Source organism: Schistocerca americana, chromosome 8, assembly GCF_021461395.2.
Source record: "Schistocerca americana isolate TAMUIC-IGC-003095 chromosome 8, iqSchAmer2.1, whole genome shotgun sequence".
Lineage (NCBI taxonomy): Eukaryota > Metazoa > Arthropoda > Insecta > Orthoptera > Acrididae > Schistocerca > Schistocerca americana.
In genome coordinates, this window is record NC_060126.1 from 490,764,558 (window position 1) to 490,825,505 (window position 60,948).

The window sequence follows — 60,948 nt, forward strand, 5'->3', positions numbered from 1 at the left end:
TCCCTGATTACCTGATCACCTAGACGCAAGATAATTTTTGCTTCATCAAGAGTTCCATGTCACAAGTTTTACGCACAATGTTTTGTTTACAGTTAAGTGCCAAACGGGTTTTTATTTGCTGATGATATCCTGTACCCAAATTGCTAACTCATTCACTTCACATTGCATAGAAATCTTTTTGCATCACCCACCGTGTTATTTTGGCAGATCATTCGTATGGATGTTAAGGAAAGAGCTATCTACTTTTTGCTGTTTTCTAGGTATAATATAAACCATTATTCAGCTCCTTCCGGTAGGAATGTGATGTTCCAACTTATGGAAAAGCAGTGGGTGGACGACAAAATCATATGCATTTTTTTTATCGAAGTAGCCATCTAGTTAACACAAAGATTTTCTGTGTGCACCATCGCGATATTTTATAAGCCATCATTTAACAGACGAAAGTCACTTTTAGCTCACTGTAACTATTGTCTAAACATGGGTTTTATCCGTCAAGTGACAGTTATTTTATAATAAAAAACAGCTGCGTACAAAAAAATATTTGAACTTTCTCTGCTCGCGGAATCACGCACACTCACAAGATACCTGTCGCAACAAACTTATCATTTTGTCCTGTATCAGTATACATTCACGTGAGGCTGGCTACCATTCATAAGTTCTCACTCATTTAGTGTACAGTACCCTCTGCTTCCTGCTCGTATCTCGCCGGATACGGCATACGCATCTACGCCGACCTGGAGTGTCTCCATTCCGGGAACCAGCCACCGCACCGCCTACTCAGAGCGTATCGCGGCGGCTCCATAATCTCTGATAAGGGCTCCACTTATCATCCAGGCAGGCCGCGGAGTTACTCTCAAATGCGACCTGCACGCGGCCACCTAACGTAGCTACACACCTGTGACACCCCCACATCTGCTGCTGCGTCCACACACGGCGAGTAACAACAGGTAAGGACCGAATTGTTTGTTAGAGAATGTACGATGATCTGTCTCCATTTGAAGTCACTCTGGTTACTAAGCGTTATCGTTTTATACATGACATTTATTGGCAGTTTGCGAATATGAACTACCGTCAGCTGTACAATGGAATGACGACACTATGAAAATTTGTGCCGGGCCGGGGTCGAACCTGGATTCCCTGCTTGTCGCGAGCGGTCGCCTCATCATTTGGTTATCCGAGCACGACACACGGCCACACCCACACTTCCTTGTGTCTACAACCTGTACTCGTACATCAATCACGTATATTCCCGTACATAACAGACATTTTACTTGAAAGTCGCTTGGGCGGCGTCGGCGGTTAAATGTGATATTGCATGACAAATGGAAATTTGTGTATGGCCGTGAGTCGTGCTTGGATACCAAAAAGGTAAGGCGACCGCTCCCGATAAGTGAGATATCCCGGTTCGAGTCCGGGGTCCGGCACAAATTTTCATTGTCGTCATTCCATTATACTGCTGATGGTAGTTCATACTCACAAGTGTGAATACATTTCATGGGTTTCATAACGCCTTCAGTCGCCGCAGTGCCTTTTCGTTCGGGCATGCCTGCATGGCAGAAGGAACTTTGCATCGTAATTCGGAAAAACACAGTCACTGCAATATCATGTTTCGTTTTAGTCGTTGTTACGTGTGGTGCCCGCATGATACAAGCTGTGCTACGCATTCTAGTATGGTTTATGTATGCTAACTATTTTCAGGCATACCAAGCCTCGCAAAAATGCTTCAGCTGCGATAAAAATTGCTCTTTGTCATTCTGTATCAAAAGATTTATTAAATCATCATATCAGCCTGTTCGTTTTACACAGGTGAAATACCCATATGAATAGAGCACGGTTTCTGATTATGGTTAAACACATTAACATTAACTTAAATCTATCGGCTGGTGTACATTCATTCGCGATGAATAAATGAAGCCACGTTTAAGAATAATCTTTGTTATAAAGTCTAAGAACATCGTTCGCGCCCGAAATCTTTTGTTCAGATGGTTCAAATGGCTCTGATCACTATGGGACTTAACATCTGAGGCCATCAGTCCCCTACACTTAGAACTACTTAAAACTACAGACATCAAACACATCCATGCCCGAGGCAGGATTCGAACCTGCGACATGTCCGAAGGAACAGGTACTGCAGCGACTACAGCCATTATGAAATACATGAAATGTATCTGCAATTGCAAAGATGGTCAACCATCGTCACCATAATGGAATGACGATAATGAAAATCGGTGCCGGACCGGGACTCGAATTCGATTTTCCCACTTACTGCGAGAGTCACCTTACCATTAGGCTTTCCGAGCATTCTTCATGGCCAGATCCATGTATGTATGTCCAAAGGAACATTACTTTGGACTTTTGAATAACACAGGCACTGGAATATTGTGTTTACCCGCCAACACGGGGCAAGCGACTTCCGTACGGGAAAACTGATACTAGATGGACGAGTACAGTTTGGACTTATGGAAGTGTGCTCGGATAGCCTAATGGTAAGGCGACCGCTCACGACCAGTGAAAAATCCGGTTCCGAATCAGCACAAATTGTTATTGCCGTAAGTCCATTATCCAGCTGATGGTTGTGCATATTCGTAAATTCGAACACATTACTTGTAAATCAGCGAAGGTGCGTCACACCACCGGCTGGTACCATTTCTGCACCATCCACAGCGCTTCAGTGTGTTCTCTTAAGTGGGTGCCGAAAATCTGTCCGCTGAGCTGATACGTATGTTGTTGAGAAGAGAAGATAGCTATCACGTATGGTAGGAATGTTCAAGCTGAAAACGGAAGTTTTTACGCGATACATTGGCTAAATAGTAAACAATGCAAACTATATCATCAGACAGAAAATTAAGGATGGTCAGACTCGCCATTACTTTTATTTAATTATACCTTTTAAGAATATAAGCTCTACACCTACATCTACATCTTCATGGATACTCTGCAAATCACATTTAAATGCCTGGCAGAGGGTTCATCAAACCACCTTCACAATTCTCTATTATTCCAATCTCGTATAGCGCGCGGAAAGAATGAACACTTATATCTCTCGGTACGAACTCAGATTTCCCTTATTTTATCGTGGTGATCGTTCCGCCCTATGTAGGTCAGTGTCAACAAAATATTTTCGCATCCGGAGGAGAAAGTTGGTGATTGGAATTTCGTGAGAAGATTCCGTCGCAAGGAAAAGCGCCTTTCTTTTAATGATGTCCAGCCCAAACCCTGTATCATTTCTGTGACACTCTCTCCCATATTTCGCGATAATACAAAACGTGCTGCCCTTCTTTGAACTTTTTCGATGTACTCCGTCACTCCTACCTGGTAAGGATCCCACACTGCGCAACAGTATTCTAAAAGAGGACGGACAAGCGTAGTGTAGGCAGTCTCCTTAGTAGGTCTGTTACATTTTCTAAGTGTCCTGCCAATAAAACGCAGCCTTTGGTTAGCCCTCCCCACAACATTTTCTGTGTGTTCTTTCCAATTTCAGTTGTTCGTAATTGTAATACCTAGGTATTTAGTTGAATTTACGGCTTTTAGATTAGTCTGATTTATCGTGTAACCGAAGTTTAACGAGTTACTTCTAGTACTCATGTCGATGACCTCACACTTTTAGTTATTTAAGGTCAACTGCCACTTTTCGCATCATTCAGATATTTTTTCTAAATCGTTTTGCAGTTTGTTTTGATCTTCTGATGACTTTGTTAGTCGATAAACGACAGCGTCATCTGCAAACAACAGAAGACGGGTGCTCAGATTGTCTCCCAAATCGTTTATATAGGGAAGGAACAGCGAAGGGCCTGAAATCACTTCTGTTTTACTCCATGCCTTTCCGTCAATTACTACGAACTGTGGCCTCTCTGAGAGGAAATCGCAAATCCAGTGACATAACTGAGACGATATTCAAGACCACGCAATTTTACTACGAGATGTTTGTGTGGTACACTGTCAAAAGCCTTCCGGAAATCCAGGAATACGGAATCGATCAGAAATCCCTTGTCAATAGTACTCAGCACTTCATGTGAATAAAGGGCTAGTTGTGTTTCACAGGAACGATGTTTTCTAAACCCATGTTGACTGTGTGTCAGTATACCGTTTCCTTCGATGTAATTCATAATGTTCGAACCCAATATATGTTCTAAAATCCTGATGCATATCGACGTTAACGATGTGGGCCTGTAATTTAGTGGATTAATCCTACTACCTTTTTTGAATATTGGTGTGACCTGTGCAACTTTCCAGTCTTTGGGTACGGATCTTTCGTCGAGCGAACGGTTGTATATGATAGTTAAGTATGGAGCTAATGCATCAGCATACACCGAAAGGAACCTAATTGGTATACAGTCTGGACCAAAAGACTTTCTTTTATTAAGTGATTTGAGTTGCTTCACTACTCCGAGGATATTTACTTCTACATTACTCATGTTGGCAGCTGTTCTCGATTCGAAATCTGAAATATTTGCTTCGTCTTCTATTGTGAAGGCATTTCGGAAGGCTGTGTATAGAAAATCTGCTTTGGCAGCACTGCCTTCGATAGTATCTCCACTGTTGTCGCGCAGAGAAGGCATTGATTGTTTCTTGCCGCTAACATACTTCACATACGACCGGAATCTCTTTGGAATTTCTGCCAGGTTTCGAGACAAAGTTTCGTTGTGGAAACTGTTATAGGCCTCTCTCATTGAACTCCGCGCTAAGTTTCGAGCTTCTGTAAAGGATCGCCAATCTTGGGGATTTTGCGTCTGTTTAAATTTGGCATGTTTATTTAGTTGTTTCTGCCACAGCGTTCTAACCCGTTTTGTGTACCAAGAAGGATCAGGTCCGTCGGTTTGTTAGTTTGTTTGATATAAACCTCTCAATTGCTGCCGATACTATTTCTTTGAATTTAAGCCACTTTAGATTTAAGCTACTAGATTTAAACGGAAAGTATTTGGAAATTCTTAAACAATGTCGTAAATAGTAAAAGACGCCGAGAGGAAGCTATCAGCAACCGCAATAAATTTGTCTTTCGAGAGATAGCAGTGCTCTGAGGAAGCCGATAAGTGGATGCTGATGGCACCCAAATCTAAAGATCGAAGGTCATTAATGTAGCAACGAGAAGAGAATTTCTTGGAAAATAAAAACTTTCATTCTAACAGTAAACCCAAGTTCTGGTAGTCTGTGAGTCTCGGTGTAACTGCGTCGCGTGACACGAGTAGGTGAATGGACTTCAGAGACGTCGTATTCAGGATTGACGTTCTACGACGTCGTTACCTATCTTGGCGCCTGCAGCTCAGTATCGTGAACGTTCCGTTTAATCAGTTGATCAGTGATGGCACGTGATGTGTCGCATGCGCTCCCACGATACTGATGACGATAGCTTCCCATGTACTGCTGACCTTATCTCGCAGTACTGTACGTTATCTGCCGCTGCAGATCCAACGGATGTAGATAAACGTTCCTCGGGCATCAGAATCGGTGATTTACGAACAGTACGTTCTCTGCTAATATCCACTAACGTAATACAAGTATCGCCGGCCGGGGTGGCCGAGCGGTTCTAGGCGCTACAGTCTGGGACCGCACGACCGCTACAGTCGCAGGTTCGAATCCTGCCTCGGGCATGGATGTGTGAGATGTCCTTAGGTTAGGTAGGTTTAAGTAGTTCTAAGTTCTAGGGGACTGATGACCTCAGAAGTTAAGTCCCACAGTGCTCAGAGCCATTTGAACCATATAATACAAGTATCAGTGACAGCATTATGAATATGACAAGTAGCGACTAGGACAGGAACAACAGCTGTCTTACAGATGAATAAGATGGTACAGAAGGAGGCGGACGGAATTCGTTATCAGCAAAGAACCAACAACAACAAAGTGGGTCGATCGGGCGAACTCAGTCGACTGTGGGTGACTTGATTGTGAAGTAGAAAACCGAAGGAACAGTCACAGCTAAACCAAAACCAATCACACTTCATCTACTGATGGACAGGTACCGTCAAGGATTGTGGAGAGAGACTGTGAACAATCGCATGGAATCAGCGGGAGGAATCAGTCGTGAGTCACGAAGTTCCCCCAGCAGTCCAGCTACCACAATGACTGTGCGTAGGGAGTTAACAATATCGGGGTACAACTGTCTGTCACCTCCTCATGATACACACGTCCCTGTGGTCAATTCTAAGTGACGGCTAAAGTGATGTGAGGGGAGACGTCACTAAACAGTGGATGAGTGGAAATGAGTGATTTGGACTGATGAGTTTCGTTCCAATCTTCAGCAATCCGATCGAAGCGTTGGGTTCGATGAATACCTGAAGAACGTTGCAAGCCGTAATGTCTACTCCCATCTATGAAATACATAGAAGGTGGTGTTTTTCGCGACACCCCTACTGCGCTTCACAAATCGCTGTACTTGGTAGGATGTGAACAGATTTTATAACTTTGTGTACTTCTTACAGTGGTGGAACAGTTCAGAGACGAAAAGTCTTGGTCTCACCACGACAATGCATCTTGCAGTAAAGCAGCATCTGTGAGTCAGTGGTTTGTGGATAAGGACATTCCTGAAATGGACTCGCCTGCACAGAGTCCCGACCTGAACCTGCGAAACACCTTTGGAACATCACACTAGACCGGACCGTCCAGCATCACTAACTTGTTTCTTTTGTCCTCTTGAGGAAGAATCGTCTGCCATTTCTCCAGCGTCCCCAGTTGAGTTCAAGCTGTTATAGAGACGAAGGATGGACACACTGCACATTAATGTCCACTAGAAGGTGTCCTAATACTTTAGATTACAGTATAAGCCACAGATAAAATTTGTTTGGAAAATTGTTTGCAAATGTTCTTCAAATACTCCCATGATTTCATTTATAATTGGTATGTTTCCTTTTCGATGATTAGTTTACATGTTGTTTTAGCCTTATAATAATTTATTTTCTGGCCTGCTTTCAATTTTAACTGTTAACCTTTTTTGTTTACTTGCATCCACAAGTCTGTCCTATTTTACAAAGGACTTTTGTACGTACACTCCTGGAAATGGGAAAAAGAACACATTGACACCTGTGTGTCAGACCCACCATACTTGCTCCGGACACTGTGAGATGGCTGTACAAGCAACGATCACACGCACGGCACAGCGGACACACCAGGAACCGCGGTGTTGGCCGTCGAATGGCGCTAGCTGCGCAGCATTTGTGCACCGCCGCCGTCAGTGTCAGCCAGTTTGCCGTGGCATACGGAGCTCCATCGCAGTCTTTAACACTGGTAGCATGCCGCGACAGCGTGGACGTGAACCGTATGTGCAGTTGACGGACTTTGAGCGAGGGCGTATAGTGGGCATGCGGGAGGCCGGGTGGACGTACCGCCGAATTGCTCAACACGTGGGGCGTGAGGTCTCCACAGTACATCGATGTTGTCGCCAGTGGTCGGCGGAAGGTGCACGTGCCCGTCGACCTGGGACCGGACCGCAGCGACGCACGGATGCACGCCAAGACCGTAGGATCCTACGCAGTGCCGTAGGGGACCGCACCGCCACTTCCCAGCAAATTAGGGACACTGTTGCTCCTGGGGTATCGGCGAGGACCATTCGCAACCGTCTCCATGAAGCTGGGCTACGGTCCCGCACACCGTTAGGCCTTCTCCCGCTCACGCCCCAACATCGTGCAGCCCGCCTCCAGTGGTGTCGCGACAGGCGTGAATGGAGGGACGAATGGAGACGTGTCGTCTTCAGCGATGAGAGTCGCTTCTGCCTTGGTGCCAATGATGGTCGTATGCGTGTTTGGCGCCGTGCAGGTGAGCGCCACAATCAGGACTGCATACGACCGAGGCACACAGGGCCAACACCCGGCATCATGGTGTGGGGACCGATCTCCTACACTGGCCGTACACCACTGGTGATCGTCGAGGGGACACTGAATAGTGCACGGTACATCCAAACCGTCATCGAACCCATCGTTCTACCATTCCTAGACAGGCAAGGGAACTTGCTGTTCCAACAGGACAATGCACGTCCGCATGTATCCCGTGCCACCCACCGTGCTCTAGAAGGTGTAATTCAACTACCCTGGCCAGCAAGATCTCCGGATCTGTCCCCCATTGAGCATGTTTGGGACTGGATGAAGCGTCGTCTCACGCGGTCTGCACGTCCAGCACGAACGCTGGTCCAACTGAGGCGCCAGGTGGAAATGGCATGGCAAGCCGTTCCACAGGACTACATCCAGCATCTCTACGATCGTCTCCATGGAAGAATAGCAGCCTGCATTGCTGCGAAAGGTGGATATGCACTGTACTAGTGCCGACATTGTGCATGCTCTGTTGCCTGTGTCTATGTGCCTGTGGTTCTGTCAGTGTGATCATGTGATGTATCTGACCCCAGGAATGTGTCAATAAAGTTTCCCCTTACTGGGACAGTGAATTCACGGTGTTCTTATTTCAATTTCCAAGAGTGTATTTATTCACCACGATCGCAATTTCTATCAGCAAAAAATTATTTTTGTGAAAAGTCTTGACAACAAAATGTATTCTTAAAGATGAACTAGTTTTCAAGTCATTTTTATTGTCACAGCTTTTACTTGAGAATGTCAAAATAGATCGAAATAGCATTCGTTGTGAATAATACATTTAATAACAGTCCAGACGGAAAATCTGCTATTTCTAAACAAAAATTCCTTTATTAAGTTATTTCATTCTACGAGCCCAATGTATTCTGCAAAACTAAGATGAGATTACCATACCCGGCTTACGCCTTACAACTATAGGAAACCTCCCTAAATTCCGTGCTCCAGCATGAGATAAGTTTCTTCAACGCTATTCCTCCATACTTTAATATCTTCAGACCTGAATACTTCCTCTGCCGATACTGAGTGCAGTTTTGGCGATAAGGTACCTTTTTCTTGCTCCTTTTCAATGATTAATTACTGAATATCTTCAATAAGAGGAGTGGAAGCTGCAGCACTGGCTTATAATAGCTCACCGCACAAGAATCACAACCTTAAAAAAACACACTGGTCGCTTAAGAGCGCTGCTGATCGTGTAGAATGGGTAGTAGTTGGCCACCCAATACTCAATCAACGATGTAGGTCGTGGCAGTGAGACGTTGTGCAAGTGCCATTCTGTGGTGGCAGTTGGGTGCTATTCTGTCATTCTGCACAACGGATTAATCTGGGATGTACCCTTGACCCTGTGGCTCCTGCAAGACGCAATTTCCACCCCCACACTACTACAGAAGTCAGACAGACGCTCCTAACGTTCTAAAGAGAACTGGCTGAAAATTTTTCAGCAAAATTTCTTATGTAACTAGTGGGATACGTGGGTACTGGAGTAGTGCTAGCTAGTGTTAGAAAAACATGAAACTAACGGAAATTATTATTTATTTTGCTAAAATTCTGAGAAATCACAATGGCACATTTAGTTATGAACTGAACAAGTTATTTCTGGTTTTTTTTCAGAATGTGAAGTTACCTCCTAAGGATAGGATTCGCTAATGAAATTTCTATACAAAGTTTAAGATTGTTATTGACTTGACAGAATGGCTGAGAGCCGCGCCTACTCAACTTGAATAATTATCCGCTAGAACGTTGCTAGGTATGGTCATGGCTGTCGTGTGTGAAATGCAGTGAAGTGTACTGTTGTGGAGGAAATATGGGACTCGCAATAGCTGTAGCGCACAATACTGTAAGCTGCAATGACTGCTGTCTGCGTCGCTCGCTGCTGACAAATAAGATAACTCTCATTCTCTCTGGATTGATCTTCGCCAATCAAACTCTCCATACGCCTTGATGAAGAAGGACTCCTATTCGCCCCTAGTTTAACTATTGGCGTGGTACAACGGTCAGATAACCAGTCCACGACGATGCCACTCAAAAATTCTCTCGCAGGCATTTAACTTTAACTCTGTCCATTCACACCGCACAATGAGTGTGGCGGCCAACACAGTGAACAACGCTTAATCGCAAGGACTCAATATAGAGTCGCACTCCGATTCGCTTTCGACAGAGGTGCTCTCCCAGTGAAGTACTGAGGAGAGATTTGTTCCTCGCTCTTTGAGTACATGTGCGAGCGCTCAGGCTCTCGTTACGTGTTCTGGCTCCAAGAGCGACAACGGTACGGCCCCTCTCCACACCGGACGTGAAGGGGTATATCTTTCGGTCTCTTCCATTACTCCTTCAGCTCAAGGCGTCAGGAATATCGTCTGCCAATCGGCATTGCTCTTCTAAAACGGGAGAATGACGTTTCGTTTAAGGTGGCCAATACGGAAATCTGTAGAATCGGCGTTTGGTGCTTGCTGTCTCCCTGTGAAAATCTCTGAAACTGCATGCTATATTTGTAAAGAATGCGTAGGCCGGATGCTCCCACACAATGTAGCGGAATTTGCTTTTAAGCCGAACACGGGGTCGTTCTTTCTTTCACTCAGGCATCAGGCCAACACTGTCCACACCACGGGCGGGCGGGGTTGACTCGTCCTCTGAAGGGACCGGCATCCCATTGTGCGGTTTGCGTCTCCTGAACTAAAATCCCCTGCGACTGTGGTCTCTTGAATGTGTGTCTGTACACCAGCCTCGAGTATTTCAATCTTGGAGCGCATTTGCGATATACTAGTTATCTGCATATCGTTTCATGAATTCATACAACATTGACTTTATCTTATCGAGTTTGGATTCGAATGAAGCGTCTTGATGTGCAGAATATAACTGTGAGGGCGGAATATGTAAGCAATGAAGGTCAGGAGACCACAACGTCTTACATATGGTTTTATGGAATAGGCGCAGTAAGAGGTATCGATGTGGAGACAAGTCAGAATAGGAAAACCTATCGTGTTTGAACGTGCCCATCACCAAATATATGGTACTATACATATACAAGTCATTATTTAATATTGTTACCAAAATTCTCGAAAAGTACTTGACCGATTTACTTAAGATTTTTACATGACACTCTAATAAACATACTGACGGACATGGGTTGTATATTTTATTAAATAGCAAAGCTACCTGATTTCAAGGCGTTGAGTGCATCGAACGCCCAATAAGGTTTTTGAACCTGAGTGTCTAAAGTGTATGTGGCAGTTTTAGTTCAGACCAGAGGTGGTTCTGCGACGTTTTTCGTATCATAAATTTGGCTCATCCATCAGTTTACCATGAACGCTAATGAAGCACTTAATTCAGTATTTACAGTGTGGAATGCTGCCCTTAAAAGATGCCCGTTTTTTCCTATAATACACTCTAAGAAAAGAAGAAAACGACGCACTACGAAAAAATTATCCAAATGTGATGGATATCGGTATACGTTATGTACATGTACAGACAAACAAATGGTCTCAGAAAAAAGTGTACGATTTATTGAAGAAAAAGAGCTCCACAAATTGAGCAAGTCAGTAACGAGCTGGTCCACCTCTTCCCCTTATGCAAGCAGTTATTCAGCTTGGCACTGTTCTAAGATATCCTTCTAAGGGATATTATGCCAGATTCTGTCCAACTTGGGCGTTGGATTGTCAAAAGCTCGAGCTGGTTGGACGGCCTTGCCGAGCTCAGTCCGAAGCGGACTCATCAGCTTGGGGTTATCAGGTTCAGTAAGCAGTGCAATGGAATATCTGAGACTAGTCTTCAGTAATAACCTCAGTAAAATGGAACTAACACTCACGTCTCCCAAAGAAGCAGCATCCATCGCAGAATCCTTAAAAATCAAAGTATTCTTTTGCTTAGATAACATATCAGTGAATTTAATCAAAGAGTGCTCAAGTGAGTTCAGTTCTGTCTTAAGTTATTTGCGTAATCAAACTATTATCAGTGGAACATTTCCAGACTGGAAAAAATTATGCTCGATTTATGCCTCTTTACAACAAAGTTTCTGTGAAACTATCGACCAATTTTAGTTTTGCCTGCTATTTAAAAAATATTTGAAAAGATTTCGTTCATGTGTCTTCTTAAGCGTCTGCCTGCAAATAATATATAGTCCAAGATACAGTTTTGGGTTCATTAAGGGATTAGATCTAGAGAAATCTATTTATATGTACAGTGAAAATTTACTTAACTCATTAGATAAGAAATTAGCGGCTACTGGCATTTTCTATATCCTTTCAAAAGGCTTTGTGTGAATCGCAGTGTCCTCTTAAGTCTGTTATAATATTATGGTGTCACCGGCAGTGCCAAGAAATGATTGGAGTCTTACCTAACAGGAAGAATGGAAGTGGTTGCGAAATACATGTAGAGTAAGCAAACGGCCTTCATCTGAATGGGCATTGATTACATGTGTTGTCCCTCAAGGTTCCTTCTTGGGGCCGTTGCTTTTTCTTGTGTGCATTAATGACCTCTCGTCTCTTGTCAAATGCTAAGTTTCCTTTATTTGCAGATGGTAAAAACATTGCAGTAAATAGCATGACAAGTGCACATTTATAAATGGCTGCTAATCAAATTTTCACTGATATTACAAATGGTTTAAAGCTAATTCACTGTCATTAAACAGTGAAAAGATCCAGTTCAGAACCTGTGAGAGATTCCCTTCCAGTATGTGTACAACATATGAAGATATGCAGATCGAAGACGCTGACAGTGTTAAATTCCTGGGATAATAAATTCATTTGGGTAGGGCACACCACTGAATTACTGAAGCGCCTAAACAAGTCTGCATTTTCAATGCGAATAACGACAGATGTCCGACATATATTTGCTTACCTTCATTCTATGATGTCAAAAGGGATCAAATTCTATGGTAACTCGTCAAACCGAGCAAAAGTGTTTAGAGTGCAAAAACGTGTAGTAGGACTCATTTGTGGTGTGCATCTAAGAACATTATGTAGAAACTTGTTCAAGGAACTGGGTTTTTAACCATTGCTTCTCAGTATAATTATTCCTTAGCGAAATTAGTTGCAAATAATACGTCTCTATCTCCAACCAATAATTCAAAACATAGTAACAGTACTAGGAATAAGAGAAATGCACATGAAGACTTAAAATCACTTACCTTGGCCCAAAAATGGTCGAATACTCAGGAACATTTTCAATAAATTACCAGCAACCATTAACAGGCTGGTTTCACATAAATCACAGTTCAAACAGAGTTTGAAAGAGTTCTTGATAGGCAGCTCCTTCTACCCTATAGCTGAACCCCTTAACAAGGACTATTAGACCCGCTTAAATAAAAACCTCTGTTATATTTCAGTTTTGACAACACTTGGTCACAACAGCCAAGATTAGGTACGTTGTGTCTAACAAATTTATTAAAAGCGCGTCACTATGTTTCATTCTGACAATGTATTAGTTCTGTAAATAGTAGCATATACACTTTATTGTAATGTAGTCATGCATTTTTACAATCTCCTGACAAATGACCAGGTAAGTGAGTATTACATTCAGATGTTCTTTGTTTTTTATGTTATACTTTCTGACATGTTTCACGCCCACGAGAATCGTCTCATTTTTGGGTCTATGGAACGAAAGATGAATCTAATCCAATCTGTTCTAATCACTGAAGACAATTCTACTCCGGTCAGCAACATAGCACGCCGAACGTGCCCGATACCGCTGCAAACGGGCTTGTTCGTGTGCGGAGGTCAATGGTAGCTGGTGCAAGTGGCACCGTAAGGTGAGCTCTTTCTCTGTAAGCCGCCTCTTTATGGTCCTTGTCGCCAAAGAAGAACCAGTTGCACGTCAGGTCGATGATACTGATGAATCCGGGCTTTTGAGTGCCTCTGTAACGATTGCTCGGCCGTCATATTCTGTCTTCTCACAAAGTCGACTGCTTTTGTCTTGACGCTGCGTTCAGCCAAGGTTCACTCATCCCTACCAATGTCCTCGAATAGTGGCATTGTTCTTGTTCAAATGTCGAGCGATTATTCGATTAGCCCAACAGTCATCTTTGAGCCCAACTACACGTCCGCTCTCAAGTGCTGACATCTGCTTACAATGTTCACACACCTGTCTGGGAGGCACAGTTTCCGTTCATCCGAATACACGGAATAAAATTAGCAAAGAATTTATTGCCATGATATTGGCATGTCCCCTGTCCAATATACTTGCCAGCTGTGCGGTGAAATAGCGCTGCAGCGTCACAGGCCGCCAAAGACTAAAATTTTCCATTTTCTGTCGATATCTGTATCAATATCAGATTGTGATTAGTTTGCATAACTCCTCTGCGATGCGTCGATCTTTATGCTGTCTATCGTGTTATTACTGTCTGATTCTGAATTTAGTTTTTTTAGAACACGGTATACATCTTTCGCCATACACCATGGACTTTATGACGCCACTGCACTTCTCATCATGAGCAATCAGTGCCTCTCGATTTGCAAGTTCCACTGAGTACAGTGTCGCACGACGTCGTTACGAGAATTTAATGGAATTTTGCCAAATGATTTATCTTTAATGCGCATCAGAACCTGACTTAGCCACTTCAGCAGAAATAATGAGGCAATTATTTTCATTAATCATTTAAAAAGACATTTCGCAAGCAGGACAGCTATTGTTAATAATCATAGGAGGTGGAAGGGAGTGGTGGCATACGCGTGGGGGAAAAGACAAATGAACTATAATCTACATCTACATCTACATCCATACTCCGCAATGCACCTGACTGTATGTGGCGGAGGGTACCTTGAGTACCTCTATCGGTTCTCCCTTCTATTCCAGTCTCGTATTGTTCGTGGAAAGAAGGATCGTCGATATGCCTCTGTGTGGGCTCTAATCTCTCCGATTTTATCCTCATGGTCTCTTCAAGAGATATACGTAGGAGGGAGCAATATACTGCTTGACTCCTCGGTGAAGATATGTTTTCGAAACTTCAACAAAAGCCCGTACCGAGCTATTGAGCGTCTCTCTTGCAGAGTCTTCCACTGGAGTTCATCTATCATCTCCGTAACGCTTTCGAGATTACAAAATCCGTGAAAGAGTTCGTTTATTAGCAGCGAGGTGTTCTCTCCTCGATTTTAGTAATCCTTTAACAAATCTTAGTCATCTTAACTATACGGGTCCATGTGGGGAATAATGGTTCTAAACAGACTGTCTCCACATATAACTTGATAAATGAAGAACCATAACAACTATAAATTGCCAGAATGAGATTTTCACTCTGCAGCGGAGTGTGCGCTGATATGAAACATACTGGCAGATTAAAACTGTGTGCCCGACCGAGACTCGAACTCGGGACCTTTGCCTTTCGCGGGCAAGTGCTCTACCAACTGAGCTACCGAAGCACGACTCACGTCCGGTACTCACAGCTTTACTTCTACCAGTACCTCGTCTCCTACCTTCCAAACTTTACAGAAGCTCTCCTGCGAGACATGCAGAACTAGCACTCCCGAAAGAAAGGATATTGCGGAGACATGGCTTAGCCACAGCCTGGGGGATGTTTCCAGAATGATATTTTCACTCTGCAGCGGAGTGTGCGCTGATATGAAACATACTGGCAGATTAAAACTGTGTGCCCGACCGAGACTCGAACTCGGGACCTTTGCCTTTCGCGGGCAAGTGCTCTACCAAATGAGCTACCGAAGCACGACTCACGTCCGGTACTCACAGCTTTACTTCTACCAGTACCTCGTCTCCTACCTTCCAAACTTTACAGAAGCTCTCCTGCGAGACATGCAGAACTAGCACTCCCGAAAGAAAGGATATTGCGGAGACATGGCTTAGCCACAGCCTGGGGGATGTTTCCAGAATGAGTCTCGCAGGAGAGCTTCTGTAAAGTTTGGAAGGTAGGAGACGAGGTACTGGTAGAAGTAAAGCTGTGAGTACCGGACGTGAGTCGTGCTTCGGTAGCTCAGTTGGTAGAGCACTTGCCGGCGAAAGGCAAAGGTCCCGAGTTCGAGTCTCGGTCGGGCACACAGTTTTAATCTGCCAGTAAGTTTCAACTATAAATTGATTTGTCTGGACATGATTATCTCATTATGTGGAATATAAAATTATATGTAATATAAAATTATTCCACATAATCTGATAATACAGTCTCAGACCTCAAACAACATCCATATAACATGGATAAATTTAAATATAATTCTCTCAGCAAAGGATCGCACTAAAACTCAGACGATCGTTACAGGTGGGAAAGAAAGTCACTGGAGAATAAGTTCACCATACAAAAAAATTAAAGAAAACGTTGTAAATACTACGAATAGCAAGTGTTACCGTCAATCCTTGCATGTGACTATTAATTATCCGCAAGAAATTCTGTATACCACAATAGAATCACCCTAACATGGGTGGATAGTGACGTCATGTCGTCCTTACAAGAACCAAGTTGGACTCGAAGAAACTGACACACAAAGAATCCAGCCACGTGATTTCCTTAATAACTGAATCTAATTACTGCAGTGATTACCTGCGTTATGAGACGAAACGAGTAACTAGAATCCCAACCAAAATTCTTTATGGTAAGTAGGTAACATGACTTACCCCTCAATCCCTCCGACGCAGACCAACTAACACAGAAAATTTCTAAACCTTCCCAGACCCTGTGGTCTGGTACAACAACCCTGAGTGGAGGCGGAAGACAGCTAGTCAAAAGGAAAATCAGTGGGGTACCAAGCACTTTGTCCAATCTCGAAGATGCTAAAAGCGCCAGAGCCTGTTGCTAAAGGCTCCCACGAGTTTAATGTACAAAATATAAACAAGAATCAGATGGAGATATCGACAAATTGCAAGCTGATCTGTCTGTCCAATCGTAAGATATACTTTTTAAAGGAGCCGAACAAACTATTGCCTCTGACCTGGTCACGTCACACGCCAGCTTTGAAAACTAAATGCAACGGACATTTCTAAGCCTCTATAACGATAAACAGGAAATGTATTCTGATTATACGATCACATATACACGTCCACTCATCGACACATTCATACACAAGAGACCTATCCATGGTTAGGATTATGGATAATTGATAATACAGAATGCTGATACAAAGTAAGAATGAAATAAAATCAATAAAGTTATTTCCGTACGAAAACCTTCTCTGAGGCACTATTATATTTTAAGCAAGTGGCAGAAAAGCAATGTGGTGAACTAAATTAGGCCGGCCGGAGTGGCCGAGCGGTTCTAGGCGCAACAGTCTGGAACCGCGCGACCGCTACGGTCACAGGTTCGAGTCTTGCCTCGGGCATGGATGTGTGTGATGTCCTTAGGTTAGTTAGGTTTAAGTAGTTCTAAGTTCTAGGGGAATGATGACCTCAGTAGTTAAGTCCCATAGTGCTCAGAGCCATTTGAACCATTTTTTTGAACTAAATTAAGACAAAATAGTCATTACAAGTAATAGTTTCATGAAAGACGACTAAGAGACCCCCTTTTCACCCTGTCTTCTACATATTTGAGACGGGTGTACTGTGAACACCCTGTCTTCCAAGATGAAAAAAGCCGTGTTAACTGGTTTCCATGTTTCTGTTCCTGGTTCGACGAGCACGAAGAACCTCTGTCGTACCTCTCCTGGCTCGCTAGGTCACTAGAGGTTAATCCTACAGTACATTTTTGCGGTTGTTTGGAATGGTGGTTGAAAATAACATTAAACGCCCAGCAACTTGTACTTCCACTGATCTAATTATGAATGAACTGATATAACTTAAGAAACTTGCCAACTCTCTTCCTCACGGAATTCAGGCCATTGGACGAGAAGTGGCGTCAAAGAGTATTAGTGTCATATCTCGAGTTGGCGGCTAATTACTGTTTGGTGTGCTGTATTAATCGGTATACTAACATCGGTTGAATCAATCCCTTGTTTCACTAATGTTATTACAGATTCCCCTGAAAGCAGAACAGGGAAGAGAGATTAGTCAGTGGTTGCAGAAGGACACTCCGCCACACACTGTCAGATGCCGTGCCGAGTAATGATGTAGATGTAGATGAAAACGAGCAATTTGTGAAATGGTAATAATCTGCACCCATCTCTCGGCGCTTTTAGTTCGTACACGGTCAAAATATGGCCTGTTCTACATCTAAAACCAGTTTGTTCTTTCGCCAGATCACTAGACAACGATTACTCTTTGAGGCCGGATATAATTCTAGTGAAAATTTTGCACATTACGGAGGGAAGGCAGATTCGTATGTTATTTCTTTTTTCTTGTCTCTCTCCTTACTTGTGAAGAAGAACAGTTACAGCATTGCTTCAGTCTTGTGGAACTGCCTTCTTCCTCATATTTTCAGCAAATTCGTTTTATATTACTTTTTCTCCACCTTCATGTACACTACTGGCCATTAAAATTGCTACTCCAAGAAAAAATGCAGATAATAAACAGGTATTAATCGGACAAATATATTATACTAGAACTAACATGTGATTACATTTTCACGTAATTTGGGCGCATAGATCCTAAGAAATCAGTACCCAGAACAACCACCTCTGGCTGTAATGACGGCCTTGATACGCCTGGGCATTGAGTCAAACAGAGCTTGGTTGGCGTGTACAGGTAAAGCTGCCCATGCAGCTTCAACACGATACCATACTTCGTCAAGAGTGACTGGCGTATTGTGACGAGCCAGTTGCTCGGCCACCATTGACCAGACTTTTTGAATTGGCGAGAGATCTGGAGAATGTGCTGGTGAGGGCAGCAGTCGAACATTTTCTGTATCCAGAAAGGCCGGTACAGGACCTGCAACATGCGGTGGTGCATTATCCTGCTGAAATGTAGGGTTTCGCATGGATCGAATGAAGGGTAGAGCCACGGGTCGTAACACATTTGAAATGTAGCGTCCGCTGTTCATAGTGCTGTCAATGCGAACAAGAGGTGACCGAGACGTGTAACCAATGGCACCCCATACCATCACACCGGGTGATACACCAGTATGGCGATGAAAAATACACGCTTGCAATGTGCGTTCACCACGATGACGCCAAACACGGATGCGACCATCATGATGCTGTAAACAGAACCTGGATTCATCCGAAAATATGACGTTTTGCCATTCGTGCACCCAGGTTCGTCGTTGAGTATACCATCGCAGGCGCCCCTGTCTGTGATGCAGCGTGAAGGTTAACGGCAGCCATGGTCTCCGACCTGATAGTCCATGCTGCTGCAAACGTCGTCAAACTGTTAGTGCAGATGGTTGTTGTCTTGCAAACGTCCCCATCTGTTGACTCAGGGATCGAGACGTGGCTGCACGATCCGTTATAGCCATGCGTATAAGGTGCCTGTCATCTCGACTCCTAGTGATACGAGGCCGTTGGTATGCAGCATGGCGTTCCGCATTACCCTCCTGAACCCACCGATTCCACATTGTGCTAACAGTCATTAGATCTCGACCAACGCGAGCAGCAATGTTGCTCTATGATAAACCGCAATCGTGATGGGCTACAATCCGACCTTTATGAAAGTCGGAAACGTGATGGTACGCATTCTCCTCCTTACACGAGGCATCACAACAACGTTTCACCAGGCAACGCCGGTCAACTGCAGTTTGTGTATGAGAAATCGGTTGGAAACTTTCCTCATGTCAGCACGTTGTAGGTGTCGCCACCGGCGCCTGCCTTGTGTGAATGCTCTGAAAAGCTAATCATTAGCATATCACAGGATCTTCTTCCTGTCGGTCAAATATCGCGTCTGTATCACGTTATCTTAGTGGTGTAGCAATTTTAATGACCAGTAGTGTATTTATAGTGGAACACATCATTTTTTTTAGGAACTATAATGCCTTTCACTCCTACTTAAATGTCCTGGTGATGAGCAACACTTGCTTGTGAACTTTGCATGAGGTGTGATGGTGGTCTATGCGCGGGAGTAGTTGCAAAACTGAGGCGTATTATTATAATTGGGCGTATCAGACAACGAATCGTTAAGTACTGACTAACAGAACTACAGTGTGTCAGAGAACTTTCTAAGTGATTTAAAGTGGTAACAGCCGGCCAGGGTGGCCGAGCGGTTCTAGGAGCTACAGTCTGGAACCGCGCGACCGCTAAGGTCGCAGGTTCGAATCCTGCCTCGGGCATGGATGTGTGTGATATCCTTAGGTTAGTTAGGTTTAAGTAGTTCTAAGTTCTAGGGGACTGATGACCTCTGAAATTAAGTCCCATAGTGCTCAGACCCATTTGAACCCTTTGTTTGAAAGTGGTAACTATCTATACGGAGGCAGTATTGGACCCACGCATCGACGCAATCATAAAGTTTTCAGTCATATAAAATATCAGTTAACGAATTCAGTGTAAATATCGCTGGTGACACGCAAAATATCCAAACGGTACTCTGTCTCACGCCACAAATTTTGTAACATTTGAGTGTTGACGCTTTCAAAATTTGAATGATGCGTTCACATAATATAAGCATATCCGGCACAGATTTGGCATACACCTTTGTACTAACAAACCTACGTAAGAAAAACAATTTAGTGGGGTGATGTCGCGCGGTGTTGGTGGCCATGTGATAGGGGTATCCCAGTGCATCAATACAGCAGTTCTTCATCCAAAGACGCCCTGACTCGTGTTGTTGACTGTTGTGGTGCTCCTCCTAGTAGAAACATTACGTTGGGTCTTTCGTACCTCGAGCTGATGTGATGGCCAACTCACTGTGATGGATGCTGATGATGTAAAGACTGTCGCGATGTTCTCAACAGTTTCTACAGACGTTGATAGTCCTCCGCTGCTTTCCTTCTTTTACTTCGAAAACAAAATGCATCCATTTCTCATCCTTGCATCGTGGTTGAAGATTTTGCCTCAGACAGGCTCACAACACATTGTGCTTTTCTATGTATTGATGTCGCCACTTTACGCTTCAATCGACTGCGGTGCTTCGAGAGGCAAATTCACTAACTGAAACATATAGTCATAGAAACTGAACGAGGTTGCTAAGACGTTAAAAATACAATATTATAGACATGTGGCATGATAAACGGTAATACGTGTTGAGAATCGAAGTAAACTTTCTTGGACTCCCTGTATTTCAGATTCGGTAAGCAGGCGCGGTGCTGCAGAATGTCGACCGAGCAAAGGAAGCTTATCGCTTATCAGTCGTGTACGATATTCTTTCGTTAATCCTGGAAAATCAAGACGAGTATCAGCATAAAGATAACAATGTCTTCCACGAAGAGGTTTACTCAAAAACATTAGTTAGCACACTGTACTCGCATTCGGGAGGACGACGGTTCAATTCCGTCTCCGGCCATCATGATTTAGGTTTTCCGTGATTTCCCTAAATCGCTTCAGGCAAATGCTGGGATGGTTCCTCTGAAAGGGCACGGCCGATTTCCTTCCCCATCCTTCCCTCACCCGAGCTTGTGCTCCGTCTCTAATGACCTCGTTGTCGATGGGACGTTAAACACTAATCTCCTCCTCCTCCTCAAAAACATTACCTTCAAAGCTGCTTTACGTCTTGGTTTGCCCGTCAAACAACATGTATTCAATTCTAATTTTTAATGAGGTATTACATCTACACCTATGTCTATACTCTGCAAACCAGTTTAGTGTATGGCGGAAAGTACGTCCTATTGTACGAGCTATAAGGTTTTCTTCCCTTTCGATTCACGTATGGTGCCCGGAATTAATGACTGTTTAAATGGCTCCGGGCATGTTGTAATTATTCTAATCCTATCCCCACGATTCCTGGGGGAGCGAAACGTGGCGGGGCTGGGGCTGGGGTGGTAGTATATTCCTAGAGCCGTCATTTAAAGCAAGTTCTTCAAACTTCGTAAGTAGGCTTCTCAGGATAGCTTACATCTGTCTTTAATAACCTGCAGGTTCAGTTTCTTGAGCATTCCTGTGACATCTCACACGGATCAAACAAACCTGTGACTATTCGTGTCGCCTCCCTTTGTCTACGTCAGTCTCATTTGGTACGGATCCCAAACACTTGAGCAATATTCTAGGATGGGTCGCACGAGTGATTTGTAAGCAATCCTATCGTAGACTGATTCCATTTCACCATTAGTCTACCAATAAACCGAAGTCTTGCACCTGCTTTACCCATCACTGAGTCCATGTCATCATACCTTTTCGTATCGCTCCAAAGTTTTACAGGTGTTTGTGTGAGTTGACCGATTCAAACTGTGAATCATTGATTTTATAGTAACAGGATACTACGTTTCCTTCGTCTACTGAACTGCACAGCTTTAGGAGGACTTGCTGAAAAGTAATGTCTGCGAATTTTTCATGTGAAAGCTACAAAAGTTTTTTTTAAATAAAGCAAATGTTATAAACGTCTGTTACAGTATTATTCAACCTACGTATTTTCAGCTCTCTGCCGCTGGAGGGCTCCACGTTGTAGCGTGCGACTATGTCGGTGTGTAACGTAACCGTGTCGAGAGCGAGAAGCAGCATGCAGTAATTGAATTTCGAATTCGAAGAGTTGGTCCACGTATGGGGCACCTCCCCCTTCAACGTAACAATGCCAGACCACACACGAGTGCCGCAGCATCTGCAACAAAGCGACACCTTGGGTTTACTTCATCGATCATCCTTCGTACAGTCCGCACTTGACCTCATCCGATATTCGTCTGTTGCCCGAACTTACATAACACATTAGAGGACTTCACTTTGATAATGATTAAGTGGTACAAGCAGAGGGGAGGTTTGGCGGTATCAAGAAACTAGTCGCTTGTTGAGAAAAATGTGTTCATTGACAGGGTGACTATGTTGAGAACGAAATGTGTAGACATGAAGAATATAGATGTAGAATGTTAATAACGTTTAGAGTTTTCAAACAAAAATTTCCGAAGCATCACTTTCAAACTATCCCCCTAACATTTCTCAATATTTGAAAAAAGTTGCCAATCCTTGGTCCAAAAAAAAAAAAATGTTCAAATGTGTGTGAAATATTATGGGGCTTAACTGCTAAGGTCATCAGCCCCTAAGCTTACACGCTACTTAACCTAAATTATCATAAGGACAAACACACACACCCATGCTCGAGGGAGGACTCGAACCTCCGCCGGGACCAGCCGTAGAGTCCATGACTGCAGCGCCCCAGACCCCTCGGCTAATTCCGCGCGGCAAGCTTTGCTCCACTTTTAAATCTTATCAAGATCTGACTGAATATTTATGCAGTTTCTTTCAGATTGTACTTGTTATAGATAACTGCATTTCCAGCAGAAAGTCTGAGGTTACTATTAATATCGTCTACAAGACCATTAATATGCAACAAGAACAGCAAGAATCCCAACACACATACCTGAAGCACATCTGAAACCAGCTGTACATCTGTCAAAAAAATGGTTCAAATAGCTCTGAGCACTATGGGACTTAACATCTGTGGTCATCGGTCCCCTAGATCTTAGAACTACTTAAACCTAACTAACCTAGGGACAGCACACACATCCATGCCCGAGGCAGGATTCGAACCTGCGACCGTAGCGGTCACGCGGTTCCAGACTGAAGCGCCTAGAACCGCACGGCCACACCGGCCGGCGTACATCTGTCGATGACATTCCGTCCAAGGTAACATGCTTCGTTCTCCCTTTCAAAAACTCCTCAATACTGTTACAAATTTCCCCTTCAATTACAGAAGCAGTACAGTGATGGAAAACTTGGAAAGCAGAAGCACTGGTGACATTTATATAATTTCTTGTTCTTTGTAGCAGTCAGAAGCCGTGAAATGGACTCTTCCTAACTAATACTGAATTACGTTTCTCCTCATGCTTTCGTAATTTAAATGGTGATAATACTTTTTCAGGTGACAGTCAACAGCGGAAATATATTGAAGGAAATGCATGACATACTGCTGTACTGTCAATTCGTATATATTCCGATCGGTTTCAATGGTTGACCGTTATCCAGAAAGAACCAACAGCAGAAGCGTTCATATGTCATATACCGCGCAACACGAGAATAACATCCTTATTGAAGTCACAGTTACTGTTCACAACGCGATCAGAAAGCTTTTGTTGGGCGCAATAATTGTGGCTGCAATAAGGGAGCTACTCTCATGTCATGTGAATGCTTTTGTTTTTCGTTCCTCCTGGATGAAGGCAAAGGACCGAAAGCGGTCTGAATAAACGCGTATTCACAATACAGCAGTATGCCAGGCAATTCGTTCAGCTTCGTTTCACTCTGGCATATGTTGTGGTTGCCTCTAGGGAGACTAGCCTTATTAAACTTCTGTAACATAATCTTAATAGCTCTCTTAGTAATTAAAGGATGTGTGTATAAAAATAGTTAAAATGATTAAGAGAAAGCATAGGACAAAAGATTTAAACGGAAAATGTGTAATTACTTTCTTTATATAACAAGCTTTTGCTTTTGGGTGTCTTAAAAGTACGTGACACGCGGCTCTGAAATTATTATTGCTTCCAAGTAGAATCCAACACGAAATATTGGAGATCGTCTACCATCTTGAAGCCACCTTCTTGAATTTATTTGATCTAATTCTAGCTCTGCAATCTTATCTGTTTCACGCAAGCTTGTAAAATTTCACTAGAATGGGATGATTCCATGAAACAACGAGATTTAAACTGTAATTAAACTTTGACCGGCAGTAATACACTCCTGGAAATTGAAATAAGAACACCGTGAATTCATTGTCCCAGGAAGGGGAAACTTTATTGACACATTCCTGGGGTCAGATACATCACATGATCACACTGACAGACCCACAGGCACATAGACACAGGCAACAGAGCATGCACAATGTCGGCACTAGTACAGTGTATATCCACCTTTCGCACCAATGCAGGCTGCTATTCTCCCATGGAGACGATCGTAGAGATGCTGGATGTAGTCCTGTGGAACGGCTTGCCATGCCATTTCCACCTGGCGCCTCAGTTGGACCAGCGTTCGTGCTGGACGTGCAGACCGCGTGAGACGACGCTTCAGCCAGTCCCAAACATGCTCAATGGGGGACGGATCCGGAGATCTTGCTGGCCAGGGTAGTTGACTTACACCTTCTAGAGCACGTTGGGTGGCACGGGATACATGCGGACGTGCATTGTCCTGTTGGAACAGCAAGTTCCCTTGCCGGTCTACGAATGGTAGAACGATGGGTTCGATGACGGTTTGGATGTACCGTGCACTATTCAGTGTCCCCTCGACGATCACCAGTGGTGTACGGCCAGTGTAGGGGATCGCTCCCCACACCATGATGCCGGGTGTTGGCCCTGTGTGCCTCGGTCGTATGCAGTCCTGATTGTGGCGCTCACCTGCACGGCGCCAAACACGCATACGACCATCATTGGCACCAAGGCAGAAGCGACTCTCATCGCTGAAGACGACACGTCTCCATTCGTCCCTCCATTCACGCCTGTCGCGACACCACTGGAGGCGGGCTGCACGATGTTGGGGAGTGAGCGGAAGACGGCCTAACGGTGTGCGGGACCGTAGCCCAGCTTCATGGAGACGGTTGCGAATGGTCCTCGCCGATACCCCAGGAGCAACAGTGTCCCTAATTTGCTGGGAAGTGGCGGTGCGGTCCCCTACGGCACTGCGTAGGATACTACGGTCCGGTCCCAGGTCGACGGGCACGTGCACGTTCCGCCGACCACTGGCGACAACATCGATGTACTGTGGAGACCTCACGCCCCACGTGTTGAGCAATTCGGCGGTACGTCCACCCGGCCTCCCGCATGCCCACTATACGCCCTCGCTCAAAGTCCGTCAACTGCACATACGGTTCACGTCCACGCTGTCGCGGCATGCTACCAGTGTTAAAGACTGCGATGGAGCTCCGTATGCCACGGCAAACTGGCTGATACTGACGGCGGCGGTGCACAAATGCTGCGCAGCTAGCGCCATTCGACGGCCAACACCACGGTTCCTGGTGTGTCCGCTGTGCTGTGCGTGTGATCATTGCTTGTACAGCCCTCTCGCAGTGTCCAGAGCAAGTATGGTGGGTCTGACACACCGGTGTCAATGTGTTCTTTTTTCCATTTCCAGGAGTGTATTTCGATTGTAAATCGTTCAGCTATCTTCGGAGCTATCCGTTAAGACTGACGGTACAGCACTGTCATCCACCTTACATACTCGCAGGACGAGGCGAGTGCACGGCAGGTAACTGTGGAAGGAATAGCACATGAGCGACAGACACTTTCTGTGAAGGATGTTGTTAAAAATATTTTTCGGCAGGGGTTCTGTACCTTTGTCTATGAGAGTTAACTCCGCCGCATTCCACATTTTGCCAGAGTCAGCACCGTTAACACGATTAACCTTGACATAAGATGGAATCCGGCAATGGCAATACTTAACTCACAAGGACAACGGTACTGTCCCCCTAGCGCTGTACTCTGACTCTTTTCACCTCGGACCGAAGATGGCTGAACCGTTTACAGAGGAAATACGAGGGGTAATCAATAAGAACGAAATTCGACAATACAAAGCTTGGAAATATACATAAACTGCTGGCCATTAAAATTGCTACACCAAGAAGAAATGCAGATGTAAAACGGGTATTCACTGGACAAATATATTATGCTAGAACTGACAAGTGGTTGCATTTTTACACAATTTGGGTGCATAGAAATCAGTACCCAGAACAACCACCTCTAGCCGTAATAACGGCCTTGATACGCCTGGGCATTGAGTCAAACAGAGCTTGGTTGGCGTGTACAGGTAAAGCTGCCCATGCAGCTTCAACACGATACCATACTTCGTCAAGAGTAGTGACTGGCGTATTGTGACGAGCCAGTTGCTCGGCAACCATTGACCAGACATTTTGAATTGGCGAGAGATCTGGAGAATGTGCTGGTGAGGGCAGCAGTCGAACATTTTCTGTATCCAGAAAGGCCGGTACAGGACCTGCAACATGCGGTCGTGCATTATCCTGCTGAAATGTAGGGTTTCGCATGGATCGAATGAAGGGTAGAGCCACGGTCGCAACAGGTCTGAAATGTAACTTCAACTGTTCAAAGCGTCGCCAATGCGAACAAGAGGTGACTGAGACGTGTAACCAATGGCACCCCATACCATCACGCCAGGTGATACGCCAGTATAGCGATGACGAATACACGCTTCCAATGTGCGTTCACCGCGATGTCGCCAAACACGGATGCGACCATTATGATGCTGTAAACAGAATCTGGATTCATCCGAAAAAATGACGTTTTGCAATTCGTGCATCCAGGTTCGTCGTTGAGTACACCATCGCAGGCGCTCCTGTCTGTGATAGAGCATCAAGGGTAACGGCAGCCATGGTCTCCGAGCTGATAGTCCATGCTGCTGCAAAACTTCGTCGAACTGTTCGTGCAGATGGTTGTTGTCTTGCAAACGTCCCCATCTATTGACTCAGGGATCGAGACGTCGCTGCACGATACTTTACAGCCATGTGGATAAGATGCCTGTCATTTCGGCTGCTAGTGATACGAGGCCGTTGGTATGCAGCACGGCGTTCCGTATTACCCTCCTGAACCTCCCGATTCCATATTCTGCTAACAGTCATTGGATCTCGACCAACGCGAGCAGAAATGTCGCGATACGATAAACCGCAATGGCGATAGGCTACAATCCGACCTTTATCAAAGTCGGAAACGTGATGGTACGCATTTCTCCTCCTTACACGAGTCATCACAACAACGTTTCACCAGGAAACGCCGATCAACTGCTGTTTGTGTATGAGAAATCGGTTGGAAACTTTCCTCCTGTCAGCAAGTTGTAGGAGTCGCCACCGGCGCCAACCTTGTGTGAATGCTCTGAAAAGCTAATCATTTGGATAACACAGTATGTTCTTCCAGTCGGTTAAATTTCGCGTCTGTACACGTCATCTTCGTGGTGTAGCAATTTTAATGGCCAGTAGTGTAATTTCAAACAATCACGTATTACAGCGGGTTGAAAATTAATGTCTCCGGAGTTTTTAAGCGAAAACTCTTAAAGCATTTTAAATGAAACAAAATTTCCTAACCATCGACGTCCTTATTCCTCATGTCCACATAATTATTTCTCAACGTAGTCACTCTGTCGACGAACAAGTTTTTCCCTACGAGAGACGAATTTACTGATACTGCCAAACCTCCCCTCGGCTTGCACAGCTTCGTCACTTTCAAAATGAAGTCTTCGAAAGTATTCTTTAATTTTGGGAAAAAATGATAGTCTGATGGAGCCAAGTCGGTATTGTATTGAGGATGATCGATGGCAGTGAATCCAAGGCGTCAGACAACCGCATATGTTGCAGAGCTAGTGTGTGGCGAGGCATTGTCGCGCTGAAGGAGAGTGTTCTTCAAGTGTGAACAAACTAAATGGCTCTGAGCACTATGGGACTTAACATCTTAGGTCATCAGTCCCCTAGAACGTAGAACTACTTAAACCTAACTAACCGACGGACATCACACACATCCATGCCCGAGGCAGGATTCGAACCTGCGACCGTTGCAGTCCCGCTGTTCCGGACTGCAGCGCCTAGAACCGCAAGACCACCGCCGCCGGCCTGTGAACAAACTCTTCGAATTCGAAACTCGCGCGCTGTTTCTGACACACCGATATAGCTACGTTACCCACCGCTACGTTAAAAGCCCTCTAACGGCCGAGGGGTGGAAATATGTGGATACGGAGAATAAACATCTAGAATGTCAGCTGCGGTTTATTTAAAAAGCTCAGAGACTTTTTACATAAAAAATTCGCTGGTATTACTTCTAGTCACGCCCTCGAACAAAATAAGAAAAATAAAGAAAAAAAAATTGGATGCTCGCACGTCTCGTGTGATGCCGTCCTAGGATCCTATCGATCTTTTTCGTTGCACTCATCACGCACAGCTTCTACTCCATGGTTTGTGGGAGTCTCTCCTTCGACCTGCCTTCGTGTTGGCGTTGACTACAGGAAATCATGCCGTATGTGCCGGTTTTTATAATCATTGCGTTTGAATTTTTCCACTGAGTATTGCGCTCTGCTGGTATCGTCTCTTTGTCCGACATAGCTTTCGCTCTACAGAGACTACCTCACTTTCTAAGTCATGCTGGTAACTCTGTGTATAAGCACACTCCTAAAAAAATGTTTGTGCCACGTGCACGTCTCTCTCTCTCTCTCTCTCTCTCTCTCTCTCTCTCTCTCTCTCTCTCTTTCTGTGTGTGTGTGTGTGTGTGTGTGTGTGTGTGTGTGTGTGTAGTAGGGGAGCCTCGCTTCAAGGATTGCAAAGAATGAAAGAGCCTTACGAAACGAAACAAAGAAATCTTTACTGTGAAATGAAAACCCAAATAATGAGGTTATAATGGAAAGTGCTCATCACAGCCCACCTCCAAAATCAACATCTGCTACGGGGTAACATTCAATGTCCTGTTACCCCACCTCGTACTCTACAACGTGCTGTAATACTCGTTGACGTTCTATCCATAAGATGATCGAGACGTTGTCGCTCAAGCTTGTTCCACTCCTTAGATCATCCAGTGTGATGGAAAGTTTCGGTGATGGCGTACCGCAAGTTTCAGACGTCAGCAAGTACGACAGGACATTGCGTTCCGTTCATTCCTGTCTGCCGCATGAAGGAGTCTAGAAGGAGGCCTTGTTGCACGCGTGTGCTGAACAAGGACGCCACTTCCGAAGTGTTGACTGTGGGTTTGAACAAAAGGATTCTGTTCCCATAACGCACGATCTTCACATTACTCCTTCGTAGTGCTGACTGACTTGCGATTTGCATACTTGATTAACCAAATCCTGGTACAATCCTCTCCTATGTACCTGAGTCGCACATTAGTACGAGGATTGGAACTTTAATAGTGGCGACTATTTATTTACAGCTCGTACGAAATAGATACGTGTTCCAAAGTTTTACTGACCTTCAAAGTAGTCACCAGAATTGTGTATAACCCGTTACCAGCGATGTGGAAGTCGTAGGATATTCTTAGCAGTGCCAGTTGTGTTGACACTTCGGGCGGCGCGGTCTGTTGCCCGACGAATTTGCAGCAGTTCTGAAGCGAATGCCGTTAAGTGTTTCCTTCAGTTTAGAAATCGAGTTGAACTCACGAGGGCTTAGTCAGGAGAGTGCAGTAGGTGGTATAGCAATTAGCAGCCCCATCACTCAAACAAATCAGTAACAGCTTGCACTGTACGTGCTTGACCATTGTCCTGCAAAATGATGGTCAGGTCCTGCAGAAAGTGTCATCACTTCTGTCTCTTTGCTGTTCATTTTTGGAGCACCACCTACGGTCAGCTTAGAGACAGAAGTGATGACACTTTCTGCAGGACCTGACCATCATTTTGCGGGACAATGCTCAAGAACGTACAGTGCAATCTGTTACTGATTTGTTTGACTGATGGGGCTGCTAAGTGCTATACCACCTACTGCTCTCCGCTGGCTTAAGCCCTCGTAAGTTCAACTCGATTTCTAAACTAAAAGAAACACTCAACGGCATTCGCTTCAGAACTGCTACAAATTCGTCGGGCAATAGACCGCGCCGCTCGAACTGTCAACACAACTGGCACTGCTAAGAATATCCTACGACTTCCACATCGCTGGCAACGGGTTATACACAATGCTGGTGACTACTTTGAAGGTCAGTAAAACTTTGAAACACGTATCTATTTTGTACGATCTGTAAGTAGTTGCCACCATTAAAGTCCCAACCCTTGTATGCCACCATCCCTACTCGTTCTTACGACTGTCGTCCGGCAGCAGACAGATCGTGCAATCTGCGGTGAAGAGAACCTGACGTTCCTGATAAACTTTGCATTCCGAATGTTCTCTTGATCACGTTCTTCACACATCAAAGTTCTGGACAAGGACTGCATAGTTTTTTGTAAAGAAAGCCTAGGGTCCAGATTTGTTCTCTACAGTCTGTTGAACATTCTCTGGGTCGACAAAGCCTTCCTAGTTGGTTTAGAAATATCGTGTGTAGTTCTTTTGTATTCTCCTAGTGGTACGTAAAAGCCATAACTTCTAGGTAGCGATTATCATCTGCGGTGTTGACCCCTGGTCAGTGTCTTCAGATAGTCTGTTGTCTGTCCGAATGACAACAATGTGGTGCACACTAATTTGGTGGATACCTCACTATGCCTACAATCCTTCTCCCGTCCAGCGACAAGGCACTCATCGCGTCAGCTTGAAATGCCTTTTCAGTTCTCCTTAACAGAGTGATTCATGTAGAGAAGGCGTGCCGCCCCGATCACGATTGCAGGATCAATCTTCTCTAGTAAACTGCGCTGACAAGAGGGATTACTTCGACATTCCTTACGCAGGTATCAATACGTAGACTCTCATGTTGTCAAAAGAGTTCTGAGAAAGAGATTTACGATTTAACAGCACGAACAAGTCATGATGGTGAAACAAAACGTTATGGAGCAGCTTATAAATTAATGTGTGTATGTTTTCCACGTACAAAGTATCCCGGGGGCCATCACCTTTGTATGTCACTATACAACGCCTCTTCTTCTTGATGATTTGGTTTGATTTGTACTTGGTCTCGGCGACAGTCGGTAGAGTGTTGAGATAGTTATCAAGTTACGAAGACGACGTTACACAAAATAACAGTGCTGAACCGAAATGTCGACGTGCGTGAGATATTTACTTCACGAAGAATCGTAATTAATCGTTCGTAATCGATGTTTAACTGATTAATGATGAAATATTAATGGTAAAATCAATACAGTCACATCCAGAACATATTCCCTACAAGCTGGCCGTAATTTCAAGTATCTAAGAAATTGTAACAGTGGGCTTGTTATTTGAGTCAAAGATTCTACACAAGCGCCGAGCGCTACAGTCAAATATTATCGCTGCCTGTAATTATTACTCGGGAGTTTCATGTCAAAAATTTGATAGACTTTTAAATCGCAAATGCAAGACTTGGCACGAGAGGGTGTTTTATTGCACAATATCAGTCACTTCCTAACCGAGTCTTGAGAAGAAAACTTTCCCAGGTGTTGGGGGGATTTAAATTATATGCTTCGGATCTATCACTGAAGTTCCATAAACCACTGGCTACTATGAATGAAAATTGTCTATCAGTGTTCGTTGCCTAAATCACTGTTTAAGTAATGTTTAGTTCAATTATCTAGTTAAAAGTTCACTTTATTCTAGTAGGTAAAAGTCCTCCGTTCAAATTCTAATGCCGTGATATTTGAAGTCAGAAGATCGTATTACTGCGTCATAATAGATCGCAATTATTCATGTACGAGCATTCAAATATATGACCTGCTTCGCCTAACTCTCGTGACGTAGTGACAATGCATTGAATTATACTTAGTCGTTACTCACACGGAGTATTCTTTGGGATCGTTGGTTCTACTTTGCGAATGTTAATTTATGCAAATTTTACTGAAATTTAATCTTTCTTTCGTAGATTGCTAAATCGTCGAGTCTTAGATTCCTGATTTAATTACTTGTTATTGTCCTAATAATAGTGATAAATGGAAATTCGTTCGCTTATTCACTTTTCTGGGAATTTGGGACTTGGGGGAAATCTTTGGGGTTTTCGGATTTTTATTTCTCGTCCGAGGAAGTGGCATTACAACTAGAACATCTGAAATGGAAGGTCTCATCTTGTTTCACCTCATGGTGGTTCTAGAATGGAGTGACCTTAGATATTTCATAAATTCAATCAGAGACGGATTTACGTCGGCTTTAGTATGACCTGTTTAGAAACGTTCTCTGCGAAGTTATGTTTATATAAATTCGCTGTCGCAGATGGTACTGTGCGCTCGACAACCATTACGTCCTTCTGTTTATAGTAGTTTAAACGAAACAAAAAGCAAGCTGAGGTGACCAAGAGCTCGAATAGCTTCTCACTAGTACGTTTTATGGACTAGTCTAGTTGTGAAGAGAACACTGTATCGACACTCGTCATCAAGGCGTCGCTGTAAAAAATGCCCCATATGGTGTTTGACTTCCCTACGTGCGGGCTTTGTAATACAGTTTAACGGGCTCTAATCTTATACCGATGTTACTTGCAATGAACAGCCCTCCCCTTTTTGAGTCGTCCTGCTGTTGAGAAGACATCTTAGCACAAGAGTTAACCAACTATGTCCACTATCTAATACAATGTAATATGTTGTCTGTATTACAATCTAACTTAAAGACTTGATCCTTTGAAATTTGTTGACAAAAGTAAGAAGGAAAAATAAAAAAAGTCTTCAAATTTACAAATGTGTTGCTTTAATAACTAAATATCTTCTCTTTCAGAAATGGCAGTTACAGATCTTATCAGGAGCCCATCTTTTCTAATCAAAGTTGTTGAACTGGTGAGTATTCTTTTGCTATCATTCTTCAGAATAGTAATTGTATCAGAAAAAGATAATTTGAACATGGAAAACTGAAAATTAAAAACAGAGACAATACGCTTTCTTTACGAAAGAGCAGGCAATCGCTACATCTGCTATTTGTGGTACTGATACGTCTTATTGTCAAATATCATCACATACAGTGTGTGTTGTTGCTTGTTGTATTCATCTCTTGATCTCCTCCTACAATTTTGGGGCCCCCCTATCGCCACACTTCCCTACAATAGTGACCCCATGATGTCTCAGAATGTATGCTCTCAACCGATACCTTCTTTCAGTAAAGGTATGTCACAACTTTTCCTTTCTCACCAACTCTCTTTTAGTACCCCGTCACTAGTTACATGATCTGCCCATCTAATCTTCAGCATTCTTCTGTAGTACCACGTTTCAAAACATTCCATTCTCTTTTGTCTGAACTGTTCATCGACCACGTTTCACTTCCACACAAGACTACACACCAGACAAAATCTTCCAGAAGACAATTCCTAATGCTTAAATCTTTATTCGAAGGTAATAAATTTCTCTTCTTTAGAAACGATTTTCATGCCATTGCCAGTCTACATTTTAAATCCTCTCTACTTTTGCCATCATCAGTCATTTCGTTGCCCAAATAGCGGAACTCATCTGCTACTTTCAGTGTCTCGTTTCCTAATCTAATTCCCTCAGCATGGTCTGATTCCATTCTGTTACATTTAATTACTCTTGTTTTTCTTTTGTTAATATTCATCGTATGTCATCCTTTCAATATATGGTCTATCCCTTCCACTTCTCTTCCAATTTATTTGCTGACTCTGACAGAATTAAAATGTCATCGACAAAACTGAATTTTTTTTTATTTTTCCTCCATGAACTTTGATTTCTTCTCCAAATTTTTTGGATTCCCTTTACTGCTTTCTCAGTGCACACATTGAAAATTTTCTGGTAAAGGCTACAAACCTGTCCCACTCCCATCCCAACCACTGCCTCCGTTCTATGCCCCTCGGCTCTTATAACTGCCGTCTGGTTTCTGTACTGTATAACCTCTCTCTCTCCCTTTATTTTACCTATTATACCTACAGAATTACGAAGATTGTATTTCAGTCGGCATTGTCTAAAGCTTTCTCCTCATCTATAAATGCTATAAAAACCTGTTTGCATTTCCTTAGTCTGTCTTCTATGAGAAATCAGTATTTCTTTGCGTGTTCCTATATTTATGCAGAGTACAACCTGGTCTTCCCCGAAGTTAGCTTCTATCACTTTCCCATTCTTCTATAAATAATTCGTGTTAGTATTTTCCGACCATGACTTATTGAACCGATACTTCGGTAATACTCATATTCTTCTGCGTCTATTTTCTTTGAAATTCTCCTTCATGTCTCAGATATTCCGCCTGTCTCATATCTCTTGCGCAAAAGGTATAATACATGTGTTATGGCAGGCTGACCCAAGGATTGCAGTAGTTCAGAGGAAATTTTGTATACTCAGGGGCCTTCTATTGGCTTAGGTCTTTCTGCTCTCTCGGAATCATCATGCAATGTCATATCTCCCATCTCATCTTCATCTGTATCCCATTCCCTTCCTATAATATTGCCTTCAAGTTCATTTTCCTTCTACAGACCCTCTGTATGCTCCTTCCATCTTACACCTTTCAGCTTGCCTTTTCTTTCCTGCAAACGGCTCTTTAATTTTCCTGTTGGCGGAATCTTTCTCCTAGTTATATATACTTTTATATCCTTACATCTGTCCTCTTGCTTTACCTTTTTGCGCTTCATGTCAATGTCATTTTTAGACGTTTTTATCCCCTTTTGCCTGCTTCATTTGCTGTATTTGTATTTTAAATTTTCTCCTCTCACCAATTAAATTCAGTATCTCCTGTGATATCCAAAGATTTCTGCTAGGCCTTGTCTTTTTATGAGGGCTGTTCGGAACGTAAGGTCTGATCGGTCGCGTAATGGAAACCTCTGTGAAAGTCCAAAATATTTTATTAGTAACGGCCAATGTTTTATTAGTTACACCTTCCAGCTACTTCTCAACATTATCGCCGGTCCGACCTAGACACTTGTCGTAGCATTGCACCAACTTTCCAATACCATCGTCATAGAAGTCAGCGGCCTGTACTTTCCACCGATTCTCTAAGTTGGTCTAGAGTTCATTGTCTGTGTCACAATGTTCATCTGATCAGAGCTGAAAATAAGAGTGGGCCACGTCCGGGCTGTATGGTGAGTGAGCAGACACTTCCCACCGAAAACGAAGCGGGAGCGTCCCCACTGCCCCTGCAGTGTGCTGCAAAGAGTTGTCATGAAGAAGGATACGCATTACAGTTATGTTATCTGGGCTGCGTGACATCAGGAGAAATCTCTCACTGGCCCTCATACTTGGCGGTATATACTTTTTATCTAGGCATCTTTACGTACTCACTGTGCGCTCAGAACTGTAAAGAGAGACGAGACGCGATCGACGGTCGTACTAGACATACTGCCCAACGCATCTGTGCAAAGTGTCGTCAAGTTGTCACTGTGGTTTCCTTTTCGCGCCGGATCGGACTTTACTTTCCGAATGGGCCTCGTACCTAGTTGATCTTGTGCTGCCTTCACTGTTCCATCTGTCAAGGCTACGCATTCATTTTCTACCGAATTCCTTTCACATGCTGTATTCAATCGTTTCCTAATGTTCCCCTTGAAACTCTCAATAAACTCTTAGTTCTTTCAACTCATCCAGCTCCCGTCTCCTTAATTTCCTACATGTTTTCAATCTCTTCAGTTTTGATCTACAGAAATACGTACGTTATCAGTAATATGTCAATCTAGTCGACTTAAACTGTAAATGAAGGATTTGAGTAACGCAGTTGTTGATAAGGAAGATTAATGTTTAATTACATGTGGTTACTAAAATCTTTGGCGTACTGTCTGCAAGAACCACGAAAACAAGTTTTCGTGATGCAGTACACTGAGTAACAATTTTTATTAGAAGTAACTGTCATGTTATGTTTATTAAAAGAATCCGTTTGCTGAGGCACCTGTCACAGGATGGGCAAGACATGGAATCTCAACGTATTTGACCCCAGTAGTCTGGCGTTCACTTGGAACGAGACCATTTTGTTTTGCTTTCTCCATGAAATGCCTTCATTGAAGTTTATCTGTTTCCAGAGTTCGATGAGCATCTCTGTGAGAAAAAGAGCGATAAAATGTTTCCGTTCGAAGGCCATACTGCTCAGAATTTCCGCTATCAGTGGGGCAATAATTCCACCGACCCACCAGGTTGAAGACATCCATTTGGTAAAACAAGTCTCCTGTTGCGGGAAGAAGTCCTGCTGCGCATCCTTGTCGACAGGAATCGTCAACACGTAGAGGTCTACTTTTAAGTGACGGATGGGGAGAGACTACACTACTGGCCATTAAAATTGCTACACCAAGAAGAAATGCAGATGATAAACGGGTATTCATTGGACAAATATATTATACTAGAACTGACATGTGATTACATTTTCACGCATTTGGGTGCATAGAAATCAGTACCCAGAACAACCACCTCTGGCCGTAATAACGGCCTTGATACGCCTGGACATTGCGTCAAATAGAGCTTGGATGGCGTGTACAGGTACAGCTGTCCATGGAGCTTCAACACGATACCACAGTTCATCACGAGCAGTGACTGGCGTATTGTGACGAGCCAGCTGCTCGGTCACCATTTACCAGAAGTTTTCAATTGGTGAGAGATCTGGAGAATGTGCTGGCCAGGGCAGCAGTCGAACATTTTCTGTATCCAGAAAGGCCCGTACAGGGCCTGCAACATGCGGTCGTGCATTACCCTGCTGAAATGTAGGGATTCGCAGGGATCGAATGAAGGGTAGAGCCACGGGTCGTAACACATCTGAAATGTAATTTCCACTGTTTAAAGTGCCGTCAATATGAACAAGAGGTGACCGAGACGTGTAACCAATGGCACCCCATATCATCATCACGCCGGGTGATACGCCAGTATGGCGATGACGAATTCACGCTTCCAATGTGCGTTCACCGCGATGTCGCCAAACACGGATGCGAGCATCATGATGCTGTAACCAGAACGTGGATTCATCCGAAAAAATGACGTTTTGCCATTCGTGCATCCAGGTTCGTCGTTGAGTACACCATCGCAGGCGCTCCTGTCTGTGATGCAGCGTCAAGGGTAACCGCAGCCATGGTCTCCGAGCTTAGAGTCCATTCTGCTGCAAACGTCGTCAAACTGTTCGTGCAGATGGTTGTTGTCTTGCAAACGTCCCCATGTGTTGACTCAGGGAACGAGGTGTGGCTGCACGATCCGTTACAGCCATGCGGATAAGATGCCTGTCATCTCGACTGCTAGTGATACGAGGCCATTGGGATCCAGCACGGCGTTCCGTATTATCCTCCTGAACCCACCGATTCCATATTCTGCTAACAGTCATTGGACCTCGACCAACGCGAGCAGCAAAGTCGCGATACGGTAAGCCGCAATCGCGACAGGCTATAATCCGACCTTTATCAAAGTCGGGAACGTGATGGTACGCATTTCTCCTCCTTACACGAGTCATCACAACAACGTTTCACCATGGAACGCCGGTCAACTGCTGTTTGTGTATGAGAAACAGGTTGGAAACTTTCCTCATGTCAGCACGTTGTAGGTGTTGCCACGCGCGAACCTTGTGTGAATGCTCTGAAAAGCTAATCATTTGCATATCTCAGCATCTTCTTTCTGTTGGTTAAATTTCGCGTCTGTAGCACGTCATCTTCGTGGTGTAGGAATTTTAATGGCCAGTAGTGTATATGACGGTGATATATTGTCTGCGTCTTAAGCTGGCCTACCTCCTGCGTTACGACATTTGCGATATCAGGACATGCTTTACCGGGCACACTATTCTACCACGTTGGTTTTCGACAGACATGGTGCCCCATACACGTTCTTCATTTCCGATGGATGTCTAACGGTGTTCGTCTACCAAGAAAAGAATAACAGCACCTTAGTCCTGTTTGGACTCATTTGCTAATAACGTCGCCATAGCTCACGTTTACGCATTTTCCACACGCACAAGAAAAAGACACAAACGCTATACTAAACCCTTGCCTGCCTGTCGGTGCTTACATACCGTCCTCGGAGTCGCGCTACGTTGCGTAATTCCGATGATCCTCGTGGCGAAACGCGCAACTATTCTTTCTTTTCCTTTTTATCTATCTCTGTTATTAACGCTACCTGTTATGGGTCCCAAACTGACTATCACTACTTCGAGAGTATTCGAAGAACAATGAAGCGATCTTTTTGTAAGGCGCCTGCTTCACGAGTGAATATCTGTAGGATTCATCCACTGAATTTACGCCTGGAAACAACCTTTCGTACAACTGTGGCCGGGCCACTTTTTCTAATGCCTTGTAGTCTAAAATGTAACGGATTAATAATGGGTCTTTCAGCTACTTATATTCAACAATTTGCTTTCATTTACATCAGTCTTCCTACATATCGCTAAATTTGCCCGGAGCTGTGACATTCCTACGTGAAAGATCATTCCATGATGATCTAGCAAAATTTCAGGGACGATGAAGAAGGGTAAATGTATCAATTTGAGATAACGGACTCTGGTCGGGAACGACCGAGTCTAACTTATAAGCGAAACTCGTTCAGCTCCCTCTGACAATGCTACGTGATGTAACACGTATCGGTTCTGTTGTTACTAAGCTTGTACAGTTGGCAACTAACATGAGCTTTAAAATGCATACCTTAAGAGCTATGAGCACTTGTTCATAGAAGAAATGTGTTTCACAAAAGCGATGATGAACAAGTGCTCATGCTTTTAATTTATGCATCTGCTGGACTTGATTACTTATTTTGTTCCATACTACCACCTTTGAAATTTGCCTACGCTATAAACTTAGCAACGACAGTATCGGTACCCGTATTCTACTGCCAGAGGTATCAGATCGATTTTCGCATATAACTCTCGACACGGTCATGTCCTACCTTTTCCACCATCCATGGAAGTTTTTAACATCATACTCTACATATGGCGTGATCTACATATTGACTTACGGGGCTTCCTCTGTTACCCATCACGTCACGTTTATGTACTATGAACTCTGACGGCCGTCCGCTGTGACCGAGCAGTTCTAGGCGCTCCAGTCCGCAACCGCGCTGCTGCTACGGTCGCAGGTTCGAATCCTGCCTCGGGCATGGGTGTGTGCGATGTCCTTAGGTTAGATAGGTTTAAGTAGTTCTAAGTCTAGAGGAATAATTCCAATCCCAAAGAAAGCAGGTGTTAACAGATCTGAAAATTACCAAACTATCACTTTAAAAAGTCACGGCTACAAAATACTAACGCGAATTCTTTACAGACGAATGGAAAAACTGGTAGAAGCCGGCCTCGGGGAAGATCAGTGTGGATTCCTTAGAAATATTGGCACATGTGAGGAAATACTGACCCTACGACTTATCTTAGAAGCTAGATTAAGGAAAGGCAAACCTACGTTTCTAGCATTTGTACACTTAGAAAAAGCTTTTGATAATGTTGACTGGAATATTATCTTCCAAATTCTGAAGGTGGCAGGGGTAAAATACAGGGAGCCAAAGGCTATTTACAATTTGTACAGAAATCAGGTGGCAGTTATAAGAGTCGAGGGGCATGAAAGGGAAGCAGTGGTTGGGAAGGGAGTGAGACAGGGTTGTAGCCTCTCCCCAATGTTATTCAATCTGTATATTGAGCAAGCAGTAAAGGAAACAAAAGAAAAATTTGGAATTAAAATCCATGGAGAAGAAATAAAAACCGAGGTCCGCCGATGACATTGTAATTCTCTCAGAGACAGAAAAGGACTTGGAAGAGCAGCTGAATGGAGTGGACAATGTCTTGAAAGGAGGATCTAAGATGAAAATCAACAAAAGCAAAACGAGGATAACGGAATGTAGTCGAATTAAGTCGGGTGATGCTGAGGGAATTAGATTAGGAAATGAGACACTTAAGGTAGTAAAGGAGTTTTGCTATTTGGGGAGCAAAATAACTGATGATAGACGAAGTAGAGAGGATATAAAATGTAGACTGGCAATGGCAAGGGAAGCGTTTCTGAATAAGAGAAATTTGTTAATATCGAGTATAGATTTAAGTGTCAGGAAGCCGTTTCTGAAAGTATTTGTATGGAGTGTAGCCATGAATGGACGTGAAACATGGACGATAAATAGTCTGGAGAAGAAGAGAATAGAAGCTTTCAAAATCACATAACTAATGAGGAGGTATTGAAGAAAATTGGGGAGAAAAGGAGTTTGTGGCACAACTTGACTGGAAGAAGGCATCGGTTGGTAGGAGATGTTCTGAGGCATCAAGGGATCACGAACTTAGTATTGGAGGGCAGCATGGAGGGTAAAAGTCGTAGAGGGAGACCAAGAGATGAATACACTAAACAAATTCGTAAGGATGTAGGTTGCAGTAGGTACTGGGAGATGAAGAAGCTTGCACAGGAAAGAGTAGCATGGAGAGCTGCATCATACCAGTTTCAGGATTGAAGACCTCAACAACAACAACAAGTCTAGAGGACTGATGACCGCAGATGTTAAGTCCCATGGTGCTTAGAGCCATTTGAACCATTTGATCTCTGACGGCCTAAAAATACTCCACTCTCTGGGTATATCTTAATTTACTTTTACATCCAAAATTTACGCCCCGTTAAGTGAAACGTTCTTTTATCTGCTGGGGTGTCTTGAATTCAGTCCAAAGTCTGGTCAGATGCACATAATTATAGACGCTTTGGCCGACGTCGCTGTGTTGTAAAGTTACGGAATATGCTCACATATTAGGACTTAGTTGAAAAATTAAATATTCTCCATAAAAACCTGCATGGATATTGCAGACTGCATTATTGCGAAACTCATCTCGACCTGTTCGTCAACGAGATCCAGAGGACGCTCAGGATGAATTTGAGTTCCTCGTAGTCAGGAAGGCATACCACGCAGGTTCGCTACATTGTCTTGTGGATGAAAATAGAGTGTGAGACTAGACTTATTTAAGCGATTTTAAGTAATCCATATCACACTGGGGGTCTTAAAAAGTTGGATTAATAGAAGGGATAAAGAAGATCCAACGAAGAACATCGTGTTTCGTCTCTAAATCGTTTACTCGGCGAGAAAGCCTTACAAAGGTGTTCAACAAATTCCACTGATAGTCGCTACAGAAATGCCATTATGCATCACGATTATGTTTACTACTGAAATCAACAGAGCGTACTTTTCGGAAGAATCCGGCTGTATATGACTTACTCCCATATGTGTCTCCCGAAACGACCATACAAGAAAATCGGAAGAATTAGGGCACATGGCGAGATTTGTCGACGGTCATTGTTCCCACGTGCCATTAGCGAATACAACACGGAAGGGAGGGCACGACAATAGTAACAGCAGTACATTCCGCCACACTCACGGGAAACAGAGAGAGATATTCCGTAAGCTCACATTTTTTCATTAGGCAACAGCGCGAAACTGTGTCGAAAATCTCCCTGCGACATATTATGCCATATATGGTTTTTCAGAAATAAATAGATAAAAGTTTAATCTTATGGACTTTTATCGGTGGACTCTCGGTAGCTATCGGTGCAACATGCTGAATGGACGCTTCTGGCGAACGGCTGGCCGTAATAGGCAGCGTAAAATCTCGAGACAGCAGCGAAGCAAGTCTTCTCAAATCAGACTCTCTCGCTGCAGGTCTTCACAAAAGGTTGTGGGCGGGGTGGGGCGGGGGGGGGGGGGGGGGGGCACGTGATGTAAACTGACGGCAGTGCAGTGAAAAGTTGCGATTCAGATCGGGGAATGAATTCTCGGCACGAAAGGAAGCAACGCTGCGGGTTGACAGTCATCGTCAACTTTTAAGCTCTTTTCTCATGATTGCCGTTTAACAATTAACGTGTTCCGTCTTCTGTAACAGTTACATGGGGTGGACAAAAATACGGAAACACTGCATTCTTGAACTAGCCGAAGTATAACACCCCCCTGCTTCCCAGGATTTGCGAAATTACAAGTTGACAATGACCGTGAATTATGAATTTTGACCCGTGTCGGGATAAGGCATGCGGATCCGAAGTAAATAATGATCATTCGGCGGGAAACAGGAGACGTAATAACTTGATCGTTATGGAATGACTAATTTCATTCAATAACGATCGGTAAATGATATAATGGAAATAATTTGGAAATAAATTTTGCCAGTGGAAATTTTGTCGAAGGAAATGATTAAGTTGTAAAAGCAATTAAAAAATCTGTCGACAGCTCAACTGATGAGCGACAGTACTGTTAAGTACGTGAATAATGGTGTCAAAAATAAAGTTTACCTGTTTGTAGCGAAGCAGGTGGAACGGGGACTTCTATGTAAGTGCTGTGCCAGGCTCAGTAGTCATATAAAACAATTTCATAACAATCTAACTACATTTAAACATTAATGGTTAACTTTCAACAAGTATTTTGATAATTATTTTGTTCATAATTTGTCAGCTAAGTGAAATGCTGACAACACAGATAATTATCTATCGAAATGTTGAATAATGGACTGTCATTCTGTCTTTAAAATTAGATACTTTAGTTTACTCTACTGATAATGGAATATATTGCCAGTAATTGATTACCTATGTTTTGAACAACAAACGCAAAACGAGGATAATGGAATGTAGTCGAATTAAGTCGGGTGATGCTGAGGGGATTAGATTAGGAAATGAGACACTTAAAGTAGTAATGGAGTTTTGCTATTTGGGGAGCAAAATAACTGATGATGGTCGAAGTAGAGAGGATATAAAATGTAGACTGGCAATGGCAAGGAAAGCGTTTCTGAAGAAGAGAAATTTGTTAACATCGAGTATTGATTTAAGTGCCAGGAAGTCGTTTCTGAAAGTATTTGTATGGAATGTAGCCATGTATGCAAGTGAAACATGAACGATAAATAGTTTGAACAAGAAGAGAATATAAGCTTTTGAAATGTGGTGCTACAGAAGAACGCTGAAGATAAGATGGGTAGATCACATAACTAATGAGGAGGTATTGAACAGAATTGGGGAGAAGAGGAGTTTGTGGCACAACTTGACTAAAAGAAGGGATCTGTTGGTAGGAGATGTTCTGAGCCATCAAGGGATCACCAGTTTAGTACTGGAGGGCTGCGTGGAGGGTAAAAATCGTAGAGGGAGACCAAGAGATGAATACGCTAAGCGGATTTAGAAGGATGTAGAGTGCAGTAGGTACTGGGAGATGAAGAAGCTTGCACAGGATAGAGTAGCGTGGAGAGCTGCATCAAACCAGTCTCAGGACTGAAGACCACAACAGCAACAAATGTTTTGAATGATTATAATTCATTAATTGGGGGATTGTCAGGTGGAATAAGCTTTATAGTTTGGTGAAATATCCTTGTACTAACTCCAGCTGAATATGCATTGAAATAAATCTTAATAATCAAATTTATTACTTCAGTCTATTATAAAGCTACAACGATTGGCGTAAGCTTATTAAGTGAAACAATGAACTACGATAACCAGTCTGAAATTTTCTCTTCATCGTCTATGTAAACAATTTGATAATGAACATATTTTCTCTTGAAAATGGCGTGACACACTCGGTTCAGTAAGGTAAGGATCAGAAGGAACCTACTTGGTGTTATTGTCGGGTGGAATGTAACTGAAACATTTCGATTATAAAGTGCTTGTTATTATCTGTTCAACTTCAGAGAAAAGCACCGTCACTGGCAAGCCTTCTACAATTTTATCCTACGAGAATTACGTAGATCTTACTTCCCTCGTTGTCGGTGGATCGACGGAACTCCACGGCAGCGACACAATGTGGCAGCGGGCTTTTACTGTTGCGACTTGGGCTCGTTTCTTCAGCACTATGCTCATTAATCCATAATAACTTGCCCGGCCATGCTTCCAGATATGCCGACCATTACTTTCCCGTCGTACTTAGATCCACACACTAGCCGTTAGATGTGAGACAGCTAGGACTAGCAGCATTCGACTGTACTTCCTACTCCGAGCACGGCATTACTGCTACTACTACCCGCTGGCGCGCTCCCGCGCCCAGAGGCGCGACAAAACAATCTCTCTGACTTCAACGTTAACTAAATATGCCCTGACTTGCCAGTGTTAAATATTATTTAATTTAAACATAGTATTTACAGTACATATTTGCACTAGACAGTACATCGTATACCAACAGTTTTATGTGTTAAGTAAGCGAAAAAATTGATAGCAAGGGCTGCGTTGTAGCGTCACAGAAGTGTGTGGTATTGTAAGAGGCAGCGTATCGATGACTTGTACCGCATACAGAGCAAGAATGAAATCATCATCAATGTCACAGAGCGTAAGAAATTGTGTACTGAATGAATGATAGTGACTGACCGTCATTGAAGACGATTGACACGAAAGACAAGAAGACTATCGGTGCAAAACTCTCTGCCTAACTGAATGTAGCAGTCGTGATCCCAGTCAGTACCAAAACAACACCAATGGAGCTCCATAGGCTAGAAATAGCAGGGCATAGGAAAACATGTTTCCATACAATCTGGACTATGGAGCTATGGAAGAAAGTCATTTGGTCAGTTGAGTCACACTGTTACTGACTTCTGGCCGAGTTTACGTCCCAAAACTGAAAGATGGCGTAGGTTCGGTGAGGACTCGAGCAACCATATCGCGGTATTACACGGGGCCCCACGGTTATTCTGCAAGGTCGTAATACTGCCAAGGTTTTTGTGACGACTTTGGGTGATCAGGTCCCCGCCATGGTATAATGTTCGTTCCCCATCGACGATGCTTTTACTCAAGAAAACGGCGCCCCTGCTCGTATAGCACTCATCATTCAGGATTGGTTTTGTAAGCACGAGGATTAACTGTTGCGTTTCCCCTGGACACTACAATCATCAGATCTTACTAGCCTTGAGTGTCTTTGGTCTACTTTGTAGAGAGGGGTGCGCGATCGTCCTGCACTTCCCACTATTTTGCAGGAACGATGGTGTATGCGCTTAAAAAGGCCCCGGGAACTGTATTTATCCATTCCTGTACGACTGAAGACTGCCTTGAATGTTAACTGGATTGCTATACCATATTAGAAATGGTAATATAATATGTTGTTGGTGTTCCCCTATTTTAGTCCACACCCCGTATCAATATCTTCACCCAGGTATGTTTCACTAAACTTCTTTTATCTCCAGTGGACGTTTGTTTATAGCATCAGGAACAATAAACCGATAATATTCTGAAAATTTAAAGGAAACAGCCCACCAAAAGCGATTTATGCAACCCACAAAATACCTAAATTAACAACTCCGTTCATGGATTTAAACCCTGAAGTTCACAGGACTCCTTTATACAAGGCTATTTTACTAAATGGTGACAAACTGCAGGAAGCGATCCCTGGGAGAATAAGGAGCAAGAAAATATGGGTATACACCCAGAAGTGCGTTTCAGCAGAGGCATACCCCTTTAAAGGTCGAGGTAAAAGATCCTTGAAGTGCATGTTTCAATTATGGAAAGCGCATATGAGCACACACTAGGCAAATGGTTATGTCTTGTCTGTACAAGTGTTTTAGTTCGACACTCAAAAGAGCAGAAACGTTACCAGTAACCAGAGCAAGTCTGAACCAGCACTGAAGCGGATGCCCGCTACTAACGATGTGTGAGGGCGCTCTAAATAGTAAAATTTCGTTGTGTGCTATCCCTCCTGTTGCTGTAATTTAATGGCTAGCTTTATACGTAAGCGGAGACATTAGTGAGAACCAATGTTTGAGCCAGGCGTGAAGACGTGTTCAGATAGGCTTACGGTCAAGGCGAAGGCTCACGAAAAGCAGGTCATCCGAATGCATATCAGTATATATGCTCGTGATACTTCCGGATGTAAGATTCGAGGGATATAAATAAATTTAAAAAAACAGCAGTACTTCAACACACGCAGCTAAATTTCATGTGCAGGTGCAATCATTAGTTTTTGCATAGCTTTCCTGGAATTTGCCACCTGCAATGCCAAGCAGCAAGTATAACTTTTCAACATTTTCACTATCATCGAATTGCAACACGAATCGGAGAAACGCTTAGACAAACTACACTCCGAGAATAACGACTAAACCTAAAATGAGAGAACATAATACGATATATGCTACAAGGTACGATTCTAGATTGAAATAAAAACTACGTACGCGACCCATATTACTATTTTAAATGACTGTTAAAAAACTGGAAATTATGCTGATGACAGAGACATATTAATCAAGTGCACAAAATCAAACGATACCTGAAAGTGCTCACGACAAACAATTTTAATCTTTATATAAGAAACATTTATATTATTCAGTTACAAGGAAACAAAAACGTGGTACTGTGAGCCAATCAGAACGCTCCTACTGCAAAACGAATGTTACAGGGAACACCGCTACTATATTTTTCCACTTTGGTGATAAACTATAATTGAGGTAACACATGGAGGCAAACCAGTTCGGCCCTTTCCGATATTAGAATTAATTATCACTGGGTTTAATTACAATGTTCTTAGCATATATACTTTTACTCTCTGTTATATAATGAAACTATGATGTTGGCAATGCAACTAATCTGAAAAAAACCATTATCCATGAACAGTAAACGGCGTGAATATTAAGGTTGGTTGGTTGGTTGGTTGGTTTGGGGAAGGAGACCAGACAGCGTGGTCATCGGTCTCATCGGATTAGGGAAGGATGGGGAAGGAAGTCGGCCGTGCCCTTTCAGAGGAACCATCCCGGCATTTGCCTGGAGCGATTTAGGGAAATCACGGAAAACCTAAATCAGGATGGCCGGACGCGGGATTGAACCGTCGTCCTCCCGAATGCGAGTCCAGTGTCTAACCACTGCGCCACCCCGCTCGGTGGAATATTAAGGAAGTAAAGCTGTGAAGAGAGGCGGTGAGTCGTGCTTGTGTAGCTCAGACGGTAGAGCACTTGCCCACGAAAGGCAAAGGTTCCGAGTTCGAGTCGCGGTCCCGCACTCAGTTTTAATCAGCCAAGAAGTTTCGTATCAGCGCATACTCCGCTGCAGAGTGAAAATTTCATTCTGGAATATGAATATTATTTAAATCAGAAAGCCCTGTTAGGTTTTCCAAGGCCTCCACAAATCATCTGAACAAGCACATCCAATAACTGAAACCCCTATACCAACAAGATAATTAACCACATACGTCCTTCATGGACTACTGTTGTCAGACCATTTCGATAGCTACATATTCACGGGTGAGTGGCCGGATGTCAGTCTGAACTGTTCGTCAGCGCATCTGATGATGGCAACGAGATTGTTTGCCGAAGTATTAAATCAGTTGGACACTCACATCCGGACATTCACCCATCAACTATTTCGTCATGAATTGGACTGGGAGAAGCTGAAGAATCACAAAGATCTCTAGGCAAGTAGTAACATACAAAATAGCTATCTGAACTGTTAAACCAGTAAGTTTTTTTTCAGATTAGGAGCTCAGATCAAAGTATTTTGTCTTTATAAGGACTAACGCACCAGATTGATCATCGTTTATAGAGCCTGAAAAGTAGCTTCTAACTGGTACTTCTCACAGTTAATGCATTGCGTAACTTCTTACACATATGTGTAATATTTTCTTCGCGATATGATCTATAGAAATCAGTTAATGATGTAATGCATGACACAGCTTCATTTATATTTTCCAATGAATGGTTTAACTGTTCAACTACTACTACTGCTAATAGTAGTAGTAGCTTTATTCATCTGTAGATCTCTTTTTACAAAGATATAGAACATGTCAAAGTATTTACAAGTTTAGACCAATTTAAAATAATCTAATTCGTATACACATATATTTACAGACTTCTAGTTAAAGACAATCATCAGATTTTACTCCTGGTATACAATACTTCTTTTACAAATAACTTATTAAATAATGTAATGCCACACTGTTCACTCATATCTCACTATCAGTCACTGCGCACACTATACACACATTGCTTCATAACACTTCACCCACTAGACACACACCCACTACACACACACACACACACACACACACACACACACACACACACAGACATTGGTTATCCCTGGGCCATTTTCTGTACCGCAACTTCGCATTTGCTATCCTGAAAAACTGAGTCAGCATCCCTCCATAATGTGTGAGATGTTGAGCTCAGAAAGAGGAAGATGAGTTAGTATTGTGTTATGCATAGCTTGAGGGGAGAGTGTTTTTACAAAGGAAAAAAAGAAGGAAAAAAACATAAAGTGAAGGTGTTATGTGGAATGCTGGATATTTTATAATCAAAATTGTTATAATTTATTTTTATAACTCCTACTCTGTTTTATCTAAATTATCCTTCAATGTATAAAATGTATTCCATAACAGGTACTTTTTAGCTGCCTTTTTAAATAAGTGTACTTTTGCAATTTCTTTAATCTCTTTTGGGAATTTATTGTACAGTTTTAGTCCTTGGTACAAAATGCTGTTTTTAGATTCATGTTTATTTTTTGATGGTAAATGTAAATTGAGTCTATCTCTTGTTGCATGATCATGGACAGAGCTGTTTGCGCAGTAATTAGCAATGTTATTTTTTATGTTTACAACTGACCGGTAATTGTATTCACATGAAGCAGTTAAAATCCACAGTGTTTTTAACAGATCTTTACAATGAGCTCGACTAGTATTTTTGGTTATTATTCTTGTGGCTCTTTTGTGGAGTTTGAAAATTGTGTTCATATTTTGTGCGTTTGTTCCCCAAAAAAGAATACCATACCTCAGAATTGAGTGTACATATGAATAATATGTAACTAAAACACATTGCATGTTACACGATGATGATAGGATTTTCAGGGCATAACATGCTGATGACATTCTGTTTGCAAGTATCTTTGTGTGCACACACCACCGCAACTGAGAATCAGTATTCATTCCTACAAATTTTGCATATCTTACACTGTCTATAGAGGTGCTATCTACATTTAACATTGTCATTTTTCCTCTTCAAACTGAAATTCATGGCATTAATTTTCTTTATGTTCAATGTCACTTTATTGCTTATTGACCAATTGTAAACATCCTTGAGGGTTTCATTTGCTTTCTCAGCAAGGAGTTCCCTTGTTTTCTCAGTGACTATAATATTTCTTTCATCAGTGAAGACAATTTTTTCACCATGAGTAACACTACTGGAAAAGTCATTGATGTATATCAGTTATAGTATTGAGCCTAACATGCTACTTTGTGGAAACCCTATAATAATGTATTTTGGTTCTGATAAGTATTTTACTAAATGTTTAGATGTATTTGAAATATGTTTTATCTCTACTCTTTGTACGCTATCTGCTAGGTATGATCGAAACCAGTCATTATTTACCCCTCTTATTCCTAATGCTTCTAATTTATTTAATAGAATCGTGTGGTCGACTATATCAAACGCCTTAGAAAGATCCAAAAATATGCCTGTGACACACTCATCTTTATCAAGAGCATCGAGTACAACTTTTGTGAATTCTACTATGGCTGACTCAGTATTTTTGCCACTTCTGTGTGTCTCCACTTCTGGATTGTTTTATTATATATTTAGTTTTAAGGTGCGTAATATATGTCGAACTTTGAGGTGCTTCCTACTGCAAAAAATAACATATTTTGCGTGATTCATACTGTAATCACGTGACTCAATCTACTGCATATTGCCAGTGTTGTGACCAAGGACAACGAAACTTTGTATGAGAACAAATTTGGAATAAACGCCAGCCCGCTCAATTTTTCTGTGTGTTCTAGATCTTTTGCCCACTAAGATATGTCTATGATTACTTTTCAGGTCTTATCCATTATCATAGCTGGTCTCACAAGTGGTCAGGCAGTTGCTGCATATCCTGACATTTTCGTGCGTTTAGCGGTTGTCGATGGGACCATAGTATGTTACATCATACTAGGTGCTCTAATCATCATCGGCTATGTACTCGAATGTCCTATACACACCAAACTGGTGAGTTTGCTGAAAAACGTTTTATCTTTAGTTAGACTATAAGTTACATGATTTTGTTTCTTCTACTGCTAAGTGTGTGAATTAAACATACCTACAGGCATACTGCCTCTGCATATACACTCGTTTGTTAAGATCTTATGATCACTCACTTACCACTTTGATGTCCAAATACTTAGAAACTTCTGACTTTTAGAAATGTGGACATATATTTCATTTTTTACATATTAGTGATATGGTTTGTGTGCATTACTTAAGCTGAGGAGCATATTATAAGCAAGTGCGCTTAAAGACTTATTTCGAAATGTACTGAATGCATTGCTAATATTTATCGTATGTAATAGTAACTAAAAGAAAACGTATAATTTCCGATACAAAAAGATTTATTTTCAGTGCTCGTGTAGGACGTGATCTTACAATCAGGAAACCGTTCACTTGTTCTCGCACTACCTGTTTCTCCACAAGCTTGTGTTGTCTTTTCTGAACAAATTCTACAAAACTTTAGTCGGACACTTTTCAGAACGGTGGGAACATTAAACGTTCACATATACATGTTGATCCAACTTAACTGTTAACATGTTGCCAATGTTGCCAGTTAAGTTGGAGCTACACCTGAGTACATGTATATTTTTTATATTACTATCCATAATAATCAGTCTTTGACGTCGCATTTTGTCTGATGTTGCCAGTTATGGTGGAGCTTAAAGTTATAGTGTTCCATGATGATGCAGACATACACTTCGCGAGTGTGTAGTAATCAAACTGTCACCGGATGTGCCTAAAAATGAAGCCATCGTAATAAATAAACATGATCAAATACAGTGGTTTGGAATTAATTTCGAAATAATGGGAATGAATTGTTATTCTACGCATCAGCGGAATATGAGAATCAGCTGACGTTCCCATGTCTCTATAGAAGTTGAAAGATTTTCATTCACTAATGTCTAACAGTATAATGCACCTAGGAAATTCTTCATTGAGGGTAAATGTAGAGTGCACATTATTAGAAAATCGTAATAGGAGTTATACAAGGTACTTGTAGTAGACAGCTCTTTAAACCGTAACCGTGCTAGCAGGGTCCGAGGGATGCCACAGTCTAGTTATGTTGCGCATTAAATGGTTGTTTAGGAACTAACTGCAATCTCAGTTGCCGTTACTGTTTGAGTACTCAAGAGTGCGATGTACACTGTTACTGTTTCAGCACGAAACATTGGAAGTATTTTTTTCCATCTGGTCCCTAACAGTCCAACACTGTAGTTTTTTTTCCCTACCGCCTTTAAGCTCTAATCCCAATCAGTTTGCAAAATCTTTTTTTTCCTTCTTCTTCATAAAAGTTGACATTAAGGTGGGTAGGACGTCAAACGGGCCGACTTGGAGCAGGAGAGGCATCACAGGACATTTCAATAACCAGTGTGTATACTTTTACAAATAAATTCATAAAACTTTGTCAGCATCACCAGGAAGGGTTCAGGATTCACACTCATTGCAGTGGAAGTTCGAAAACATAACGAAATAAATCTTTTTCCGTGTCAAATTTCATCATCTTTTTCACTTGCTAATGGCAGCATTTGTTGCTATAGGTACACTTTTCTTCATATGTTACAGAGATTCTTCGATGCATTTTGCACAGCATACATACCATACTTACAAGTGTATGAAACTCTATAATTTATTTAATTTATGAAAAAACGAATGAGCTGTTATATTTTACACTTCATGTTTCGAAAAAACACAAATTTTATAGTTAATTACATCAATTTTTACCACAGTTTTTAATACATTTTGAAAATCCAAGAGTTTCATACACCTTTAAATTGGTTTGTATGTTGTGCAAAATTCGTCGAACAATCTCTCTTACTTATGAAGAAAAATGTACCTATAGCAACAAATGCAGACATTACTAAGTGAAAAAAATTATGAAATTTCACATGTAAAAAAAAAAAAAATTTTTTCGTTATGTTTCCGAACTTCCACTGCTATGAGTGTGAATTCTGTATCCTTCCTGGTCATGCTGACAAAGTTTTATGAATTTATTTGTAAAAGTATAGACACTGGAAATTAAAATGTCCTGTGGTGCCTCTCCTGCTCCAAGTCGGCCCGTTTGACGTCGTACCCCCCTTAACTTTCAGTCTTATTACATGGCTTGATAGATGGCAATAATATTGTACTCCAACATGTCTTCGCCAGGACCTTTCCTGCAGGTGAAATTGGCACTCAATGATTTCCGCTTACGCGATTCAGAAGATGAAACTGTTGCTGAATTAAGTGATTTTATCTCAAGTAACCATGAATATGAATCCGATTTATGTTCATGTCGACTGTCTGCAGACAATGAAATCCAAACCCCAGATCCAACTAACGTCGTATTTGGGAAAAAAAACTAATTGGAAACCGCGTAGAAATGTAAACCATGTACTCAAGCTGAATCAGAAAATATTATTGTACACATTCCAGGACTGAATGTCGTTTCTAGGAACAGTGAGCCTGAAAATATCTTCGAAATCTGTTTGTTTCTGATCTACTGTGCATATTATACGCGCCTGATAATACGAAAGGAATGTGGCCACATTCGTAGAGGAGGAATAGAAAAAGGGGTCAGGGGAGCATATGGGCTTGGTAGAAGGAAGGACAAGGAATAATTGAATTCTGCTATAAATTTCAACTAGTAGTAGCTAATAGGCAGTTTAAGAATCATTGAAGTTGGAATGAAAAACATGGGCGCAAAGAAGATAACTGCGAAATTGCGAAGAGACCGTAGCTAGCAGAAGAAATACTGCAGTTGATAGATGAAAGAAGGTAGTGAAAAAAGTGCAGGGAAATTCAGGAATACAGAAGTACAATGAAATAAATATAAAGTGCAAGGAAACTCAGACGAAATGGCCACATGAGAAATGTGAAGAAATCGAAATAGGAACTATTGTCGGAAGGATTGATTCAGCATACAGAAAAGTCTAAACAACCTTCGATGAAATTAAAAACAAGAGTCTTAACATTAAGAATGCAATGAGAAACCCACTATTAAATGCATACAAATGAAAGGGTAGGTGGAAAGAGTACACTGAACGTATTCACATTCCTGTGTAGAAAGTATGAACCTGTCGGTATACCAACAAACTTTGGGAACAATACGCTTTAAGACAAAAGACAGAAATGACGCACCATGAATGAATTATCCGAAAGTATCGGAAATCAGGTGATGTGATGTATACGTACAGACAAATAAATGATTAAATTTCATGAAACTGAAACATGTATTCAGAAGAAAGTGGTTCACAAACTGAGCAAGTCAATACCACGTTAGCCCTCCTCTGGTCCTTATCAAGCAGTCATTAGGCTAGTCATTGATTGACAGAGTTCTTGGATATCGTCTTGAGGGATATCGTGCCAAATCCTGCCAACTGTTGCGTTTGATCGTCAAAATCCCAAACTGATTGTAGGGAGCTGCCCGTAATGCTCCTAACGTTCTCCGTTGGAGAGAGATCCAGCAAACTTGCTGACCAAGGTAGGCTTTCGCAAGCATGAAGAAAAGCCGGGAAACACGCCAAGCAGAAAGAATTTAGCACAATATTTCCACAGTAGGACATTCAGCAACTGTCAGTCAGCCAAAAGCCGAATAACTGCTTCGAAGGACCACAGGTGGATTGTAGCGTTATTGGTTTGTGAGGCTCTTCCTCTTGAATAAACCATCCACTTTCTTCTGAAATTGTAATCATTTGTTTGTATGTACATATACATTACATATGCCGATTCCCATCCAATTAATATAATTCCTTTGTGTTGAGCCGTTTTCTTGTCTTACACACGATTTCGAGGACAGCAAAAGCCGACAAGTGCGAGAATTATCGCCCAGTCCACTTAACAGCTCATACACCGAAGTTGCTGATAATAATATACAGAAGGATGGAAATGAAAACTGAGGGGCGATTACAAGAAGATAAGCCTGGTTTTAGGAAAAGTAAAGGCACCAGAGAGGCATTTCTGACGTTGCTGTTGATAATGTGAAGAATGAAAAAAAATCATGACACTTTCATAGGATTTGTCGACCTGAAAAAAGTGTCCAACAAGATAAAACGGTGCCAGATGTTCGAAATTCTGAGAAAAACTGGGGTGATATACTGTGCGTACAAGAACCAAGAGGGAATAATAAAATTAGAACGAAGTGCTCGCCGCTACTGTTCAATCTATACAATGAAAAAGCAAAGGTGCAAGAGTGGGACAAAAATTGTAGATGAAAAGATGTCAATGATAAGATACCCTGATGACGTTTCTATCCTCAGTGAAAGTGGGGAACAATCACACGATCTGTTGAATGGAATGAACAAACTAATGAGTACAGAATATGGACTGAGAGTAAATCGAAGAAAGATGAAAGTAATGAGAATTAGCAGAAATTAGAACAGTGACGAACTTAACATCAGAATTGGGACAACCAAGTAGACGAAGGTAAGGAATTTTGCTGCCTAAGTAGCATAATAAACCATGATGGATGGAGCAAGGAGGAAGTAAAAGTTCTGCAAAGTCCGCAGATGAGCTTCTGGGAAGTCTGAAAGGTAGGAGTCGAGGTACTGGCAGAACTGAAGCTGTGAGAGCGGGTTGTGAGTCGTGCTCGGATAGCTCCGATGGTGGAGAACTTGTCCGCGAAAGGCAAAAGTCCCGAGTTCGAGTCCCGGTCCGGCACACAGTTTTAATTTGCCAGGAAGTTTCATATCAGCCCACACTCCACGGCAGAGTGAAAATCTCACTCAGGAAAGGATAATTAGCACTGGAAAAGAGAGCATCCCTGGCCAACTGAAGTCTATGAGTATCAAATACAGACCTTAATTTGAGGAAGATATTTCTGTGAATGTACATTTGGAACTCAACATTGGGTGGTAGTGAAACTATACTGTGGAAAAACCGGAACGGAAGAGAATTGAAGCGTCTGAGATGTAGTGCTACCGAAGAATGTTGACTGTTAGGTGGACTGAGAGGTTCTGCGCAGAATCAATGAGGAAAGAAACATCAAGAAAACACTGATAAGAAAAAGAAACAGGATGACAGGACGCCTGTTAAGACGTCGGGGTGACTTCCACGGAGCCAGAGTGAGCCGTAGAGGGTAAAAACTGTAGACGAAGACAGAGATTGGAATACATACAGCATATAATTGAGCACGTAGGTTGCAAAGTGCTACGCATGGCATGAAACTGATGATAAAAAAGAATCTTTCCATATATGGTCAACACGATATTTTGCATATCACAATCCATAATGTTTTGACTCATCGTATATTTTTAATAAGTACCAATTTTTTGTTTAAATACTATATGGAGTAATTGACAAAATTCTTCTTTTTCAGATCCTAATTTCTTCAGCGGTTGCATGTGTATTATTTGTGACAACTGGAGGACTTATTCTGGATGCGTACACCCGATCTTATTTCAAAGTTACTCAAGTAATCGTTGGAGGAATACTAGCCCTTGTTAATGGACTGGTGTACGCTGCTGATGCATTTCTGTCGTGGAAGTTTAGCTAGATACCCTTCACGCAGTGTTAATACGTGACATTACATGTTCACAGTGTATATACTGAAACTATCTACTGTTCTGTCAACGGAGCAGTTAGTGGGAGTTGCTTGAAATAACATCAAATGAACTAGACTGAAAGCACTGTCAGCTTAATTTACTGTCTCTGTAGCTAAGACAGATATATGTTTTCATACAGTTAAATTTGCGTACACAATGTGTTGAATAAGTTATTAAAAAGTAGTATTAAGATTTATTATTAAATATTGACATCCAATAACATTCACTGTGGTTTCTTCTCTTGCTCTCTCAGATTAATTGCATTGTTAGTGAAGCTTTCTTTACTGAGAAGACTTAATCTCCTAGATTTCTTTACATACTTCTCCTAGCGATTGCAATTAGATTAATAATCATAATCAGTTTGTAACTGTTGCATAATTTCTATTTACTGACTCTTTTGTACATTTTTGTCTAGTAAAACTATGAAATTGCGATAATTTAAATGTACAGATAATTATCTGATGAGATTGTAATGTTATATTCACAGAGATAATAATATGACATGTATATCACCTCTTATAGAATTATGAGTATCCATACATAGTTTCTATAAGAAGATTTCTTGGCCACACAACTATTTTCCGCTAATTAATAAAGATTTTCTGTATGTTTCACTTTAAAACACTTTATAGGTTGTATAGCGGACTAAAAAGTAGAACTTTTGAACAAAGAGTCACAATTTTCTCTATGCTCCCCTGTACTTAATTCCTAGAAACTGTTGTAACTCAGAATCTCTTATGAAAAAGATTGACCATTTCTGACATAGGACTTTGAAGAAGTAAAAATTTTCTTTTCTCGAGGTGATCAAATAATTGAGGAAGTCGAAGGTCCAGGAGTGATGGTCTGGGGTGACATTTCGTTTCATAGCAGGAATGCGCTGGTGCAGCGAGTGCCAGATGGCATCACGGCAAAACGCGCCTGCTGAAATCTCAGTAAGGCAACAACTGACAGCCTGCCGTTGCTGGTTCAATGCAGCTAGTGGCGACGTGTTAATTCACGGCGATTTTCCATGACAAAATAGCGGCGTCCCTCCCTTGGGACTGAAAAACGGGGGACACCCCACTTGACTGACACCAGTTTTGTTCAGGTCCCGAGGTGGACGATGAAGTGGGGACCCAATAAGGGTATAATAACAGTAGATTCGAGAGTTAAAAATGGGAAAATATATTTCCGATACTGCAGGCAGCACACCCTATGGAGGGCATGCTAATCTGCCAACTGTATGGAGAACCATCACAGGTCGGTTGAGGTTGGCTGAGGTCCAAAAGAAGGCAAGAAGCAGGAGGGACGTATCTTGCCAGTCTGAAAGCCAAGTCCAGAAAGAGCGAGCGACTTCCGCTTGTACCGAGCGAGGTGGCGCAGTGGTTAGACACTGGACTCGCATTCGGGAGGACTACGGTTCAATCCCGCGTCCGGCCATCCTGATTTAGGTTTTCCGTGATTTCCCTAAATCGATCCAGGAAAATGCTGGGATGGTTCCTTTAAAAGGGAACGGCCGAATTCCTTCCCCGTCCTTCCCTAATCCGATGAGACCGATGACCTCGTTGTCTGGTCTCCTTCCCCAAACAACCCAACCCGAACTTCCGCTTGCTGCAACGGCTGCATATCTGTGCGTAGCACGTGATTCTGTTCGGACGCTTTCTATTGGCTGTCTACAGACGCATGTGGCTGGTTTTCTTAGTAAAGTACAGGAAGCGGTAGAGCGTTGCTGAAGTCATAGTTCCAGCAGGAACATAGGCACTGCAGGAGCTAACGCTGCTAGCATGTTGTAGCAACAAATACGAAAGGAAATTTAAATTGTTTAAATAAAAGACCTTCCGTTTTACTGTATAGACTGATTATTCTGTTGCACAATCATGATTACCAACAAATGCGAAAGGAAATTTAAATTGTTTAAATAAAAGATCTTCCATTTTACTGTGTAAACTGTTTATTCTATTTTACAGTCGTGATTACAGCCTTTGGCGGAACTTCCATTTAAACAGTTTTATACGATTGTGGCCCCAAAATATGGAAACATTATCAAAAGTTTGCTTAGCGAGGCACTAGGAGACCTTCTTCGTTTCCAACGTACGAAGATTAAGCTAATTAAAATGACTGAATACATCAGTTTTAATAAAAAGTGCAGGATCAATAAAATCATCCCGAACTATATTCAGTTAAAGATTAAATGTGATTTTTTTTTCATCAGTCTGTGGGGCGGCGAATAAGTTGTAAACTAAAATTTTAATTGCTGTATAAATGCTTGCATGTAGAATCAGTTTCTGGCTTTTAGAATGTTGTTAATGCTGTCTTTCGCCGTTCTCAACACTAGCTCTCTATTTACTTTTTAGCACCCAGAAAGTGATTTAACAAAACGTGGAGCCAGTAATTAGAGATCCTAGTGCCCACTTCATCTGAGAATATCATTATAGCTGCAGCTTATAGCTCTGAGGAATTAGGAGATTTTACGGGATTTCTAATCAAAAACGATTTTCCAAAATAGTTGAGTATATTCTGAAATTCACTGGTAAAAAACACAAGTATCCCTACAACCTAACTAACGGAGCAGTTCAGAGTCTAATGCGCTGATGCAACTATAAATGTCCGAATTAAATGTTAAATAGAATGCTCGCCATAATTTGATGAGAGTATTTCATCAAACGCCACGCTAAATATTTGGTAGAATGTCTGTCCCGCGACGGCACGTGAAAATACGACAATACGCAAACTGAAGCTAGATAATGAAAATCATCCCAGAATTAACACTTCACTTGAAATGTTTTCATAGTTCTGCGTATCTCTAGTAACTTAATACGGCACCCGAGGCTGTTTGTAGCAGTGACACTGATGCGACGCGACTCCCGACACAGATGGCGTGTCATTCAGCGTCTGGAGAGAACTGGGGCCTTGCTTCCTCGCTCAGCGTTCTTATATATAAAGCCGCGGTGCGGACGGCTAAGGGAACGCCTGATCAAATCGGCTCGCCCGACTAGCCGCTGGGCTAGTAACGCACCACTTCAAGTTACATAATAATTTATAGCTTCTTTTGCTGATGGCCGATGAAGCTCTTAACTTAAACGTGCATTCAGCACGCAGGTAAGTATTGATAATAAAATTTTGACGTGGCTAAGTTAAATATTTTGGGCGAGAGAATTAATTAAATTACACTGCACGCAGTAGATGAGCTCTGAACTGGCCCTTTTGAGATCCGCTATTGCTATAATTTTATAGGTATTCAAAAGAAACTTTCCACATCTTCATAGTCATAGCGGTCCTCCAACCTATTTAAATCTAAACATCCTAACCTTATTTAATAGCCTACTTAATCCATCTTGCTTCCTTCAGTTTTGAGATGAAAACCAGAAAATCATGAATTTCCACTAAAATCTTAATTTGTGAAATCCAAAGTACTGTTTTTATTAAATCATTATGAAAGATGAATCTAAATATAAATTTTGAAGTCTCTAGCTCTTTTCTGTTGCGCCAATGATTTTTTTAGAAAAACGTCCAAATTTCGAAAATGGCTGAAGTTATCGAACTGATATTTAACACACATTAATTTAGTATTATTCCTGACATGCTAGAAAAGTTTTAGGTCATTTGCTTGATTTTTAAGGTATTGCGCAACATTTATGACATCAGAGCTAGTTACAGCAGACTGGCTGGCACACAATGGAAACTGATGTGAATTTACTACAGCGTGAGTAGGCTGCTTCCCTACAAGTCTTCTGAGTGGTTTGATGCGGACCGTCACGAATTCCTCTCCTGTGTAACGTCTCCATCTCAGAGTAGCACTTGCAACCTACGTCCTCAATTATTTGCTGGACGTATTCCAGTCTCTGTCTTTCTCTACAGTATTTGCTGTCTACAGCTCCCTCTAGTACCATGTAAGTTAATCCCTCATGTCTTAACAGATATCCTATCATCCTGTCATTTTTCCTTGTCAGTGTTTTCCACATATTCTTTTCCTCTCCGATTCTGCGTAGAACCTCCTCATTCATTATCTTATCATTCCACCTAATTTTCAACATCCGTCAGTAGCACCACATCTCAAAAGCTTCGACTTTCTTCTGTTCCAATTTTCCCACAGTTTCACTACCATACATTGCTGTACTCCAGACGTACATTCTCAGAAATTTCTTCCTCAATTTAAGGCCGATATTTGATTTTAGGAGACTTCTCTAACAGAGGTTGAAAATACCGCTTCAGTTGTAAATTTCTTTTACTATCACGACCGGTTTCGGTCTGTCATACCCTTTTCTGCGCTTGTAGATAGCACACCGCGCCTGGGACACATCCACCACAGCGCTCTGGGGCCACAGCACAGTTGCGACACCTGAGGATGAGCTCATGAGAGCCCGAAACCGGTCGCTCTAATAAAAGAAATTTACAACTGAAGCCGTAATTTCAGCCTTGGTATAATGCTCAGTTGTGGATGCTTTTCTAACAGGATTGTTTGTAGACTTCCCTAGGCCAGGAATGCCCTTTCTTGCCAGTGGTAGTCTGCTTTTGATGTCCTTCTTGCTCTGTCCGATATTGGTTATTTTACTGCCTAGGTAGCAGAATACCTTAACTTCATCAATTTCGTGACCATCAATCTGATGTTAAGATTCTCTCTGTTGTCATTTCTGCTAGATCTGATTACTTTCGTCTTTCTTCGATTTATTGTCAGTCCATATTCTGTACTCATTAGACGGTTCATTCCATTCAGCAAATCACGTAATTCTACACTTTCACTTAGGATAGCAATGCCATCACCTAATCGTATCATTGATGTCCATTCACCTTGAATTATAATTCCACTACTGAACCTTTCTTTTATTTCCAGCATTGCTTCTTCGATGTACAGATTGAACAGTAGGGGCGAAAGACTACATCGTTGGCTTAAACCCTTTTCAATACGAGCACTTCGTTCTTGGTCGTCCACTCTTATTATTCCCACTTGGCTGTTGTACATATTGTATCACCCGTCTCTCCCTATAGCTTACCCCTACTTTTCTCAGAATTTCGAACATCTTGCGCCATTTTAAATCGTCGAACGATTTTATTAGGTCGACAAGTCATATTAACGTGTCTTGACTTTTCTTTAGTCTTGCTTCCATCATTAACCGGAACATCAGAATTGCCTCTGTCGTGTCTTTACCTTTCCTAAAGCCAAACTGATCGTCATCTAGCGCATCCTCAATTTTCTTTTCAATTCTTCTGTATATTATTTGGTACGTGGCTTTCCTTATTCGTACCACACCTACCCACTATATCTTAGATACCATAAAAGAGGATGCGGGATGGAATTCTGGTTGATAATCACAATTTATAATTAAGACAGTTTGTTGACATTACGCCTTTTAAGAAATTTGACAATTATAAATTGTGGACGAGCCACTAGATAAAGCTTTGCAAATACATTTAGAAATCCAGCGTACTAAGTACTCAAATAAACAGTCCCCTAAGAGAAAGTTAAAAAAATGAGCCAGGCATTGATAGAAACCTTAAGCATAGCAGTTACC

General features: G+C 42.3%; 1 long non-coding RNA gene across 1 annotated transcript; it reads left to right on the plus strand.

The window, feature by feature from the left end:
* The first annotated feature begins 864 nt into the window (after positions 1 to 864).
* On the plus strand, positions 865 to 56,890 carry LOC124545445. Its single transcript, XR_006967631.1, has 4 exons — positions 865 to 947; positions 32,880 to 32,938; positions 49,734 to 49,901; positions 55,234 to 56,890. It is a non-coding gene; the product is annotated as an uncharacterized LOC124545445 (long non-coding RNA).
* Positions 56,891 to 60,948: the final 4,058 nt, after the last annotated feature.